Source organism: Macrobrachium rosenbergii, chromosome 5, assembly GCF_040412425.1.
Source record: "Macrobrachium rosenbergii isolate ZJJX-2024 chromosome 5, ASM4041242v1, whole genome shotgun sequence".
Classification (NCBI taxonomy): Eukaryota; Metazoa; Arthropoda; class Malacostraca; order Decapoda; family Palaemonidae; genus Macrobrachium; species Macrobrachium rosenbergii.
In genome coordinates this window covers 38,975,375-39,047,463 of record NC_089745.1, presented here as the reverse complement: position 1 = coordinate 39,047,463, position 72,089 = coordinate 38,975,375, and the positions used below count along the sequence as shown (strand labels likewise).

The 72,089-nt window shown below is 37.5% G+C and overlaps 3 protein-coding genes across 6 annotated transcripts in view; 2 read left to right on the top strand and 1 right to left on the bottom strand.

Moving 5' to 3' along the window:
• The window catches only part of Rpn6 (regulatory particle non-ATPase 6), a 36,556-nt gene extending 32,339 nt beyond the window's left edge, over positions 1-4,217 (top strand). The window contains exon 3 of the mRNA XM_067104088.1: positions 2,058-4,217. Coding sequence (XP_066960189.1) covers positions 2,058-3,217 — 1,160 coding nt within the window. The 3' untranslated portion in view covers positions 3,218-4,217. The remainder of the gene's footprint in view (positions 1-2,057) is intronic.
• Positions 4,218-33,278: 29,061 nt separating this feature from the next.
• On the bottom strand, positions 33,279-56,817 carry LOC136838914 (uncharacterized). The gene is made up of 3 exons (XM_067104604.1): positions 56,623-56,817; positions 35,486-35,629; positions 33,279-34,229 (listed from the first exon to the last, which is right to left on the bottom strand). Exons 1-3 carry the CDS (start codon positions 56,815-56,817, stop codon positions 33,279-33,281), a joined length of 1,290 nt encoding a protein of 429 aa, XP_066960705.1.
• Positions 56,818-64,929: 8,112 nt separating this feature from the next.
• The window catches only part of LOC136838682 (Na(+)/H(+) exchanger beta-like), a 270,073-nt gene continuing 262,913 nt past the window's right edge, over positions 64,930-72,089 (top strand). For 2 of the 4 annotated variants that reach the window (XM_067104085.1, XM_067104083.1), the window contains exon 1: positions 64,950-65,862. In XM_067104085.1, coding sequence (XP_066960186.1) covers positions 65,409-65,862 — 454 coding nt within the window. In that variant the 5' untranslated portion in view covers positions 64,950-65,408. Of the gene's footprint in view, positions 65,863-72,089 lie in introns of all 4 variants that reach the window. The other 2 variants (XM_067104086.1, XM_067104087.1) reach the window with 2 other exon arrangements.

Genomic DNA, 72,089 nt, shown 5'->3' with positions numbered 1-72,089 from the left:
GAGAGTTTGCTTGAATATATAATAGCCTGGAATAGTGTTGGACTGGTGGGGCATCTAGTCAGGATTACTGTATAATTTAGCATTGTTAAGGAATTTGTAGACAGTGACCCACTTTTCCTTTACCATGACATAATTTTTGCTAAAATGCTATAGCTTGCCATGCTGTTTTGCTTGGAAACTTACACTGGTTAAGCATGTTGCAAAGGTTGAACGTTTCAACCTTTTGATTTTAATGTTTATCTTTGAAGTATTTGAAACTTAATTCTCTCATTTTCTCAGACATTTGTTTTAATGCAATTTACCTTACAGACCACTAGTGTGGCTTCCACAAGGTTTGGTCCAATTGGTACCTTTCCTATATTACTGATGTTTGGTTATCTCCAAAGCTTTGAAGAATTTTGTTGTTGCTCTTGATAACTATAAAGCCTTTCTCATCTCTGTGGAGTCATTTGCAATTTCTTTTTAATTTTAATCCAACTGCTTTGTGGTTGTTTTAGACTGAGTATCTTTTGCGTGGCTTCCTTTTTTTAATATACTGTATGGCTTTAGAGGGTTTTGATCTTCCAGCACTTGTTTTTCATCGATTGCATCTTCTGTTCATGCTGTAGCTTATGGTACAGCCTGATATATCTTTTTTCTTCACTTAAACTGCTTCCATGATTTAGCAAAACCATCTATTATCCAAGCTTCCTACAATAGCCATTTGTATTTGTTGTTGAGGCACCATAAGTTTGTGGTTATAATTAAAGTGAAGAGCATGAGAATAAAACTCTTCAGTGTGACTGGCGATAAGTGGTGGTTGTGAAAGAATAGAAATCTTGTTGTGCAGAAGAAATTAGATTAATAAAGGACAATATAGAAATAAAGATTCAAACAAATGTAGCACATTCAGATACAAGAGAAATAAAGCTGTACACCAATAGGCTAGGGTTCATTTTGCTGAAAAATAGCAGATACTTGAAACACTGTCAAAGTAACTATTGCTCTCAAATGAGACATCCGAGGCATAATTTGACACTTGATAGGGTCTAGCTTGAAGGATTTACACTCTTCAAGTGAGAACTGGAAATGGGCTCAAGGTGAAGTGATGAGTTGAACAGCTAGGTGGATACAAATGAGAAGTAAAAGGCCAAAAACAATGCAGATGGGGCTGAAGGTTTGCTGCAAAGAACCCTTGGTACCGTATAAAGTGTGCCTCTGTAAGTGCAATTCCATGCACGAACTTCTCCCCGTAGAGGGGTAGTGCCATCAGTGCACCACCTCATGCAGTGCACTGTAGGCATTACTTAAGGTTCTTTGTAGTGTCCCTCCAACCCTTAGCTGCAACCCGTTTTGTTCTTTTCACTTTACTTCCATTCATATTCTCTTTCTTTCATTATACTTTCCACCCTCTTATCAGTTGATTCATGGTGCAGCTGCGAGGTTTTCCCCCGTTACACCTTGCAGACCTTTTCAGTGGCAATGAATGACCTGAATGACCATAGGTCCTACCACTTGCCCAATGGCGTAAACTCTGTATTTTGCTATCCACATGCGAACTTCTCGAAGAAGTACCTTTTTTTGGAGTTAGATAGGGTATCATCAGTAGATAACATCTCGTTAAATCCTTACTTAATCACAAAAAATTTTGATATGCTGGAGGATTTAAGAAGTTGCCTTGAAGCATTGCATCAAAGGGGTAGCTTCATAGGAAGTGAATGACCACTTAAAAGTAAGTTTACTGGTAAGAGATGTTTTCAGCTAGAATGGGGCCTAGATATTTATTGCTCATAGGGGGTGAAGGACTGCTAAAGACAAAAGGTAGGTTTTAAGGTCCAGAGTAAGACTATTAATAGTTATAGCTAATGGGTGTAGAGCCCTTTTGAATTTTCAATTGTACATGTACCAAAGCCTCTTATCAAGGAACATGTTGCACATGTGTAACTATTTGATTTAAGAGTTTATCTTAAATGTAGACCTTAAGCTTGCATTGTGCCTTAATTATAAGAAATTACTACAGTGCCTTTGTTTTCGTGTTCTTCAGCATGTATGGTGACATTTTTGTTCTTCTCTTGCAGAAGCTGAGGAGGAAGACATAGCAACACGAGAAGCGGGCATCCTTGCCCTCGCTGAACAATACAAGAAAGCAGGCCAGGCTCATCAGTTGGCTCAGCTTATTAAGGATACTAGGCCATTTTTATCCCAGATATCTAAAGCCAAGGCAGCTAAGCTTGTTCGTACAATGGTGGACATGTTTTTAGATATGGAAGCAACTACAGGTTTAGAAGTGGAAGTTTGCAGAGATAACATCGAGTGGTCAAAAACAGAACGTCGCACCTTTCTCCGTCAGTCGCTAGAAGCCCGTTTAGTTGCTCTTTTTTATGATACTGCCCAGTACACAGAAGCCCTTAGTTTAGGTTCACAGTTACTCAAGGAGCTGAAAAAGCTTGATGACAAAAACCTCTTAGTCGAAGTACAATTATTAGAAAGCAAGACTTACCATGCTCTCAGTAACCTTCCTAAAGCCCGTGCTGCTCTCACATCAGCACGTACTACTGCTAATGGTATTTATTGTCAGCCAAAATTACAGGCTGCTTTAGATCTTCAGTCTGGTATTCTTCATGCAGCAGAAGAGAAAGATTTTAAGACAGCCTTTTCTTACTTTTACGAAGCATTTGAAGGTTATGACAGTATTGATAGTCCAAAGGCCCTGACTGCCCTGAAGTACATGTTGTTATCAAAAATTATGTTACAGAGTCCTGAGGATGTTCATAATATTGTTAGTGGGAAGCTGGCTTTGAGACATAGCGGAAGTCACGTTGATGCTATGAAGGGTATTGCTGCTGCCAGCAGTAAGAGATCTCTAGCTGATTTCAAGGCAACAGTTACAAAGTACAAAGAAGAACTAGAGGGTGACATGATTGTCAAAGCTCATTTAAATACATTATATGACAATATGCTGGAGCAGAATTTGTGCAGAATCATTGAGCCTTACAGTAAGGTCCAAGTTGCATATGTTAGTGAAACTATTGGCCTTCCACAAGATGCAGTGGAACGCAAGCTTTCACAGATGATCTTGGATTCGAAATTGACTGGCATTTTAGACCAGGGTGCTGGAGTTCTAATTGTTTGGGATCCCACCACTAAGGACAAAACTTATGAACATGCTCTGGACACCATTAAAGCAATGGAAAAAGTTGTAGATGTCTTGTATCAGAAAGCAAAGAAACTAACGTAAAAATTAGCAGGATTAGCTTTACACAGTTACGCTATCTAGATTAAGGGGCTGGTTATAATTCAGAAGTGATGATCCCGCAGTGTGTTAGTGTGTACTGTACTCCTCTCAGGCTGTACCTTACAGGAATGTTTAACAAAAATAAAAACTACATGTTCATCAGGAGCCAGGCAGAGTTTATCCAGGATTGTGAAATATTCCTGGATGTTAAGTTATGCCCTGGTTGAGTTGTGCTACTGCAGAGCCCTCCTAATGTAAATATAAGCTATAAAAAAGGAGGGGAAGTAGCATGTTACAACTACCACCTCAGATATACTGAGGATACAAATATGTTTGCTTTTTCTCTTTCTATTCTTGATATTCAGAGTTCACTATTCATTGGGGTTATTCATAATAATGTTCTCTTAAGAGGGTAGATTATTTTTTATATGTTCATTATTCGAGAACTATTTCGGTAACAATGAATATATGTAAGCTGTATATTATTATAACTCAAAGTTGGATATATAGTGGGGTCATTGTTTTATATTGGTCATTCATCAGATGACTTGTTTTTTACAAGTTTCTTCGTAAAGGAAGATGTAATTCACAGACAATATATGGTTCGTATATTAGTTATTCTTACTGTGTTGAAGTAAAATTGTTTTAATTTCTCTGAATTAATGAAGGCCAATAATTTGATGTGAGGATATTCTGAACATTAAGCCAGCAGATAGATTTTGTACAAGGATTGAAGAGGTTGTCCCTTTGCTTGTAACCTAGTATGTAACACCAAGCATTTACTTGTAAGTACTGTAGCATCAAAAGCTGAAGTGCTGTGTTTAAAGTATGACACTTACTAACCCATAAGCGTAGGCCTCCATGCCGATGCCTTTTGTTGTGCAGTATGGTCGTTATGATCTTCAGTCTAAGGATTACTGTTGCAGGGGACTATTTTTCATGTCCATGATATAATCAGTTTAACCACTTTGAGATATTTTATAAAATAAAAATCTTATTCACAGGAAGGTCTTTTTTTAACTGTCTTTATGCTCACCCAAGTTGTCAAATTTTGTCAGTGTCTGTTAGAATGAAATTGGCATGAACACAGATTTTTCATTGCCATGTAACAGTGCAGAAAACAAAATAGAATGAATCCTATTTACAACTATGTTACTAATACTGTAGTGAATACTATGTGCAAGGAATGGAGAGGGACAAAACAGGTAGAAGTATCTTCAGGAGTTCATGACCTGGATATTCATTTTTTTTTATTTTGTATAGTAATACAGTAGTTATTGGTTATTGAAAAATATAAATCAGTTACTTCTGTATAGGAAAAATGATAGACTATTCATATATCCATCCTTTCATTTCTGTAAATGTTTTACAATTCTCTTATTTTTGCTGTCCTCTGCAGGGTTACTGTCTCTGTAGAAGGGTTACAGTGCCCATCTTGCTTGAGGGTATTGCTTACAGGGTGCCTTTTGCCTTTTACTTTTCATCCGTTCCCTTTATTTTCTGGGCACTTTGCTGTCCAACCTCTAGCTTTCCTTTCTTTAGTGTTCATCTCAAATAAACAATTCTGCCCTGTAAGTGTTCCAGGAATCTTGTTTAAACTCTTATAACTGATTTTCTAACTCAGCCCTATAAATTCTCTCTCTCTCTCTCTCTCTCTCTCTCTCTCTCTCTCTCTCTCTCTCTCTCTCTCTCTCTCTCTCTCTCTCTCTCTCTCAAGAACAACTGCCCTGTAAGTGTCCCAAGAGAGTCTTATTTAAACTATTTTATATTTAATTCTCTCTCTCTCTCTCTCTCTCTCTCTCTCTCTCAAGAACAACTGCCCTGTAAGTGTCCCAAGAGAGTCTTATTTAAACTATTTTATATTTAATTCTCTCTCTCTCTCTCTCTCTCTCTCTCTCTCTCTCTCTCTCTCTCTCTCTCTCTCTCTCTCTCTCTGCTAGTATGAAGAACTTTTGACGACTGGAAGTTATTGATCTTGACTCTTATAGGGAGAAGCAGGATAGCTGATTTAAACCTCATTCATTTAATGTGTTAATCAATAAGGAAACGACCAGATAATCATATTTTTAGTCACTTTTATAGCTGAATAAAATATTTATATTCCTCAATGTACACTGCACATTTTTATATTGATAACATTCTTTTCTTCTATGTAAAGTCAGTTTCCCCCATTCAGTTTTTCACATTGTGGAACTGTTTTAAGGGACTTTATTTCTTCAATAAATTGTTTCACTTGCTTAATGATTGAGTTTGCTTTATGAACACTATGGTATTGTACCTTATAAGTCTGTATCGTTTTCTGAAGTATTTGCTTATCGATATGTTTCGGGTAGGAGACAGATCCTAGCAGGAAATGAGAATATGGTAGATGTTCCTGTAAGTTAATTTGATTTCATACTGTTCCCTCATAGTCATTTTATTCATGGTCTTCAGTGATGGAAGCTGAATTGAGCATCCATTTATAGTATGATAATTCATTTACACAATTTCTTCAATCAGCATTGCATTGGAAATTATGTAATTTGGATTTTGTATGTAGTTTTCCATAGTTTTGTTATGCACTTGTTGAAATAATCCTTGGTTTTTGCAACAGGTAGTGTTACCTTAGGGCTTATTTATAGTGAAGTTTTGCTGGTGGTTATAAATAGTGATTTTAGTATGTAGTGTGTTTTTTCCTCTGTATGCTCAAAATTTTTGGTAATGGATATTGCGAGTGGAATTGGTCTTAGGGGGATGACTTGTCACAATAAAATGAGTTTTTGTTTTTCGTCAGTTGTTACGCAAACATTGGATATTCAAATACTTAATAGATGCAACCAGATTATCGTGTGTTAGTTCCTGTATGGGATGAAGGTAATGTTTTAATGAGGAATAAATTGGATTTGATGTCTTACAAAGTTAGTGTTCTCATAACAGACAACAAACTCCTGCTTTACAAATGCATATTTTTAATTCTACTTGTATGGCCAGTGCATAGAATATCAGCTGTGTTCAAGGTTGGTAAGTGAATGAAACTGCATTGCTTGGCTTCCCTCTCTTCTTCCACTGGACTTCACTTCTCAGTTTTGCTTCCATTGAGAGGCCACTTATTTGGCCTTTGTCATTTTGTTCGGCATTTTTGCATTTTGTTTGGAGAATGTTTCTGATCTTCATTACTGTACCAGTTTTGTTCATTCATCACTTGGCCTGAGTGTGTTGTGTACATGTATATCACTGATATTCTAGCTTTTGGTTGCATTTCGGTATCTTTATGATTACCAATCTTGCACGTGCTCTCTCTGCTTGCTCCTACAAGGGAGGTGTGACAAAATCACTGATTCTCTGTGTTGTTTAAACAGTACTTTGTGTGGTGCTGTTTCTAGAAATTTTAAAAATCTTCCTTCATCAACACAGGGTTTTCCTATTTTCAGATAACCAGCTCGTGTGATGAGTACTGTCAGGTACATCATGTGTTGATGGTTTCATCTGTTTAATGTCTAGAGTTTTGAAAGATAAGACCTGATATCCAGACCTGCAAAAGGGTAGGATGTAAGACCTAAGGTCCAGACCTTTACAAGGACAAGTCACATCAACACCCACTTGAATGACGTTGAGTTGGACATTCATGATTGGAGGTGACCCAAACCAGGTGCAGAAAGTTCTTTTTTGATTTTGCTCTTTGATGTTTTCAGGTAGTCTGCTCTTTTGTAGGAACCGATATAGAGAATGCTTCATTCTGACATGGAACTGTGAGGAAATTACCATGCTACTGTTTTTGATCAAGGAAAAGGGTTCCTTGGGAGTTATTCATGCGAGCTTTGATAGAAATTGCAAGTGTATTTGAACAATGATTCTCCTCAGTACTTATCTTTGCCAATAATTTTTGAAGGAGATTGATTTCGTTTGCCATTGTATATTTATTCTTTAGCTTTTAATTTCCATGCATCATGTCCACAACCTCTTTGATGTAGGGCTACTTTGAGGTGTTTGGGACCCCTGGGAGATTGGAATTTGTTCCTATATTCAAGCTTGGGAACCCTTTGTTTTTGGAGATAGGACAGTAATGAATTACTTAGAATGCGGTTTGAGCAGCCAGTAACAAACCCATCCAAATAGGAACCAAGGTCCTAACTTAATGCTCTCTCTCTCTCTCTCTCTCTCACTTTGAAGTATTACCCCGTCTTTGAATTGGTTGCACTTGTCTTACCCATGACCCTATGATAAGTAACCTACATGACTCTGTTCCTGAAGGCAGTGCAAGACTTAAGTATACCTTTAGTGATTGTCCAACTTGTAACCAACAATGTATATTGTGTATTGGAAACATAATGTAAAGAGTTTTTATTAGACTTCAACATTCTATTTAGCCAATATTTAAATTAAGTTGTAATCCATTAAATTTGATCTCATGTTCTTTAAGAACAAACCCTTTGAGCCAGCACCTTGAGAGTGATTTTCATATAAGTAACTTACCAGGTAATTACATAGCTATAGTTTCTAACTCGCGCAACACCCTTTAAAATAAAAATTGCAGTAGCACTTCAGTGGTTTAGTGTAGGTGATAAACCTGCCCACTACAGGAGTACTGGGAACGATTTAGCCGGTGGCATCATTCTGTTTCTGCTGTGCTCTCGAGTAACATCGGGGATCTCCTGCAGCTTTTGTTTACTGATTTTTGGTTGTATGACTGGATTTTGAAGTGCTATTGCTTATCTGAGTATCCTTCAAGCTTTAATAACTTTCATAATCATTTTTTCTAGTTCTTTTTTTATTATAGTCTTGTCAAGTTCACCTGTTTTCGTTGTTGTAGCGAAAGTTGCAAACCAGATTAATCAGTCTTAATGTAATTCTCATACAATTTGCAGTTAATTTAGGGGCCAGAATATAGTAGGGAGAAAACTTGTGCTAAATGTAATGGTTGGCTAGAGTAGAAGGTACTTAAATCTCAACTAGGCAAGTTAGAGTGGGATATAAAGGAAAGCAGCCTCTAGAGCTGAGAAACAAGGTTCCTTTAGCCTAGAATTCTACCCTAGCCTAAGTTAGAAGATAGCTCTGCTAATCCTTCTCCCCCCCTCTCCTGCCTTTTTCTCCTGCAACTTTTAATTCACCTACTCTCATGCCTGGCTCCCTCCCTAGAAGACAGGACTTCTGGCATGTCTTCTCCTAGGTTTAGGGGAGAAGGACAGAGGCCTTCATCTAGGAGAACTGGTGGGATGAGAAGCCGCCTCCTACACATGCATAACAGTTTCACTTGTCACTTTTGTGAGAAGTGGCGCAGTCTGAAAACATTTTCCCAAAAATGCCTTTAGTGACGCACCTAATTTCACCACTGAATACACTAGAAGTATGATTTTGTTGCAAAACTTATAGGCTAGGGTGGCAATGGCATCAGGTGAATTAAAAGTAGGAGGGCTAGTAGCAGGAGAAAAAGACAGGAGAGGGGGGGAAGAAGGATTAGCAGAGCTATCTTCTAACTTAGCCTAGGGTAGAATTCTAGGCTAAAGGAACCTTGTTTCTCAGCTCTAGAGGCTGCTTTCCTTTATATCCCACTCTAACTTGCCTAATTGAGATTTAAGTACCTTCTATTCTAGCCAACCATTACATTTAGCACAAGTTTTCTCCCTACTATATATTTGAGCCCGTTAATGAATATCTCAGGTTTCGACAGACAGCCACTGGAAGTACGAATATCCCAGGTTTCGACAGACCACCACTGGAAAGGCGTCTTATTTTTTATGAGAATGCTTTTTAATCATAGTCTTAAAAGCTCATCCCAGAATTATCATTTAAAACGTACAATAGTTGGAGAAGGTATCGTACATCGTACCAAAGGCAGTTGTATTACATTCAAGATAAACATCGTACGAATACCAGTGCAGTAACGTCACGTCCAACGATTCCAGTGCGAACAGGAGGCGTGGGAAATGATTCCTGGATTCTTCTATGCCGCTTAAGACTCGTCAGATGATGTGCGTTGGCATTCAGATCCAATTCCAGTTAAGCAATATAAGAAGGCTAGTACTCCTCAGCCTTCTTGTAGTTTCGCTGTGGCTACTGTATATGGGACACGGCGCCACCTCATGAGCGCCCAGTGCAGTGTTACCAGATCTCATTTGCCTTTTGATGCTAAATCTATCAAGGCGCCCACTTTGAGGCATGTTTCTCCACTTTGTCGTTACCTGTAGAGCAAGATGAACCATCGTTAGTTCCTTTTACAAGATGAACCATCATTGGTTCCTTTTAAGCGACAATTAGCAGGTATAATGCTCTTACTTTGTCCAGCGGAATTTTCTCTTGGAGATGGGAGATCAGCTTTCAGCTAGAAAGGAGCAAGGAAAAGCTTATTTCGCCTTTTCCTCCCTCTCGCTTAGTTCAAAGGAGATATTTATCTATCGTCACCAGGGAAGCTCCTCCTTTGAGAGTCGCTATCACCTTCCAAGGGGACTTCTCTGTTCTCATCGACTCTTCTCGATGCTCTGCAGTCTCGTCAGTTAAGAATATCTTCAAGGTTTTTCACTTTTGGGAGTATTTTAGGAAAGAGGGCTCTGGTGCTCCTTTACCAATAAGGGAGTCACACACACACACACAAATAGGCTCTGTTATTTTCTCCCTTGGACCAACATCCCCTCTTTCCGTAGGACACTGTTAAGGGAATTGCATCCTACCTTCATAAGAAGTGGATGCAAGGTCTGTTGGTTCATTCCTTAAGATTCACCTGCCTTTGCTTCTAATACATAGTTTTCATCATCTTCAGAAGTCCCAGTTGACCCTGTCGTTTGAGATCCTCTGTTGGGGAATCAGTCTCAACTCTCAGATTTTCGGGCTTTTCCATCTGCCAAGAGAATCGCCAACTGCCTCCAGACGGTTCACTAGTTTCTAGCCCTTTCATCTTGCTCAGCCCATCAGTGGATGAGCCTACTGGGGACTCTTTCATCCACTGAGACTGGTGTCAAGCTAGGCAAACTTCATAGGAAAGTATTGCAATTCTTCCTCAAGGTCAGCTGGGACAGGGCAACTGCAGGACTCGTGAGTGTGTCCCATAACTCAGTAAGTTAAAGTTGGACCTTCAGTGGTTACTATCCGAACGAGACTTTTGGAAGGGGAGTCCCTTCATCCACTCAGCCCAGATCTAGACTTCATCTCAGACACCTCGGATCTAGGTTAGGGAACCGTCTTGGGGAGCCAGGAAGTTTCTGGGATGTGGTCCCCTTGAAGAGCAGCACCTTATATTAACGTTAGAGAGCGGAAAGACATCCTCTTAGGACTTAAGTGTTACTCATCCCTAGTTCGTAACGACTATGGTAGTCCATTCATACATACCATAGCTCTAAAGTACATATGGAAGCAAGGAGACACTCTTTCTTCTTCTCTCCTGGGTGCCTGGCACTATCTCCTGTGCGTCCAGCTATAGCTCCCGAGCGCCTGGCGCCAGCTGTCAATCGCCTGACACCAGCTTCCGAGCGCCCACTGCCAATTTTTCAGTATCAGTCTCCGTCTTTCGAGCACCAAGCTCCCGCTTACAGATGTGGATCTCCTTGACACTGATGATCCATTCTTGGCACCCGTTAAACAGCAGTTACCTGAAATTATGATCTTTTGCCTAGGAACTCTCTCCAAGATGGTGTTCTCTTCATCATCCAAGAAAGCTCTGAAGGAAGTTGATGATTGACTTTCGGCTAAGAGGGACCAAGGCAAGTGTCCTTTGATGATTGACTTTCAGCTAAGAGGGACCAAGGCAAGCGTCCTTTGCCATTCCTCCTCCTTGCTTAGTAGCCATAGGAGATATCTGTCCTTCATCACTGGGGAAGCTCCTTCTTTGAGAGTCGTTCCTTCCTCCCAAGGGGACTGCTCCGGCCTCATCTAATCTTCCTGGCACTCTTGAGTTTTTGTCAGCGAAGGTTATTTGTCCGTTGGCTGTACTGGACTAACTTGTTAAGGACCTCTTCAAGGTGTTTGAGATCTTCAGTCGCTTGGACTGGACAGTTGGAGCTCTAGCCAAGGAAAACGAGAATTTCAAGGAGGTAAGAATGACATTGCCTTGGTCTGGCTAGGAGTACTACCTGGAGCAGACAAGGATATCAGAGGTGGATCTGAGATCATTTTGAGCTTGCTGCTCTTTTCTCCATGGGAGTATTGAAGAAGGGGGAATTATGGTGCTCCTTTATGTCTACAGTAAGGGGTTACACAGACCCGGAAATCAACCCTTTTGTTTTTGCTGTTGGACCCCCGTCTCCTTTTCCTGCAGGGTACTGTGAGGAAAATTGCTTTGGACCTCCTAGAGGCGTCCACTCAGGATGTAATGTCAACAGCAACAGACCTACTGTGAATAGATCAAAATCAAGTGATTTTAGTCACTCGATTTGTTCAGGCCAAACTAAAGGGTCTGGCGGATAAAGTCAGTCGTTGGAAGCAGTTCCTTCTCACCGAGTGGACCTTGCATCCCCTGGTCTCTTGGGATCTGTGGCATCAATGGGGCAGGCCAACTTTGGACCTGTTTGCCACCTCAAGGAACCACTGCCTTCCTTTCTTTTGTTCTTCGGCCATGGTCACTCTAGCATGGGTAACACAAAATTGTGTCTACCCAGACAACCTTATTTCAAGAGATTCCACCAAAGATGGTCCACTCTTCCCCTGACAGGCTTCAGAAAGTCAGGAAGCTTGTCAGAGCAAAAGGCTTCTCTAGACGTGCTGCAGAGTCCATTGCAAAATGCAGGCGTCAATCTTCTATTAGTGTCTACCAGGCTAAGTGGGCACTTTTCTGAAACTGGTGTCTCAGACACATGTCTATTCTTCTGAGACATCTGTGACCCAATTGTGGATTTCTTCCTTTATCTGAGGAGATCTAGACTCTCTCGTCCTCCTCCATTAAGAGGTATCAAACTATGTTCAACTCGGTGTTTAAGCTCAAGGACCTAGATCTTTCATCAACCCAATCTTAACGACCTCGTCAAGTCCTTGGATACGTCCAAGCAAAGGAAGGAAGATCCGGTCACTGGGAACCAGGACGTAGTGTTGAAGTGGCTGACAAGTCCCTCTTTTGAACCCCTACATTCCCTATCCCTGAGAAACCTTTCCCGGAAGACTCTCTTCCTTGTGGCCTTGACTACCGCAAAACGTATTAGCGAGATCCAAGCCATCAATAAGGGAAGGTTTTCACCAGAAGAGACATGGTTTATTCCTTTCCTTGGGATTTTTAGCCAAGAACGAGGACCCATCCAAACACTAGACCCATTCTTGCTCTATTAAGAACTTAATAGACTCCTCGGCTGTGAGGAATAAGAAAGAGTTATTTGTCCTGTTAAGGCTTTCAGGTAATTACCTGAACAGAACCGAGAAGATCCGAAGGTCACCCATTAACCTCTGGTGTTCTGTTAAGACCCCGTCTCACCCTCTGACTAGAAAGCATTGTCCATTTAAAAATAAGAAGAATGTCTTATTTTTAAATGAAAGCCCTTGATGTCAGGACAGTCTCTACCTCATTAGCTTTCAGGCACAATATTTTCCTTACTTCCATTCCGCAACCGACCTAGTGGAAGTGTAAAATGATCTTTGCATCTTGAAAATTGGAAAAAAAAAAAAAGTGTTGTAATTTTAGTACCTTGGGGCCATTATCAGTGACTGGCATGGTGCTGGGTGAGGAAGCATAGGAATTTCTCCTACTTCCCTTCACCTTCTTGAAGTGAGGTGTCAAATTTTGGGGAACCGGGGGATACTTTGTACCTGGAGTACTCACCATTCTTAGTGGATGGGTAGTGGTTTTTTGTCAGTGTACGTGACGGCGTTGTCTGGTTATTTGTTATGTTGGTACTGCACCCAGGGCAAGAGCACTTACGGTATGTATGTCTTGTCAGTGATCAGGCCTATCCTCCGCTGCAAGACTCCCACTTATGTAGAGGCAACCAACGACTCAACCACCACACCACTACAGGTTAAGATGAGCACCAACCATAAGCAGTTCTCACCTGCAGTAGCTCTCTTACCATGTAAGGAAATGAAAGGCATTGTTTCAGTGCTAGCCATCCTTTCTATTTCAAAGTCACTATCACACCTTAATGTTTTGGAGTAGAATATGTGCATTCATCCCACCCCGTATCAATGTAGAATTCAGCTATGTAATTAACTGGTAAGTTACTTATATGAAAATGACATTTTATAATAAAATTAAGTTTCATATATAATTACCAGGTAATTACAGAATCAGAGCTCTCCCTCCTCCCCTCTAATGGACATAAGGGTACAAACAGAATGGCGCTACCGACTAAGTCATTCCCAGTACTCCCTTAGTGGGCGGGACTTATCATCTACACTAAACTATTGAAGTGCTACCGCAATTTTTAAATTAAAGGCTGCCACGCGAGCTAGAAACTATACTGTCATTGGGTCTGCTATTAGGCAGGAAGTATTTTCTTAATACAAGCCTATTCAGGTTCTATTATAAGCTCATGATCTTAGACGGTGACCACTTACATTATTTTCATTACATGAATTTAGAGGACCTTACTAATGTTCAGGGTAGAATTCTCTAGTTTTCAACGTCTCTATTTAAGTCTTTAATAGCATAAGAATGATGTTTTTTTCTCTGTTATATTTCACATGCTGACACGGGACCCGATCCAGAAAAAAGGATTTTGACAAAGGAAAAATCTATTTCTGGAGAGGGGCCCGTATCACCCGTGTCCCACCCTGTTTTCATTCTCTCCCTCCCATGGTAAACTTCATTCTAGTGGGGTGGGTGCTAACATGGAATGCGGCTAGTGTTGCCTTGTATACAGTCACTAGTGCATGGGCTTGTATCGCACCTCTCTCGTTGGGACTTTTGACATAGGGAATCTCTATAGGATAAGGTTCCGTGTTTTTGTAGTTCACCCTTTTCCATACGACTCCATCTAGTGGAGCTCGCTCTGGGGGGTAGTAACCCAGCATTTCATTTAGCTTTCTCTGGTATCTAGCAATGGAATTACCTAGAAATAAGTGCTGAATGGACTTTTTTTCACCCGGGTGACACGGGCCCCTCTCCAGAAATAGATTTTTCCTTTGTCAAAATCCTTTAACTATGTAATTACCTGGTAAGTATATATGTGAAACTTATTTTTATTATAAAAATATCATTTTAATCATGGCCTTGTTGAACTATGTATTGATGATGATGATAATCTATCATGGAGTGGGAAGGGATGTTATAGTTGCAAGTTGGGATTACATTCAGTGTTGGTGGTGGGTGCTGTGATGGAGGGTTGGCTCTCCAATTGAGCGTGGACATTAGAATCATTAATATGAATTCATATTGGTAGCATGAAGCTTATTCATGAGTGGTGGAGAAAGGAAGTTGTCAGCTTGTCAATTCTGGGTGCAGATTATTTTGAGTTAGGGCTCCCATCATTCTTTGTAGTTTGTCTGCCAACATTACTGAAGGGGTAATGGTTGTATTCTTGTTCTATTGTTGGTGCCAACAAGCAAGTTAGACTTACACTAGTGCCACTAAGTATGTTGGTGCCCATTTCAGGAGTGTGTGTTGGGCTTTTGGGAGTTGTTTCCTGCAGGGGTCATTAGTAGTTTAAAAAAATTATGTAATACCTTTTCAGGACTTTCAGCTCTGGAAAAATTGAGTACCCCTGGGCCATACGACAACAGATTAACACTGGCGATGACCCAAGTTAAGCTAAAGGCAAAATGCATACAATATAACTGCAATCTAGTTGCAGTATCACAATAAATTTGGACAATATGATTTTAAGAAAAAAGAAGGGTTAAAATGGAATAGGTCCTGTGGCCTTTGTACCCAATTCCTTTCTTCTTTAAATCATCAGCTGAAAACCCTTACGGACTTAGGCAACAGGCAATAAACTTAAGAATGCTTCAAAGGGAAATCAGCTTGCATAGAGAGACAAGATATAGGAAAAGGTGATAGATAAATATGAGGGCATAGAAAATGTAACTGACACACCTGAAGTAAAGATGTTTGTAGAGAGCAGGAATGAATTTGCTCCTAGCTTAAACATTTGGAGATTCGAGTATTCCACAACTGCACTAGGCAAGCTATTCCACATTTTAGTTGTAACCAAAATAAAACTCATAGCAAATGAATTACTGGTGGAAGTGGTCTCACCAGAGGACATACAAAAATTGCTGGCTTTGCCCTCTCTTGATGGAGTTTCAGTTGAGTGCATATCTCATTTCAAATTGAACTCGACTAGTGGTCTGACCTATGCTTAACAAATTAGCTAATGTCTGAGAGGAGACTAAATAGAATTTGATTAGGTTAATAAAAGCTAAGATGAAGGTAAGGATTGAGTGATGTCATTCTGGATCAGCATACACATTGTGACACTTTTTACACTTTTTGCATGGATTTAAAATAATACACTGTATCCCAAGACACACTGCTTAAATTTTTAGGATACATTAATATCATATATCACTTTTTAATAACTCTTATATTCTTTCTGTATTTCCTATTACTTTCTGTTACTTCTTTCTAATGAATACCATATTCTTTGGAAGCTTGAATTTCAAGTCAGTGGCCAGGCTTGTTCCATAAATAGGGTTCATCTATGAATAGTAATAATAATATAGGTAAAAAATACAAGGTAGACTTGCAGTGTAAATTGTGGAGAGGAAGACCATGGTACTTGAAATGGGGAAACCATAGAGGGTTGCTGGCCCTCATGAAACCTGTATAAAATATTCCAGTTGAAGGAAAATCAAGCAATGGGAGGAACAGAAGGACTGCATTGTAAATTAGCAAGGGAGAAAGTCAGAATATAAGCCCACATTTTACAACTTCCTACCATAGTTGCAAAATGCATCTCCCTGTGAAATTACTGTTGACTAGACAAGTTAACTTTCTCAACTCTGATAGGGCTGGCTGAAAAGGTTTGTTCTTAATGAATATATTACATCTTAATTTACTTCAACCCCTTAAAAATGTAATAATAAACTAAATGTGGAAGATCCTGACAAAATTAATTTCAAGGATATTTTTCTGACATCTTGTATACATTATTGAAAGTTGGATAATCACTGTACAATTGATCAATTCCATGTGTTATTCTGTATTTTTAGTATTCTTAGTATTCAGGGTTTAATTTATATGGGTTATTCTTGAAATCCTTAAGGGTATGACAAATATCAAAAGTTCTAAGATGGAATAATACAGTATTTCAGTGTGGTGTTCTTAGAATGAAGTATGTCACAGACTGACAGATGGTTTAATGTTTAAGTATGTAAATGTCAGTCATTGTTCCACAATCAGGTAGTGCAGTGTAGGCAGTACTTAGGGTCCTTTGCAGCATCCCTTTGGCCCCAGCTGCAATCCCTTTCATTCCTTTTACAATACCTCCATTAGTGCAACTGCTAGGTTTTCCTCCCGTTACACCTTTCAAACTTTTTACTGTAAATTTCCTTTTCAGTGCTGAATGACCTCATAGGTCCCAGTACTTGGCCTTTGGCCTAAATTCTGTATTCAGTTCAGTTCAGTTCAGATCTTGCCCGAGGGTTTTTACCACAATTGATACATTTTGGTGTTTCACAATTCCACTTGGTTGTGTGATCACTAGATCCACAGTATGCTCATTTAAGGTCACGGTGGTATTTTTTCCAGGAATCCATACTTCCGCAATTTGTGCGCTGGAGGAGTTTACAAAAGTAAAGTCCAAGTTCTGGGTTTTTTGTAAATATTTTAAGTTTTATTGTTAGGTTTGTCTAGTAAACTCAATGTTTGCTATATCTTTTTTTAAAGGATCCAAGTCATACTATGTCCAGGTTGTTGGGTTTATTTTTTCTCTTATAACTAGACATTTATGTGAAAGAGACTTCTTTTGATGGCCACCTTGTTAATGGTAAATGTTCAAGTTATAGTGGTAATATTCATGGTTCTGTGTTGAGAATAAGGAAGCTAGCTTGACCAGATATGGTTCCCAAAAGTCAAAATGAATGAAGGTTGGACCAGGCATCATATTTTTACATTTTCATTTGTATGAGAGTAGTCTTTTAGAGAATTATTAATTTGGAAGGACGGAATCCTCAGAACTTTGCCATTTCTATGTTGACAAATGTTGTCAACATTTGTGTTAATTTTTTTTTGTCATGGGGTATGAGTAGATTTTGCTACCAAACTCAGGTTTAGCTGTCAGCTTTGGCAGCTAATCAGAGTGGCCCCAAGGTTATGTACAGTGACCTTTAGGTTGTCAGTCCATTGAGGCTGGATTCGGCCTTGGGAGCAAAGCTTGGCATCAGTGATAGATCGCGACAAGGAAGTGATGGAGCACATTCACAAAAGCAGTAATATCCCAAATAGTAAAAAAAAAAATTTGGTGTAAAATAGAATTGTAGTGGAAATGAAAATTCCTTATGCTACACTTAGTTAATAAATAGGCCTGTATTTAGTGCAGTGACTGACCATGGTAGTTATTACGGTATATCAATGCACTTATGTTGATTATAAAATATTTAGGGGTATAAATTTAGAAAACAAGGTGGTTTTAGAAAAAAAAATAGGAGTTGCACAGATCGAAGATGTGTTTTTTAAGACTTATTGTGCACCAGTGTATGGAATTAAAAAAATTGTATGGGTTTTGGTGATTATGTAAAACCATTTGACAGCATCCACAGAAAGGTGACAGATTATGCAGATGATGATGCTGCATTTCTCAGCTAAACACCACAATCTTTACAAAATTTGCTTGATAAAGTACATCCTACATCCTTAGGGATGAGACCTAAGATAAGCCTAAAAAAAAGGCTATATTGCTAAGGAACATAAATCATGACTGAAACTAGACTCTTGGCGCCAGAGGAGATGGAAGACCTAGTCCTACATGGATAAGGAATAGGAGATAGGAAGATGAAGGTTTGTGGAAGCAAAAAGACGTGGGAGGTGGAATTTCATAGAGACCTAGATTATCTCCCAGCGTCGAAGGCTATGATATGTAAAATGAATATGGATGTTGTGTTGGTTTTGAGAATGTAAGGCATTTATGTGTGGTAAAGCGGCATGTGCTACACGAAAGCAGTTTTCCTTTTTTTTTTTTTATCGTAGACTAGGAAAAAATAAAACTGGCTAATGAAGAAGTCAGTGTGTCATATGTAACCGCTAACGGAGGCTCTTACTACAATTTTTGTCCATGTATAGTTCATGGTGCATATACAAAATGTGACTCTGGAACGAAAACATTTTACTTTTTTAATACAAGAATAAATCATGAATATGGCCCATGAACCTTTTCTCGAGAAGTTTTTGGTTATATAACAAATTTGTTACTCACTGAAGCCGAATATGGGAGTAAAATTAATAGAAAAGTCCCCCAAATAAAATTTCACCGATCTCGATTTTCTCTCATTATACCTACTCCCGAAAGAAAATGGAACCAACTGTCACCTACAATAACCTCTACGGCCACGCCTTTGCCACCAGCCACTGGTATTTTGACAAAATTAACGTAAAACAAATTAAATTACAAGGTAGGAAAGAGTATTACTCCTTATGGTAAATGTAAATCGGTGTCCATTGTAATCAAGTGACAAGTGAGGTTCTACAGTACATATCACGCTGCAAAGCGAGATTATGTAAAGAAATCGATCGATTTTCTCTCTCTCGAACTGGAATTAGACTCATATCACCTTCCATTCTTTCAGATATTACAAATAGTTAAGAGCGTAAACTAACTAATTAGCTTAGAACTGTTTTTTATCTGAAGGATCTCGTAATTAAAGGAATTCTCCTTCATTGTCATTTCTTTAAAGGTTCAATAGGCGTAGATTTCTGCGTTTCGTGATAATTGATCAAAATTAGTGGAAGTTGTAGCCATAGGCTTTAAACAGGTGTTTCTGATAAATTTTTGATTTATTTTGTTTTCAAGTTATTAAAATGAAAATGGGTTAGTTTTGTTTATACACAGTAAGTAAATGACACAAGTAGTTGTATGACATTCATGCCTCACAGTGAATTTCTTACTTGAAATTTATTCAAGGGATCATTTTGTTAAAAAAAAAAATCTGGTAATAGGTGTTCGTTCTCTTACATGTTTTGATCAAGTGAAAAATATGCAAAAACATATGATTGTTTATGATGCAAGTATAATATTCCAACCTCTGCACCATGCAAGTGCATATATCAAAAATATCTGCACCACACGCAAATTCTATTTTCAAATTTAGTTTTGGTCACAGTATGTGTTATTTTGTATCATTTATGTAGATAAATTCTTGGTTCGATTCAGGGTGGTGGGGGAAGTGCGACATGAGTCAAGTGTGTGGTAAAAAGAAATACAGGGCTCCAATATGGTGTAATTGCCACTAGGCCTACGTAACGACTATCTTTATTTACCCATTAGTTTTTTTAATGATTCTGCAGCGGTATATAAAGTTATGTTTCATGAATACAAACGTGTTTCATAAGCTTTTCCTGTGATAATGTAGAAGATTTTGGGAAAGTATAATTATTTCCGAATAAAGATATTGAGAATATGTTCCATTAATGCACGGGGAAATTTAGTAAATTGGACAACTGTGGCCAAAAGTGGCATTTATATGCTTTTCTTACCAGAGCATGTTGCATATATTCATTAGTAACAGTAAATTATCTGGATATGGTGGTGATAATTAAGGGTAAGTGAGTTGCAGCTTACAACATTGTGTAGTCATATTAAATTCTCTTGCAGTCTTTTTCGGAATCTAAAAGATATTGTCAGTTCATAGTATGTGTGCGTTATAATGCCTACAGTGCACCACGTGAGGAAAATAGTGAATAAACGTCAGGAAAATGGAATTAGAACATTAGTCTTAGTGAGTAAAAAGCCGCAATAATGTAAAATGAGAGACTATATTTTTCCAAAATACAAAAAGGATAAAACAGGGGAGCTTTTGACCTTTTGCACAACGGTCCTCTTCAGCCAACTGAATAAAAATACTTGTTTATCTTAAAAAGACAAATTGAAAAGAATTTTTGTGATAGCCCAGGTTTGCGAGTGACAGAGGTAGAAATTGAGGGTCACATCCAATTCATGGTGAAAGTTTCATAGAGGTCTGCGTTAGTCCTATCTATTTCAACACCTAGGTCTAGGGCCTGCTAAAGCAAAACCGGTTTAATCTGAACCAACAAATCCTTTAGGTATGATATGAAAAAAATAATAACAAGGTAATAAGTAGCCTGGTACTGATTCTGAGTTGTAGGTAAGAAGAGACTGCATTTCTTCCCTTTGCACCAGTGCGAACCTGCCGTTAATAAACATTCACAGTGTGTGAGCAAGACATTGAGCAAGATCTCTCTTCTTTTTCTTTTCATGCAGAAAAACAGGGAGGTTGCCAATGGGATGACGTGTACTGTCAATAGGTTCGTTTTCTCCGTGACTGTCATGGTACAATACCATATTAGCAAAGAAAGACAATGATGATAATATCCGATAGAAATTGCGGTGCACTGTAGGCATTGCTACAGGTTGGTTGCAGCGTCCCCTCTGCCTAGGCCTGGCTGCGAAAACATTTTAGCCTTTTACTTGACCACTTCTATTCTTGCTTCCTTTCTTCATCAGTCTTGCTGGCCAACTCTAACTGTTACTTGTTAGTGTAGCTGAGGGGTTTTCTCCCAGTTCCACTTTTAGATCCTTGTACTTCATCATCTTACTCTCTGGATCTTCTTATCTTGCTCAACCACTCCAACTCCCTCTTTTAACTGTCTTAAGCTCTGAATGACCGGGAAGTGCACCAGTGCTTAGCTTGGCAGCCTAAATTTCATAAATCAAACCTCTATTCTATATATATATATATATATATATATATATATATATATATATATATATATATATATATATATATGTGTGTGTGTGTGTGTGTGTGTGTGTGTGTGTGTGTGTAACTGTGCGTCTGTTTTCCCACACTTAAACTCCTATTTTTGTAAAAACTTTTGTATCGATCATACAGAATGATAAAATTGGGTCGAATTTAATTGCTTAGAACTTCTTTCGAAATTTGACCGCATTTGCTGTATAGGAACACTTCTATGCTGTCGTAGAACAACGGGAAAGTGCGCAGATCGGGGAAAATAAAGATAATTCTTTTCTGTATATAAAAAAGAGACCATAATTCATTGCCGTGGCTGGAAGAAGAGCTGAATAATGTGATGAACGTCATTGATTACCAAGTTGGTCATATTATTGAGACATTTAGATGAGTGAGGAATACGTGACGTTTATACAGACTAGATCTGTGCATATAAAGGCACATTGTGGACCTTCTTAGCTATTGCAAGATTCAACTGGCTGCTGCGTATCAACACGGACTACTGTTCGTATTTCCCGTTGGAGGGTAGCTCCGTCACTGACGTTAGTTTACTTCACGCGGTGCACTGTGGGCATTACTTAAGGTTCTTTGCAGTCCCTTCGGCTCCTAGCTGCAACCCTGTCATTCCCTGTCATTCCACTTTTGGCATACTGAGCCGTCAGAGGCTTCCTTACAGAGTACTGACTGCTGTCCAGTGACAAGTTGTTATTTATTTGTTATTTATAAGTAGTTTTTTGTCTTTTAACTTCCATCTTAAGATTATTATTATTATTATTATTATTATAATTTTTTTTTTTGAACCCTCCCCTGGATCCGCCACTGCTTTTACTGTGCCTGACAAATGATTCACAGTGCAACTACGAGATTTACCTCCTGTTGTTACACCTTTCACAACTTTTCACTCTCAATTTCCCTTTCAGCGCTTCTATTCTACTGCTTGAACCTTGGTTATTTTACAGTGACAATTAATGTTTTAGGTTTATTCATGCAAATAGAAAATGTTTTTGTAGCAAACGCTTTAGTTTCTGTGTAATCAAAAGTTCAGGCGAAGATGCAATGCGTTGCTACCCTAAATCATTTCACCTTGTATTTTAATAATTTATTCTAATTTTGATGTCTTAATCATTTAATTTATTTATCTTTATTTTCTTTTCTAATAACTTATCACCGCTTTCTGTATTTCCTATTATCTTCTGTAACTTCTTTCAGATGAACACTGCAATATTCTTTGGAAGCCTGAATCTCAGATGTATGTGTAAGTGGATATTCATGATTAAATAAATGATTTTTGTCTCTTTCCAGATGGGGGTCAGTTCCTGTCAAAAATGAGGCTGTAAGCTGCTTGAAAGCGCATTCAATCATTACCTTGATATTTCAGGCAATTCTCAATTGCCGTCAGCTTATTCCACGGAACCCAGGTAAGCAAGTTTAAAGTATATGAATTCAGTTCCATGAGCGCACATTTTGGGATAATATAACAATTATAATTATTTAGAAAGCAATGGGACTTAAGTAATGTTTCAAGTATAAGAACGTGGATTACCAGGAAATTCTTTGCTTATGATGCTGGTTGCAAAGACATGCATTATTATTATTATTATTATTATTATTATTATTATTATTATTATTATTATTATTATTATTATTATTATTATTATTATTCAGAAGATGGACCCTATTCATATGGAACAAGCCCACCACAGGGGCCACTGACTTGAAATTCCAGCCTCCCAAGAATATGGCGTTCATTAGAAAGAAGTAACGGAAGGTAATGGGAAATACAGAAAGAAAGAAAGAAGAGATCAATTATTATTAATAAAAAATATAAGTATAATACACCAGCGTATGTCTGCCTGTTTGCCACATACACACACACACACACACACACACACACAATTGTGTATGTATGTATCATCATATTTCTTTCCACCTTAGAAGCGGGGTGGAATAGATGACGGTTACTTTTTGTTTCTCGATAAGTCTTTTTCCTTATAAGGCTTTTAGCTCCTGGACCCTCTCTGCCCCTAGTGCAACCCTCCACCTGTATGCGTGTGTGCGTACGCTTTAAATTGAATTTAAAACCTTAATTTATATTGCGGTGCATGAAATGCACTCACCTATAGTTAAACAAACGCTAAATTATATCAGTACTCAAGATTATATCAGTACACATCAGAGTGAGGTCTCACGTACGCACTTGCAATACTTTTCGAACAAGAAATTTCCACATTTCATTCATCAGAATTCATCATATTAGTCTGAGCAAAGACAGCTAGCAAGGAACCGGCGTTTTATCTGTCTTTCAAGACACAGACCTCGTTATAACCTGAAAGTGTCACGCATGTATAGGTTCTTCAGATGAAAATGTACATACTTGACTGCATTTGAATAAGGAATTTTAACGTAGGAAAGATCACTTAGTATCTTCTAGAGTTTAATCTCTGAAGTGTCTATGGCGTGGATTAACTCTTGGAAGGGAATTTGCAAGCGAGGGACATATGCTGTTTTATATGAGATTTTATACATGAAAACAGTAAATCAAACGGCTTTATAATTCAAAGTAACCCTATATCACTTTCAAAATCAAATTCGTGTACAATTTATTTCCATAAATTAAGGATTTTACCAGCTTAAACAATACTTTAAATTGTATTGTTAGCTTGAGGCCACATGCATTCAAGAATAACGTATTAATTTTAGCTTCCAATTTAACCATTTAAATATCTTATTTAACGTTCTTGAATATTCATACCATCATCGTGGTAAACACAACACAAAGCGAAAACATCAACACTGTTTAAATATCTATTATCACGTGAATAATTCATAGCTGTGGTATAAGTTACCCGCCCCCACCCCCCACGGCATTTCAACACAGTCGAGTGCTGTTCGAAATATTCTCGATTACTAAACGGACCAGCACCCAACCACCGGGTACCAGTGAGTGTACTGGTGAGTGCCAGTATCAAAAATGCTAATTCCCGTTTTAAATAGATCATCTGAGACGGCTTCTCGAGTGTATTAGTCTGTTACAAAAGCATTACTTAGCGATGTATGTATTCTCGGTGATGCTGAAACCTTGTGGGACATTTTATGCTCACGCGTGGGGCTGAAAAATCGATTCAAATGACCCACCTCGATTTTAGTATCGTAATAATCGCTTTTTTTTTATGATAGCTAGCAGGAATAGCGAGATTAATATTCAAACACCTTTATATTCTCCTTGTACTTGACCTGCCAGCCACATTAGTACACTTGTACAGGTGCACTAGAGTTCTGGATGAACAGAGATTTTGATCATTTTTAAAATGTTATCGTAATATGTTCATCACTTAGTGCAGTCGTAATGATAGCTTTTGTGATTGTCAGAGGGGTATTATTAATAACAGTAAAATAATTTTCTCTTTTCATTGTATTTTCCCTTAAGATATTAGCTACTTGTTTATCTCTGTATTTATTAATTAGTTAATTTATTTTTTCTATTCTAATAACCGATTTAATTTTGTATTTCCCATTACCTTCTGTTACTTCTTTCAAATGAACACCATCATACTCTTTGGAAGCTTCTTGGATTTCAAGTTATTGGCCCCTGTGGGCTTAATCCAGAATAAATAGGGTTCATCCTCTGAACAATAATAATAATAATAATAATAATAATAATAATAATAATAATAATAATAATAAAAGGCGAGTGGATCTTGTTTGTCCGCCCGGTGTGAAACGTAGTGTCGGGAATGTAGGTTCGTACACTTTCGTATCGACCATGTAAACTGCAGCGGCGGCGGGCCGACGTGGGCACAGCGTAGCGCGCGCCATCAAGCTAGTAATAATAACAGTAATAATATGTTTTGGAAGCTTGAATTTCACGTCGATGGCTCCTGTAGGCTTGTTCCATATGAACAGGACCATCTTCTGAATAATAATATAATATTAATAATAATGCTTTTATTTAGACCTTTAAGCATTTCAAAAGGAAGAAAACACCTCGACATTTGACTACACAAACACCTTCGCACTTATGACTCAGGGTTCACCAATTTGACGAGTAATATTCAACAGGTGTCTTCGATGAATAGATTCATCATTCTGAAATATTCTTGTAATATATTCATCACTCAGTACATTGTACTGTAAGTAATAGAAAACAAGTAAAAATGCGTCCGTCAAGGAAACTTCGGCGCAATCGAGTTTTATGTACAGCCGCTACAGCGCATAATCAAGGCCACCGAAAATAGATCTATCTTTCATGGTCTCGTTATAATGCTGTATGAGCCTCGGCCCACGAAACTTTAACCACGGCCGCCGTGGTTAAACTTTCGTGGGCCTGACCTATATCGTTGCCAGAAGCACGATTATGGTTAACTTTAAACTTAAATAAAAATGAAAACTACTGAGGCTAGAGGCTGCAATTTGGCATGTTTGATGATTGGAGGGTGGATGATCAACATACCAATTTGCAGCCTTCTAGCCTCGGTAGTTTTTAAGATCTGAAGGCAGAAAAAATGCAGACAGAAAAAGGCCGCACAATAGTTTTCTTTCAGAAAACTAGAATGGTCAAGCTTATTAATTTAGAACACTGCTACGTCATAAAATAATTCAAAAAGGGGTGTGTAGACTCTAAAACCTTCAATTGTAGTATAGGCTTAGATTTTTTTTATCCAGGATTGTAAACATATGCAAGTGTCGAGACATCATATCCTAAGAACTATCGTAATTATAGCTGTTTGGGCCAACAGAGACCTATTGGAGACCTATAAATATATGTATATATATATATATATATATATATATATATATATATATATATATATATATATATATATATATATATATATATTTATATATATATATATATATATATATATATATATATATATATATATATATATATATATATATATATATATATATATATATATATATATATATATATAGGGTCAGAACTCACCACAATATTGCTATAGTAGAGTAAGGGAAAAATTCTTTGTGATGAATGTAAATATTTTTATGCATCGAGTAAACAGGAAATGAAAGTTGTAAGTTTGGGAAAATGTGTGTCAGAAATTTTGAAGGGAATATTATTTTTCTCAGACTAAGAAAATTACTGATAAAAATGAGCAAGGCTCGGAAATTTGAAGAAAATTTTGACGGAAGGATTTCCGGACCAGTGTAAAAAGCCCAAGACACCATTCATTTTCCTCGAAAGATAAGATTATTTTGCACACATTTCATTTAAGTGGGTAAAGGTCGCGGGCAACCATATCATCCCTCCTTTTGACATTAGGTCGAATACGCAGTTTCAATTTTTTGAGTTATCTGCATCGATGGTGATTTTATCGTTGGGTTCTTGCTTCAAGTCTGTCACTCTCACCATCCAGGATGTATGGTGAGAGAGATGCACTGTCATTGACTTCTTTCAGCAAAATGTCAAGTCTGTCTCTCACTCAGCAAAGTATCAAGTCTGTCTCTCAATCAGCAGAGTATCACGTCTCTTTCACACTCAGCAAAGTATCAAGTCTGCCTCTCAATCAGCAAAGTATCAAGTCTGTCTCTCACTCAAGAAAGTATCAAGTATGTCTCACACTCAGCAATGTATCAAGTATGTCTCTCACTCAGCAAAGTACCAAGTATGTCTCACACTCAGCAAAATATCAAGTCTGTCACACACTCAGCAAAGTATCAAGTCTGTCTCTCAATCAGCAAAGTATCACGTCTGTCTCACACTCAGCAAAGTATCAAGTCTGCCTCCCAATCAGCAAAGTATCAAGTCTGTCTCTCACTCAGGAAAGTATCAAGTATGTCTCACACTCAGCAAAGTATCAAGTATGTCTCTCACTCAGCAAAGTACCAAGTCTGTCTCACACAGCAAAGTATCAAGTCTGTCTCCCACTCCGCAAAGTATGAAGTCTGTCTCTCACTCAGTAAAGTACCAAGCCTGTCTCACACTCAGCAAAGTATGAAGCCCGTCTCTTGCTCAGCAAAGTATCAAGTCCGTCTCTCTCACCATCCAGGATATACGGCAAGAGACACATTTGCTACTGAGCTGAAACAGGAAGTCAATTACAAAATCACCGTCGATGCAGATAACTGAAAAAAAAAAATGAAACCATGCATATTCGACACTTTACTAAAACAAAGGACGATATTTAGGGGAAATTCTCAAGTAAACACGATTGCTCTTTGTGCTCCGTAAGACAAGAAAACGACCCGAGAGAGTTGAAGAGCATTGTCAACCCAACGTCCAAAGTTCTTGCGTCAACCCATATCTCAAGAGCTTTTGAGTTCGACGCACTGCCTGCTCCACTGGCGGGAACAAGGTTGAAAGAGATAGGGAGCAGTGTGCTATATCATAACCAGTTCTTCAAGGAAGTATCCGCTACCACTGCTATACCATAGCTAGCTCTTCAAGGAAGTATCAGCCACCAGAAGAAAACAGCGCAAAACTTAGAGCTGATAATACGGTGCTGGATATCAAGGTTGCTTTTTCGAGCTTTACAAGATATGACCTTGTTTAATAACAAGATATGACTGACACTAAAAGTCTGAACTCTTTTCGTTTTTTTTCATAAGCCCATATTAGTTCTTCCTTCTGCCCGTGTGATTCAATAACAGATCTTCTATAATTAAATTAGTAAATTTTTCTCAAAGAGATTAAGAATGAAGAGCTTAGGTATGGACACTCTCCAGTTTTCACTGACATGAGTAAGAATAGGTAAATGATTACTGAACTTGACAAAAAGATCCATAGAATAGCGGACTGGCCATAGTCTTGTATTCGCTGTCTCCTTCATTTAGCCTGCTGTATTAGAAGAGAGAGAGAGAGAGAGAGAGAGAGAGAGAGAGAGAGAGAGAGAGAGAGAGAGACTCACGCCAGTAGGAATACCAGAAAGTTAATAAAGCAATGAAATTCTTCAATTGAAGACCTGGACTTGATACAAGTTTGAACATAATTTGCAATTACAAGACAACAATAGATTTTACACACAAGCAAATAACTTTGAAACTAAAAATATAAAAGTAAATCAGTGTAGATAACTAGATATCTTCCAATGCAGGAAACGTAATTTTTGTTTCCTAAGAGAAAAGCCATTGTTTTTCATCTTATCGAAGTGTCACGATGTTTCTGTAGCTTGTTTCAAACTTTGATCTGTATTATATATTCATAATTCAATACATCGTCGACAGGTTATCTTTTTCAGTGAAATTCTTACAAATGTATTTAAGGAAATAAAAAGTCGACATCCAGATGTAGGTGCAGCGTGGTGCAGGGTATAGCCTGAAAATGCCACCAGAGAGAGATTATTCTCGTTATATGTCATTGATTATTTCCTCGCTGTTCGCAGAAGTGATGAAGATAAACATGGAGTAAAAGCACCCATTAAGACGACAAATTAATGTCAATGAGATGAAACATCCCATTTGGCACTCTCTGACGCTGAGCGCACCTCGCTTGTTTTCTGACACACGATCTTGTTTACTTACGACAGATAAACAGTGTTTTTCATATTTATATCTGCTCCGGCAAACACTTTGCCTAAAGGCCACAGACAGCGGTTATGGGTCTACATGGCTTTGTAAACATCTATTTCATATTAGTTTTATTCCCGTTAGCGGGGTAGTGTCGTCATTGCACATCACGCGGTGCACTGTAGGCAGCACTTAATGTTCTTTGCAGCGTCCCTTCGGCCACAAAATAACCACACAACTTCAACTTCACTGTGTGTATATATTAATATTACTCATATGAGGTTTCAATGAGACAGGATGGTTTAGATTCCAGATTCTTTAATTTACCAATTAGAGAATATGGAATCTAAACCATCCTGTCTTCTTGAAACTCCTATATATATATATATATATATATATATATATATATATATATATATATATATATATATATATATATATATATATGTGTGTGTGTGTGTGTGTGTGTGTGTGTGTTTATATATATTTATATATATCATCAATCTCTAACCCTAAGTTGACAACATGAAAGGTGATCTAATTCTCTCATTTATTCTTTGACATAATAAACATTGCATATAAAATATACAATACTCATCACATGTATTTTTCTTTCTGTCACGCTGTAGTTGGAGAGAGAGAGAGAGAGAGAGAGAGAGAGAGAGAGAGAGAGAGAGAGAGAGAGAGAGAGAGAGAGAAAGGTTAAAATTGAGAGTAATAGGTTATAAAGGTGTAACAGGAGGGAAAACCTCGCAGTTGTACTATGAATCAATTGTTAGGAAAGGGCGGAAAGTAAGATGAGAGAAAGAATATGAATGGAGGTACAGTAAAAGGAGTGAAAGGGGTTGCAGTAGGGGCCGAAGGGACACTGCAAAGAACCTCAAAAGAGAGGTGCACTGGCGGCACTGCCCCTCTACGGAGCTGGCTGCTCCTGCTGGATGCCTGCAATAATATCATCAGAGCAGATCGTGTGTCATGTATAAACCATGATACGACTGTAGGAATGAGGTTTGCAGGCACATGCCCCCGTATTAATGTTTCATAATTACAGAGAACAAAGGCAATTAATCTTAGGGCACTGCGTGTGATCGGTGCAATAATGACAGGAACTGCGCGGAGAGAAAATCTTTTAGGGAGACAAGGTTGTTGGAAAAGAGCTGTCATGGCTCATGGGTTGGAGTGCCCGGAGTAAATGAGATCAGAGAGAACGTTTTCAGGACAAGGGTTCTGAAAGGTGCGAAGTAGCTGGAAATAATTGTTCAGAACAAAAGTATTTATAATTTACACCAGAGAAAGATTGACTGATTGAAGACAGGTACTGAAAGGTGTGAAGTAAATGGAACAAGTTGCTCAGAAACAAAAGCATTTACAAGTACACCAGAGAAAGATTGATTGGTTGATTTATGAAATTAAGGCTGTCAACCCAAACACTGGGAACTTTCGACCATTCAGTGCTTAGGGTACTGTCTGGTCTTGATTATATTGTCTCAACTGCATTATGGAATTACTTGTCACTAGAGACAGTTCGTCAAAGTCTTCCTACAATATCGTTGGGATTATCTTTCACTTCCCGTATATTATCTTTTTGATGCTCAGTATTTTGGAATGGAATGGAATATACAATTTAGGCCAAAGGTGAAGCACTGGGGCTTATGATGAGGTCATTCAGCGCTGAAAGGGAAACTGAAAGTAGAAAGGTTTGAAAGGGATAACAGGAGGAAAACCTCGCAGTTGCACTATGAAACAATTGTTACGAGGGGATGGAAAGCAAGATGGAAGAAAGAGAATATGAATGGAGGTATAGCAAAGGGAATGAAAGGGGTTGCAGCTAGAAGCCGAAGGGACGCTGCAAAGAACCTTAAGTAATGCATACAGTGCACCGCGTGAGGTGCACTGACGGTACTACGTCCTTATTGGGTTTGTCAGCATTGGTCAGTATTTTACAGTGTCTCTTAAAAGAGCGTGAAAATAAATTGCAAAGCTGCAACATCTGTAATTGAAAAGTTGATTTATCAAGATCCCGTCGATGTGGTAAACAAAATAACTTTCTTTTTCTTCCTTACAGTTCGTTGACAAAGCGTGCTCATCAGAAAGTGAGGATGGCAGCCACCAAGTTAAGAAGGGTCCCCCAAGAATTTCGGGAAAATAACACCCGTGGTCCACCCTTACGGCTAAGAAATGTAAGTTACACAGTAGTTCACACAGTTACTTATGATTTACGTAGCATGGAATTTCATTTTTTTCCGGGTTTCCTCTACAGATTTTAGGATAGATTATTGTTATTTCATAAATATCTGAAATACATTTTTGTATGATTTGCTTATGATTTATGTAGCATGTAATATCATTTTCAGAGTTGCCTCTCCAGATTTTAGGATAAAATATTATGATTCCTTTAATATCAGAAATACGTTTTTGTTCATGCTTTCCATTCGGTCCGTAATATTCCCCAAGTAACTGAGGTATATACTTGTATACGTCATTTTGGTCCTGTAGAATTTTTGTTTTGTGCATATCTCAGACATCTGAAAATCCTATACGAAATGTAATTTTCCTCTAGTGTACGGGAATGTTTTTGGAAGAAATGCTTGCTAAAGTTCCCGTAGGGGGATAGTGCCGTCAGTGCATTATTTAAGGTTCTTTGCAGTGTTCCTTCTTTCACTTCCTGCAACCCCTTTCACTCCTTTTACTGTGCCTCTGTTCATATTCTTTCTTCCATCTTACTTTCCACCCTCTCCTAACAATTGTTTCGTAGTGCAACTGCGAGGCTCTTCTCCTGCTACACCTTTGTAACCTCTCACTCTCAGTTTTCCTTTCAGCTCCGAATGACCTTGTAGGTCCCAGCGCTTCGCCTTCGGCCTAAATTGTATAATATTTGCTAATTAATTATATGTATATATATACATATATATATGTATATATATACTGTATATATATGTATGTATGTATATATATATATATATATATATATACATATACATATATATATATATATATATATATAGTATCTTATATATGGGAAGATTCTCTATATATAAGCACTCTCGGTCTACTAAATGTGTGTTATTAAGACTTACTAAGCGTTTAAAGTTTATTTGCGATTATCTATCTATCTATCTTTATCTGTATATATATGTAGGCTATACCTTTATATATAAATATCACATACACACACGCGCGCGCGCACACACATATATGTGTATATACACACACACACACACATATATATATATACTGTATATATATGTGGAAAAATACGACCCTTTACTGATATAAAATACGTAGTGTAATCGTACCTAAACTGCATATATTTTATTCATGGTACTTGTGTATGGCGCCATTCGGAAGTATTAAGTAGATCTTGTCACCAGACATAAAATATGCGATCAATAAAATACGTAGATCTCTCTCTCTCTCTCTCCAGAAATGCGCTCAGCCCATTGGTCATTGTCGTATTAAGACCATGGCACAGGTCTACTTACATCTCTCTCTCTCTCTCTCTCTCTCTCTCTCTCTACAGGAATGCGCTCAGCCCATTGGTCATTGCCGTATCAAGACCATGGCAAGACCATGGCATCTCTCTCTCTCTCTCTCTCTCTCTCTCTCTCTCTCTCTCTCTCTCTCTCTGGGGCCCTTTTCATGCCGGATGGTGAAGGGAAGAGGCGCCTGTCATATGTTTTGGCGATTTAGCCACTCCGAGTTTCGTAAGGGTTTCGTGCTTAGCATAACAGTTGCAGTCGTGATGTATTCAAATGACAGCTCCTCCGGTATACGTTATACCTTCAGCTTATACTGAACTACGTCATAAGGACTTGAGATCAGAGAGATGAAGAATAACAAAAAAGACAGGTTGCAGGCTGCACGTCGGTTTGGATAAAGAGGCCTGCCAGAATATGAAAAGAAGAGGCATGTGTCTACCTATTATTATGGATTGGACTATAAAATTTAGATAAAGTGCCTTCGTCTTTCTACAATATCGTGAGGATTATCTTTCAGTTCTTGTATATGAGAGTTCATTTGTCACTGGATTAACTGGTGAATTCAAATATTATCTTTTTGAAAATTAGTATTTTGGAATGGACTGGAATATAGAATTTAGGCCAAAGGCCAAGCGCTGGGATCTAAGATGAGGTCATTGAGCTTCGAAAGGGAGATTGAGGGTAAAAAGGTTTGAAAAGTGTAACAGGAGGGAAACTTCGCAGTTGCACTAAAAAAACAATTGTTAGGAGAGGTTGGAGAGTAAGGTGGAAGAAAGAGAATATGAACGGAGGTATAGTAAAAGGAATAACAGGGGTTGCAGGTAGGGGCTGAAGGGATGTTGCAAAAAACCTTAAGTAGTGCCTACAGTGCACCGCTTTGAGGTGAGCTGACGGCACTACCCCTCCTGCGAGGAATATGTGATATGGAGACTTATAATGTCGTACGTCGTAAGGATTCGACATCATAAAAAAAAAAAAAACAGAATGAAGATTAAACGTCGGTTTGGATAAAAAGGTCTGCCAAAATATGAAGAGATCGAGGCAAATATCAACATAGTGATATGGAGAACTATAAGATCACTATGCTGTTATATAATTTCTTCTGCGCCACCTGTCCTTAGCAAAGTCTTTGAGGCAGTACATTTGTATGTACAACCAACAACCCCTCTTCGCTTATGGGCACCGAGCCATCATTTGGCGAGCCACCCCTGTCATAAATTGTTTTCACTCTTTCCACATAAAGACTCGTTGTGAATAAAAATATATGATAATGCCTCCGACGCTGCTTAGATTCGCCGTGGAATTTGGGGATGCCACGTCGAATGCACTGAAGCTGGGAGCATGTTAACGAGAGGTCATTTGAATTATAGGTTGAGATCCATCTCGAAACAATGACCAATTTTAAGATCAATCTCGAAACTGCGACCAATTTTAAGTTCTATCTCGAAACTGCGACCAATTTTAAGATCTATCTCGAAACTGCGACCAATTTGAAGATCTATCTCGAAACTGCGACCAATTTTAAGATCTATCTCGAAACTGCTACCAATTTTAAGGTCTATCTCGAAACTATGACCAATTTTAAGATCTATCTCGAAACTGCGACCAATTTTAAGATCTATCTCGAAACTGTGACCAATTTTAAGATCTATCTCGAAACTGCGACCAATTTTAAGATCTATCTCGAAACTGCGACCAATTTTAAGGTCTTTCTCGAAATTGTGACCAATTTTAAGATCTATCTCGAAACTGCAACCAATTTTAAGATCTATCTCGAAACTGCGACCAATTTTAAGGTCTGTCTCGAAACTATGACCAATTTTAAGATCTATCTCGAAACTGCAACCTATTTTAAGATCTATCTCGAAACTGCGACCAATTTTAAGATCTATCTCGAAACTACGACCAATTTTAAGATCTACCTCGAAACTTCCACCAATTTTAAGATCTGTCTCGAAACTGCGACCCATTTTAAGATCTATCTCCAAACTGCGACCAATTTTAAGATCTATCTCGAAACTGCGACCAATTTTAAGATCTATCTCGAAACTGCTACCAATTTTAAGATCTGTCTCGAAACTGCGACCAATTTTAAGGTCTATCTCGAAACTATGACCAATTTTAAGATCTATCTCGAAACTGCGACCAATTTTAAGATTTATCTCGAAACTGCGACCAATTTTAAGATCTATCTCGAGACTGCGACCAATTTTAAGGTCTACCTCGAAATTGCGACCAATTGTAAGATCTATCTCGAAAATGCGACCAATTTTAAGATCTATCTCGAAACTGCCACCAATTTTAAGATCTCGAAACTGCGACCAATTTTAAGATCTGTCTCGAAACTGCGACCAATTTTAAGATTTATCTCGAAACTGTGACCAATTTTAATTTTAAGATCTATCTCAAAACTGCAACTAATTTTAAGATTTATCTCGAAACTATGACCAATTTTAAGATCTATCTCGAAACTGTGACTAATTTTAAGATCTATCTCGAAACTACGACCAATTTAAGATCTATCTCGAAACTGCGACCAATTTTAAGATCTATCACCAATTTTAGGATCAGTCTAGATACTGCGACCAATTTTAAGATCTATCTCGAAACTGCGATCAGTTTTAAGATCTATCTCGAAACTGCGACCAATTTTAAGATATATCTCGAAACTATGACCAATTTTAAGATCTATCTCAAAACTATGACCAATTTTAAGATCTATCTCAAAACTGACTAATTTTAAGATCTATCAATTTTAAGATCTATCTCGAAACTATGACCAATTTTAAGATCCATCACCAATTTTAGGATCAGAGATACTGCGACCAATTTTAAGATCTATCTCGAAACTGAAACTATCTCGAAACCAATTTTAAGATCCATCTCGAAACTGCAACCAATTTTAAGATCTATCTCGAAACTGCGACCAATTTTAAGACCTATCTCGAAACTGCAACCAATTTTAAGATCTATCTCGAAACTATGACCAATTTTAAGATCTGTTTCGAAACTTCGACCAATTTTAAGATCTATCTCGAAACTTTGACCAATTTTAAGATTTGTCTCGAAACTATGACCAACTTTAAGATCCATTTGGAAACTGGAAACTGCGACCAATTTTAATATCTATCTCGAAACTATGACCAATTTTGATATCTAGAAACAATGACCAATTTTAAGATCTATCTCGAAACTGCGACCAATTTTAAGATCTATCTCGAAACTATGACTAATTTTGTGATCTAGAAACAATGACTAATTTTAAGATCTATCTCGAAATTGCGACCAATTTTCTGAGGATGGGTTGATCAAGCAAAATATCTCAACGTAAAATGGCAAACCTATATGTATGGTTTATGGTTTCGGTGTTTAGGCTTTACCTCAAAGGACTTGGGGGAAGGCTGACTCTCTCTCTCTCTCTCTCTCTCTCTCTCTCTCTCTCTCTCTCTCTCTCTCTCTCGTCAGGTCTCCTTCATGACATTCGGGTTGCAGCTAGCAACTTTTCCTATCCGCTCCCGGCGTCGTCCTTGCCAGTGTCCTTCGCGTAGCCATCATGTGATGATTACATTACCTTCCTCCTCGTAGTAGGACCCCCAGAAACAATGCGATTATCATCGTTGTCGTCGAAGCCACTGACGGCTGACCAACTTTCTGCCCACCTAGCCTTTCTTTCAAGAGGAACTTTCGGGAAGGCTGTTTCTGGAGGCCCCTGATGCTGGTGGCGTTAGGGAATGGCGTTGCTGATTAGATATTTGCGTCTCTCCGTCCCCTTCGTCACGTCAGTTGGTCGAGGCGTCCTTGTAGAAAGCGTTGAAGTCGAAGGCAGTCTCCGTATCCTTAATCATTTTGGTGTCAATGACTCCTGACTCCGTTTCTGTCAAGTCAAATCTAACTGGGGTTTTCTGAAGTCTCGCTGATAGACCTATGAACTTGCTCCACAGTTAAAATTATTTTCTTTTTATAAATATATTTCATCAATTTTCAAGATAAAATGACATCAGGTAAATCAAATTCATTTCTGTGGCATATTATCCTTCATGTAAAGAGAATATGATTAATTCATTTGATGACGTTTCTGATGATATTGATTATTAGAGGATTAATTGCAGCTAAACAATGAGGAGATTCATTTTATGGACTTTTTCGGCTGCTTCTAAAATTTGCTATTTCACGAAGCTTTTCCCACTGTATATTAAATTGCCCTTAGTTGCGCAAAAATAATTATAGGAATTCGCCATAACAACCACACACACACCTATATATAGGTGTATATATATATATATATATATATATATATATATATATATATATATATATATATATATATATATATATATATATATGTATGACATTTTTTTTTATCACACCGTGATTTATATATGATCATGAAGCTACAAATATCGCTTAATATCAAATCCACGCTACCTCGGGAATATCTCCGATGGGGAATTATCACCGAAGGGGAATTTATAAGTGATAAATGGACGGGCACTGCCGAGTCTCGATCCCACGACACACAGATGCGCATCCAGCGAATCCAGTCGACGCTAACCACTGAGCTATCAGTAACAGAGCGATAGAGAGGCATCATCGAATTTCACCAGAAATGGAGGAATGAGTTTAATGGGAATGCACAAGTTACTATAGGTGGGCTGAAGATTGGCCATGTGGGTCTGCTCAGTAAGGAGCATGCTACTGAATAGGGTTCTGAGAGCAAAGCCTGCTGTGCTTGGCTCTTCATGCCCTCAGAGGATTATTTTCTGGCTCTTCTCAGAGGGCGCTGGAATCGTCATTGTCTGGCCTTAAAGCTCAAGATGGCAGCCAACTCACATGGGTCACGATCATCGTTTTCTGTGACCTATGGCATCCCTATGTTCACCAGTTTCTATGGGGGACTCAACTTTCCTGGCAAGTTTTGGCAGGCTTTCGTCTCCATTCTCCTTTTATCAGAAAGGAGGTATTTCAAGCAGTCACCAGAACTTAGGAAAGATTAAAAGATGTATCAAAAAGGGGAGCATGGAGAGGAAATGATGTAGGGGCTGAGTTTCTCACGCCCTTCCTCATTTAGTTATCAGTATGAAATATACTACAGTCACGTTATAAATCAGTTTGGAAGTTGTGCTTGCATAATTATAAAGTGGTTTCCATAACAATATATATAATATATATATATATATAATATATATATATATATATATATATATATATATATATATATATATATATATATATATATATATATATATATATATATATATATATATATATGTGTATATATATATATATATATATATATATATATATATATATATATATATATATATATATAATCATAATAATCAGAAAAAACAAACGTCCTTTAATATCCAATTCGCTCTACCTCGGAAATAATATATTTTCATATATGTTACCAAAGGGGAATTTTTTAGTTGATAATAAGTCCACCGTCCCGTGGGGTCGAACCAGCGACGGACGAGGAATCAGGACTACAGGGACGCACTAACGCAGTCGGCCACAAGAGAGGTATAAGTGAATATCATCTCCCATCAACTCACCCGTCGAACTCAGGTGTTTTGCGTTTGGAGACGATATCCACCCACCTCTGCCATGTTGACCGTGTAGTGCGTTTGTCGCACGTAGCCATATTATGACTATTTATCACATCACCGTGATTCATATACAGTCAGAAAGCTACAAACGTCCTTTAATATCCAATTCGCTCTACCTCGGAAATAATATATTTTCATATATGTTACCGAAGGGTTAGCGTCGACTGGATTCGCTGGATGCGCGTCTGTGTGTCGTGGGATCGAGACTCGGCAGTGCCCGTCCATTTATCACTTATAAATTCCCCTTCGGTGATAATTCCCCATCGGGGATATTCCCGAGGTAGCGTGGATTTGATATTAAGCGATATTTGTAGCTTCATGATCATATATATGTATGTATGTATGTATGTATGACACAACTGTTAGGAAAATGTGGAAAGTCATATGGAGGAAAGAGAATATGAACGGAGGCACAGTACAAGGAATGAAAGGGGTTGCGGCTAGGGGCCAAAGGGTCGTTGCAAAGAACCTCAAGTAATGCCTACAATGCACAGCGTGAGGTGCACTGACGACACTGCCCCCCAACGTGGCTGGAGATACCATATTCAGGCAAGTCCCATTTCTTTCGGTACCTTTGACATGCCTTCCAGTTCCCAATCATCAGGCTTAGGTTCTTCCCTCTACACTCTGTAAAACAGTCTAGTTAGCATTCGAAGTGTCATTTCAGTCTCAGCTGAAACCATCTCAGCACTGACTCCATCATAACCTGATGCTTTCCATCATCTTAAGTTTATTACTGATTCCGTGTCTGAAATTAATTCATCCGTCAGCAAATTCAGGTCTTAGTCAGCTTTTGTTATGTCAGTCAAATTATCTTCCTTGTATCCCTTATTCGTGGTATGATACAAATGTTCCGCCCAGCGTTGTCTTTCTTCTTTTTTCTGATTTTGTTATTGACCCATCCATCCTTTTGATAAAAATAATCCTTGTTACTTTTTTCGAATGAACACCATATTCTCTGGAAGCTTGAATGTCAAGTCAATGGCCCTTGTGGGCTTGTTCCATATGAATAGGGTTCATTTTCTGAATAATAATAATAATAATAATAATAATAATAATAATAATAATAATAATAATAATAATAATAATAATAAAATACTTTGTTAGTCAGACAAAAAGTAATTAACGGGAAACTAGTTATCGGTTACTGAATTATATGAAACGTTTGAGAAAGATATATTCAATTTTGGAAAAGAAACGGAGAGGTAGGGGAACTGCCATTTGATACGTACTAAAGCTGAATTTAAATTTTAAATTTACATACCGGTCGAGTAGTGTCATGAGCAATTTTTATTATTTTGTGTTGAAGACGAGTGTATACATATTTTTTTCCATTCTTATTATCTAAGACGTGGGGTATATGGCCAGTGTAATGGACGTTTGCTGGAACAAACGTATAATGAAAACAATGGCGTCATAAGTTTACATTTGACATAAGGATGTGTCACTAAATAAATATGATTATTTACCCATACAAAAATAATGATTCAGTTTAATGCCTATTTGTATAACACATGCAAGTCAGTTTAATTACTATTTGTATCACATAAGCAAATACAGTATAAAAAGTCAATTTAATGACTATTTATATAACATACAAATCAACATAACAATTCAGTAAAGACTATTTGTATAACTTATACAGGTACAGTATAACTGCTCAGTTTAACTATTTGTATTACATATACAAGTACAGCATAACAGCTCAGTTTAATGCCTATTTGTATAAAACATACAAATACAGAATAACAAATCAGTTTAATGCAAATTTGTATATATACATACAAATACAGTATAACAACTCAGTGACTATTTATGCAATTAGGTTTGCGTTAAAGTAATAAATAAATAATTTTATATCTCTATAAAGAGACAGAACGAAGAGCAAATGTGAGGATTTCAAGAGGTGAATTACTGTCCTTCGTGAAAGAAGGCAACAGAATTATCTTTTCAACTCCCTGCGGCAACTCCGTCTTGAGAAACCTGCGATTGCTCTCCGGAAAGAACCCTGATTTTTTTAAGGAATTCCCCCACGAGCCTGGGATTGCCTTTTTCCTTTTGTTTAAACTTTCAATCACGCGAGAAAAAAAATAGAAAGAGAGAGAGAGAGAGAGAGAGAGAGAGAGAGAGAGAGAGAGAGAGAGAGAGAGAGAGAGAGAGTAGAAGGCTTATGAAGCAATCTTTCAAATCAACACCATATTCTTTGGAAGCTTGAATTTCAAGTCAATGGTCCCTGTGGAGGGCTTGTTCCATATGAATAGGGTTCACCTTTGAGTGATAATAATATAATAATAATTAATAATAATAATAATAATAATAATAATAATAATTATTATTATTATTATTATTATTATTATTATTATTGTGAGTAATAAAAATCCACAATTATATAGTATAGTAAATATATTACTATGTAAAATCAAAGACTTTCGAACACCTGAACGGTGTTCCTCATCAGTAATAAATCTATTATTATTATTATTATTATTATTATTATTATTATTATTATTATTATTATTATTATTATTATTATTATTATTATTATTATTATTATTATTATTATTATTATTATTATCATCTTCCTGTAAAAAGCATAAATATTTTTATGGAAATTTTGTATTGAGTTAGTTTTGATATCGCCACTATTTTGAGTGCATTTGAAGCCCTTGTTCATTGTGATGATAATGATAATTATCAGTTTTTACCACCAGTGATCGTGATACTCATAGGTAGCAAGATCTCAAACTATCTTTTTGTTTTTTCGTTTCAAGTAGGCTGAGGTAGGTCGTCTATAAACACAAGTATGCGGTTACTGCAACATGAACAAAACAGGTATTCTGTATAATAGCCGGCCTCATAAATTTAGGCCTATTAAAAGACTCGTAATTCCTATTAGATTAAGAGGATTCCTTCTACAGGAGAGAGAGAGAGAGAGAGAGAGAGAGAGAGAGAGAGAGAGAGAGAAAAAAAAAAAAAAAACGGTAACCCAAAACGTATGTGCTCATCCCGCAGAGTTTTTTCCCCTCGACAAGAGTGACTTCTGATTCGAGAACTCATTGCTATTCAGCTATAAAATCTTTAATAGTTTTGTTACAAGCCCAAAATATAGATTATTTGGTCATTACAAGCTCAAAAATATAGATTATTTTCTCATTACAAGCTTCAAAACATAGGTCATATGTTAAAATATTGTCTCATACTCAACCCAAACGCGCATATATGTTTAGTTCTTGAAATTTCTAAAGAAATCAATGTGGTTTTATCTTTCAATAAGAGCACATGTCCTTTAAAAAGTGCCAGCTGAGGAGCAATGCCCATTGGGCAGGTACCTCACATATCTGAGCTTTCTTTTAACGTTCAGAGTGGCTATTGGCAATAAATTTAGTTCCCCTTCGTTGGAACTTTCACGCATTCGACTTTCTTCTGGTAAAATTGAGGCGTGGTTCTTCGACTTCCTAGCGTGAAGCATTCCCAAGTGTAAATTCATCTCCGTTACGATAAATCTTAAAAGCGTGATGTTACAAGGGGTTTAAGATTTTATAATCAAAGTGCGGGAAGAATACAAAGCAACGTTCCTTTTTATAGAATGACTGTAATATCATTATTTCAGATATTTTGAGGAAAAGTTGGGTCTTGGCCGTAGTGTAAACAAAGAGAATCCGGAAATAAGGTTACTCAGGAAAACTTTCATCGTTTTTGCAGGATATCCTCACATTACTAAGCTTCTAAGTGGTTATTTTTTTTCTTGAGGGGGGGAGGGAAATTTTTGCATTTCGTTTTTAATTCTCGTAGCAAACTTGCTAACTGTATATCTTTTTCTAGAATCAGGTTTATTACTACCCAGTTTGCTAGGAGTTTTATCTTGGCAACAACTAAAATGTGGAATAGTTTACATAGTGCAGTTACGGAATCTTTCGATCTCCAAATGTTTAAGCGAGGAGCAAATTCATTCCTGCTCTCTGCTGCTGCTGACGCCTCATGAATTTCAGGTGTATCGGTTTTATTTTCTGTTCCTTCATATTTATTCATTTATTACCTTCTTATAAAACTTGTGTTTCTCTGTGCAGGCTGATTTTCCCTTTGGAACCCTTTTGGGTTTATGGTCTGTTGACATTGTCAATAAGTTATTATCTAGTAAAACCAACGGTACAGAACAGAGAAGGAAATGTTTACCGACAGAAGTTGCTGAGAAAGCCATTGTCAAAGGTCCAGAAATTTTCTCTTTGCAGAAGAGACTTGGAAATCAGATTTTCTTACAGCAAGAGAAAGGTTCCTTCCTTCCTTCCATCCTTCTAAGCTGTGGCAATTCCTTGTTTATATAAAAGGATCATGAGTGGTAGCAGAAGGAGAGGAATTCTGAGAATGACACCGCTTTCAGATGCCAAATCGAAGTATTTTTTTTATTCGTATTAACTACAGCATTTATTTAAAAACAGATCAGCAGCAAAATCTGTAGATTCTGATGCATTGATGTCTAGAAACCTAACACTGAAATCAATAATTAACGAAAATAATATCTAGCCAAGAACTTGAAGGTTCCCACAGTAAAAAATACAACTCGTATTTTTTTACCACTTCCATTTTCATAGCATTAGTACCACTGTATTATGAATTTTTTTAGGTAATGAATCTCTTGCACATAATACATTTTGAGATTAACATACTCCTCACATACAAGATCATTTGAGCGGGTAATATAAAATCTACATGAGAATGCGTAATGTAGATTATTCTTAAGCATAGGTTGAAAATCAAATAGAACATTAAGCATGGTGACAAATGGCCAATTGCAGTTAAACCTCGCAGGTGTCAGAGAATCAATATAATTTCTAACTGGAAATTATTCAAAAGTTTTGTCTGACCTGTATTTCAGCTGTAACTGCTAGAAATTCTAATATTGTCCTATTCTGACCTGTATGTCAGTTACTGTTTAAGTAACTGCAAAAGGTCCAATATTATCCTGGTAACTGTGGAAGGTTTGATATTGCCCTGGGATGACCTATATTTCAGTTATTGTTTCAGTATCTGCATGAGGTCCAACATTGTCCTGGTCTGACCTATGTCTCAGTTACTGTGTCAGTAACTGCAGAAGGTTTAGTATTGTCCTGGCCTGAACTTATATTTCAGTTACTCTTTCAGTAATTGCGCAAGGTCTAACATGGTCATTATCTGACCTATATTTCAGTTGCTTTTTCAATAACTACAGGGTCTAATATTGTCCTTGTCTGACCTATATTTCAGTTGTATCTGCTGGAAGGTCTAATACTCTCCTGGTCTGACCTATATTTCAGTTGTATCTGCTGGTAGGTCTAATATTCTCCTGGTCTGACCTATATTTCAGTTGCATTTGTTGATAGGTCTAATATTCTCCTGGTCTGGCCTATATTTCAGTTGTATCTGCTGGAAGGTTTAATATTCTCCTGGTCTGACCTATATTTCAGTTGTATCTGCTGGAAGGTCTAATATTTTCCTTGTCTGATATATTTCAGTTGTATCTGCTGGAAGGTCTGATATTCTCCTTGTCTGATATATTTCAGTTGTATCTGCTGGAAGGTCTAATATTCTTCTGGTCTGACCTATATTTCAGTTGCATTTGTTGATAGGTCTAATATTCTCCTGGTCTGGCCTATATTTCAGTCGTATCTGCTGGAAGGTTTAATATTCTCCTGGTCTGACCTATATTTCAGTTGTATCTGCTGGAAGGTCTGATATTCTCCTTGTCTGATATATTTCAGTTGTATCTGCTGGAAGGTCCAATACTCTCCTGGTCTGATCTATATTTCAGTTGCATCTGCTGGAAGGTCTAACGTTCTCCTGGTCTGACCTATATTCCAGGTACTGTTTCCTGATTATGTGCTACACTAAGTAGGAGCCATTCGCTCGCGTGATCGGGTAGAGAAAGCAACAGCCCGACTTGGATGAAACTTTCACACGAGAAAATAATCTTCAGGTGACCTGATTTACCCCCTAGTCTGTATAATTGTTTGTTTAACCAGCCCGTTGGGTAGAGCTTTAAGGAGCTAAAGTAAGCTTAGGGTAATTTGGCGTCTTACGCATGCGCTAAACCGACTGTTGCTTCCCGAATCCATACCTGTGTCATTATCAAGCGCTTGCGTCATTATCATGCGAGCAAACGATGCCAGAATTAGGTTGATAATCCTTGTTTTCTATTGAAATATATGCTCGGCACTTTAGCCATAGATGTTTTTGTAACCGTGGATTTTAGGTTTGTTTTCTCTCTCTCTCTCTCTCTCTCTCTCTCTCTCTCTCTCTCTCTCTCTCTCTTGTTTTTCAGAAATGAGCTCAGCTCGTAGGTTAATTCCGTATTAAGACCACGACATAGGTCTGTTTTCACCTCTCTCTTCTCTCTCTCTCTCTCTCTCTCTCTCTCTCTCTCTCGTTTAATTTTCAGAAATGCGTTGAGCTCATTGGTTAGTCTCGTATTAAGACCATGGTATACTGTCAGTCTGTTTTCACCTCTCTCTCTCTCTCTCTCTCTCTCTCTCTCTCTCTCTCTCAAGTAGATGATATGCTTATTAAAAAAAAAATTCTCCAGAAATTATGTTTTACGCTAAGAAGATATATAATTTGTGATTGATAATTACCATCGGAATATATTTAGATTTAGCTCCCCGAAAAAAATGCAACTGTAGTACAAGAAAGGGATTCCATTGATTCAGTTTCCTAAATTACATAAAAGATTTTTATTTCCTGCAATATTTGATTCTCATAGATCTCACATGTCACGGAAAGAAACCATTCCTTCTTCTTTTATGAGATACTATGTTCTTCTCTTGTCCATCTAAAGTTCTTGACATTTCTTTGACACTGAGTGGGACCTTTCCATATTTTTAAAAAAAGAACACCAGGACGAGCTGATTTAGGAAATTATTATTATTATTATTATTATTATTATTATTATTATTATTATTATTATTATTATTATTATTATTATTATTATTATTCAGGAGATGAACCTTATTCATATGGAACAAGCCCACCACAGGGACCATTGACTTGAAATTCGAGCTTCCAGAAAATATTATGGTGTTCATTCGAAAGAAGTAACAGCAAGTAATGGGAAATACAGAAAGAGATCAGTTATTAATAAACAGACAGATATAAATGTGAGTCTAAAGCGTAAACCAACTGAAATTAGGCCACAAAGTCAAGCACGGGTATTTTCGGCTATTCAGCGCCTAAGACTGTGAAAAGAGTGATCTGGGTAGCAAGATTGAAGAAAGGAGGCGCGAATGGAGGCATAGTAAACAGACAAAAAGTGGATGCAGCTAGTGGCCAAAGGGATGCTGCGAACAACCTTTAAGTAATGCCTACCATACACCAGGTGAGGGATACTACCCACGTGATGCATAATGGGCATTACTAAAGGTTGGTTGCAACGTCCCTTCTGCTCCTAGTTGCACCCACTTTTTAGCCATTTACGTTACTATTCTACTTACATTTTAATACATTTTTATCTCTTTATCAATATATTAATTTATTTTTTATTTTTTTTAATAACTGAGATCCCTTCTTTCTGTATTTCCCTTTATCATCTCGCTCCTTCCTAACAAACACCATATTCTTTGGAAGCTTGAATTCCCTGTCAATGGCCCCTTTGTTGGGGTTGTTCCATATGGGTAGGGTTCTTCTTCAGTCTTGCTGTCCAAAAAAAAACAATTGTCACTTCTTAGTGCAAATATGGAGTTTTCTCCCATTTCCACATTTAAATATTTTTACTGCATTTGGCTTTATTCTCTTGATCTCTGTCTTGCTGTCCAACCACCCCAACTCCCTCTACTCAGCGTCTTAAGAACTGAATGGCCGAAATTGCCAACCCAGCGCTTGACTTGACAGTATCATTTTCGTAAATCAATTAAAATTCCATCAGTTTCCTGTAGGCTAGGCGTAAATGCCTTGGCAAATTATAGTGTCGGAAATCTTAAGAGTTCCTAGAGATAGATTTAATATCCTTTTGTGAATCAGGATAACACCCGGAATATCCTTTCGTATCGTATCTTTATAACCCCGTGACGGCTCGCATATATATACCTTTCTTTCCTTGCGCCAAGTTCTAGTGTGGGAAATGTTAAGAGTTCTTAGAGATAGATTTAATATCCTTTCGTAAATAAGGACACTCTCCTTAATATGCTTACGTATCGAGTCTTTATAATCCAGTGGCGCCTTGTACCTTCCCTCCTTTGTCGGCGTCAATAACCTAGATGTTGTGACGCCAGTTTTAGTAACCAGGAATCAATGAATCAATCCCTCCTTTGAACTTTGTTGTCAAGCCACGGCGATTTTGACCATCATATAAATCCCGGATACTCCAGCGTAATGGTGCCAAGGATAAACATTCGTCGATGTAGAATAGGTAATGACTTTCTAAGCCCTACAAAAAGTATGTCTTGCCCACCTGAAAGAGAGAGAGAGGAATCACCGGGCCCTCATGTGACCTGGGAGTGATGCAGACGAAATGTCTCCCCCATCATTATGCATCACGTCCCTTTTGCACACGACTCTCCTCCCACCCCTCCTCCCTTTCCTCCTCCTCTTTCCTCCTTCTTCGTCTTGGTAAGCTTTGGGACGATCTCCTCTCTCTCTCTCTCTCTCTCTCTCTCTCTCTCTCTCTCTCTCTCTCTCTACTTCAAGGGTTCTTCCTTCATGTTTTATTCCTCGCGTTGACTGCTTACGTCTGTCCCTCTGGGCTGCATCGTTTCCTGAATTTTCCTTGTTTCCCCATTTTCCTCATTTTCCCCATTTTTGTATCATTTTCAGCATTTCTTATTCCCCATTTTCTTCATTCCCCCCAGTTTCCTCATTTTTCACATTTTCCTCATTTTAATTTCCTCATTTTCCTTATTTTCCTCATTTTCAAAATTTCCTCGTATTCTTAATTTTCCAAATTTTCCTCATTTGCCCCATTTTCATCCATTCCCCATTTTCCTCTAATTTTTGCCATTTTCCCCACTTTCCTCATTTTTCCCCATTTTCCTCATTCTTCCATTTTTCCTCATTCTTCCATTTTTCCTCATTTTCCCAATTTTCCTCACGTCTCCTATTTCCTCATGTTCTCCACTTCCCTCATTTTCATTTTGCTCATTCCTTTCATTCTCCTCATTTTCCCCATTTTTCTAATGTCCTCATTTTCATTATTTTCCTCATTTTCCCCGTTTTCCTCATTTTCCTCCTTCTCCTCTCTTCACTCAGCGACTTCCTTAATTCCCATCTGTATCTCTTTTTGCCCCATGACCTCCCATTATTTTTCTAATATTGAAAAGACAAATTGTCAGGATTTGCAAGAAGTAAACGTCTTCTAAATTGCCATCGCAGCTCGCTTTGATAGAAGGCAGTTTAAGAGAAGAAATATTTCTTTTGATTGTTAGCGAAAATATTTCGTAAACAAATAAGAAAGTTCGATTTCCGCAGGCCAGTGAAACGACTATTCATGCTTAAATTCACATATATGTATATATATATATATATATATATAATAGATAGATAAATAGATAGATAGATAGATAGACAGATAGATAGATAGATAGATAGATAGATAGATAGATAGATATAGATATCTTGTGGTGCCTACGAGTCCCCAGTTGACACTATCACATTCACATACTGTTCTCCCAGAGATTGTGCGAAGGACATGTCCAAGCCGTCTGCACTTTCCTTTCACCACTATTTCGTAATTATTATTATTATTATTATTATTATTATTATTATTATTATTATTATTATTATTATTATTATTATTATTATTATGCAGAAGAAGAGAAACCTATTCTTATGGAACAATTCCACAGGGGCCATTGACTTGAAATTCAAGCTTCCAAAGAATATGGTGTTCATTAGGAAGAAGTAAGAGGAGGTAAAGAGAAATACAGAAAGAAGAGATCCTGCTTATTAAAAAAGAAAAAAATAAATTAATAAATCAACAAATAGATAAAAAGGTATTAAAATGTAAGGAGAATAATATTAGGGTAGCAATGCATTGCACCTTCTGTTGAACTTCTCAAGTTCCAATTGCATGACATCCTCTGGAAGGCGGTTCCACAGACTTATGTATAATATTACATCCGCAGACAACTTCAGTCTGTCAGATTTCCAAGAAATTTTCAGCCTGTTTATTGATTAATTGGCCATTTTTTAATCTCTCGCTAAATTCTAGCTCAAGAGAAGTGGATATCATTGTTCCTATATATCTGATTCAGTTTCATTATATCTTTCACCATCTAATGTTACTTCATCCCTGTGTGCGTAATCTCTCCTCATTACTTTGCGTTCCTTATATTTATCTTGAGTCACAATTCTCCAGGCCTAGGATGAATTCTATTGAGCAAGCTTTGTAAATCTTGTGGTGTTTTGTTGACGGCAACAACAGCGTCATCTACATATTCTAAGTCTTGACTTTTTATAGATACTCCAGTCTAAGCTTTTTTTTGTTTTTCTGTTCTAAAACCAGGGGAAGCTTAGTGAAAGTGGGGTTTGAATTTGCCAGATCTTCCGTGGAAGTTGTCATTTTCAGTCAACAGGCTTTTAATCACTCCACCCCTCCATCTATACAGGGTGTTTCAGAAGCAAGGGTCTGTGTTACTAGGAGCCCCGTTGTATGTAGCAACATACAACAGGTCCTTCTCATACTTCTTAATAGATTCTTTGAAACATCGCTCTCAGTTCCCCGAATGATGAATCATTTATAGAGCAGGTGTGCCGTTATCGAAGGAAAGAAGCTTATTATCAGTTTCTTTGTAGAATAGACCTAAAGCTTAGGTTGATGATGTAGAAACAGGTGGTTGAGGAAGAGTTGGAATTGAAATATGAAATTTAGGCCAACGGCCAGGTGCTGGGAGCTATGAGATCATTCAGAACTGAAAGGGAAATTGAGAAGAAAGGAGGTTTTAAGGGTGTAACAGGAGGAAAACCAAGCAGTTGCATTATGAAAAAATGTTAGGAACGGTTGAAAAGTAAGATGGAGGAAAGAAAATAGGAACGGAGGTTAAGGGCCGAAGGGACGCTGCAAAGAACCTCGAGTAATGCCCACAGTGCATCGCGTGAGGTGCACTGATGCACTACCACCCTACCGGGTGGCTGAGGAGGAGAGGACGCATTGTCTGGTTTTTATAAAATCTTTTGTTTTATCGTTTTCTCTTTTAAATATTTTAATCTGAAACTGGTCGAAACAGGTTTATTTTGTTTGTCTGTCTTCTTAGCATAAGTGAGTCACAAAACATCAAGCTTATTTTATAATTAGAATATTATTAGAGTTTAATTTGAAGAAAAAATAGGGGTGATATTCAAATGTCAGTAACTATCAACCCAAGACTTGGAATCACATTAATTCAACTTCATAATTCTCTGTTTCTTCGTTAAACTTTTCATCGAATGGAAAGCACAGAATATGATCCTAACTCAAAGCCTGCGTTAGAATACATCGATGCTTATTTTGTTTTCGAGAGCAAAGACAGGAAAAGGTTTTCCACACTTCATATTGCGAGTACTTGAATATGATTGCAATTCCCCTTTGACATACTGTAGATATACATTCATAGATAAAGTTTATCTTCTTATTACTTGCTGGGAAAAACACTAAAACTGTCTGGTAGAAGAACCGCTAATTCACACAGAAGGTGGCAGGACCTTTAGAAGTAGCCTTTTGGAAGAGAGAGAGAGAGAGAGAGAGAGAGAGAGAGAGAGAGAGAGAGAGAGAGAAGGCTACAGGTAAAGTTGGTAAAACGTGAGAGAGATAGAAGTAAAAAATAAATGAGACAGAGGGAGGGAGAGAGAAGAAAGGCAAGAAATGATAAGAGTTGAAAGAGAGGGAGAGAGTAAAGACAAGAGCTAATCTGGGTAAGAACTGCGAGAGCCCATTCAAACGTACCTTCCATATTTAGACCCACTTAATGCAGTCCAGGGCTCAGTGACAGATTAACATAATAATAGCAGCGCTGCCCAACGAAAGTAAGGGACGGGAAGGCTAAAAGAGAGAGAGAGAGAGAGAGAGAGAGAGAGAGAGAGAGAGAGAGAGAGATAGCCTAATGACATTTTAAGAGAATGTTCAGGGGGTGGGGGTTTATCCAAAAGGGAAAGTGGTGGGGGGTGGGTGAAGGGAGGGGATAGGTAAAGAGAATGCAAGGAAGGATAATGATGCTTGAATTATTAAGGAATATAAAAACAAGTCTTACCCCCGTAATGATTGGGTAGGCTCAAACTTGCGAGTGGACGATAGCATGTAGACTTGTTTTAGGCGTGCTGTTGGAGAGAGAGAGAGAGAGAGAGAGAGAGAGAGAGAGAGAGAGAGAGAGAGAGAAGCTTCACTTGGTAAGAAATGAGAGAGAGAGAGAGAGAGAGAGAGAGAGAGAAAGGCAAAAACAAAACTTTAGGAGAAATGAGAGAGAGAGAAGCTAGACTTGGTAAGAAAGGGAGAGAGAGAGAGAGAGAGAGAGAGAGACAGACAGAACGAATAACATAATAACGGCGTCCTACGTCTGGTATTAGAAATAATAGACGACTCCTCTCTCTCTCTCTCTCTCTCTCTCTCTCTCTCTCTCTCTCTCTCTCTATCTCGATAACTTTCATCTTATCAACTACGGGGTAACAGTGTATTACCATCAGAAACAAAAGCGCTGGCATATGACTTTTAGAAATTACTTGACCTAAGGACACGGTTAAAAGTAAGGAAAAAAGAAATAAAACTTCTAAATGCGTTGTGTTTAAATATATTCTTTTTTAAATGGTTTGAACCCTGAGTATCAGACAATCTGGATATTATATATGAAAGTCGTATTGCTGAAATGAACTTAGCTATCTAACAGGGAAGATCTTGTGACTGGTTGAAAAACTGAGCGGAAATCAACCAAGAATATCATTGATTTATTCCTGTGGTGTCAAAAGGTGCAAATTTAGATCTTGTTGTACTTTTATTTCCCAAGTTAGGATAGGCTATGTGGGATGGTTCAGAGGAAAAAGAATATCATTGTTTTATTCCTCAGTGTGAAAAGATTCAAGTTTAGATCTTGTTTTACTTTTATTCCCCATGGAAGGACACTAGTTTAGGATGGGCTATGTAGGATGTTTCAAAGGAAAAATCCAGAATTTTCGCTTGATTCGGTCTGGAAACTCAGGGCACAGGATTGCGAGAGCACAGGGAGAAAGGAACTTTACCGCAGAGAAAAATAAAAGATATGGCATATATGTGCACTTGAACTGTAGGCCGAATATTATATAGTCCAAAATATGAACGATAAAAACCAGAAGTTAACCCCAAGAGAGTTGGGAGACCGCAAACTTAGATCTCCGCCAGTCCCGTAGGGGAGTAGTGCCGTCAGTACACCTCATACGGTGCACTGTATGCATTACTCAAGATTCTTTGCAGCGTCCCTTCGGCCCCTAGCTGCAACCCCTTTCATTCCTTTTACTGTACCTCTATTCACATTCTTGTGCTTCCATCTTACTGTCCTCAACCCTCTCCTAACAGTTGATTCATAGTGAGACTGTGATGTTTTCCTCCTGTTACACCTTTCAGACCCTCCTTTACTGTCAATTTCCGTTTCAGCTCTGAATGACGTCATAGGTACCCGTGCTTAACCTTTGGCCTGAATTGTATATTCTGTTCTATTCTAAACCTCCGCCAAGGCTGAGAGATCCCCCCCCCCAAACACCGCTCTTTCCGCCATTACCCCAAAAAGGTGGTTCCTCCACCCAAAGTCACATAGCTTTATCGCCTTAATTTTAACCGATTGTTCCCAATCACAAAATCCGCCTTTGGTCAACTTTTCTTAGTAATGCACACGTAATGTTTTGCTTAAATCTACTGACAAAGACGGACATGCAAATCGAACTAAAAATATAATCTCTTTGGTTAGGTGGGAATTTCAGGCGAGATAAAAAATGAATGAAAGGTATCATGAAATCTTGTTATAAGAACTCATATATATATATATATATATATATATATATATATATATATATATATATATATATATATATATATATATATGTATGTATACATATATAAGTATGTATATATAATATATATATATATATGTATAATATTATATTATATATATACATATACAGTATATGTGTGTGTGCGTATGTGTATCTGTGTATGAATGTATGAATGATAAGGACGTCAAAGTATCTTCAGCTGTTGTTTAATGCTTTGCAGTGTCAACCGTATGGCTAATACAAAGATATATGTACATGCATACATAAACATAAACACAACAGACACACACACACACACACACACATATATATATATATATATATATATATATATATATATATATATATATATATATATATATATATATATATATATATATCATGCACACTGGCATAAGGAGCCTGCCCTTGCCAATGCTGCTGTTATTAACAGGGAGATCATCAGTGTGGTAATAACGCAACTTAATAATCCGGGTGATCGACCTTGGCCGGAAACCGGAAGGGGTGCCATGACCGACCTTGTATCTTGTCACTATGAGAAAAATCATTCGTTTTGTAGTTGCTTATTTCATAAACAGGCTGTTGGGGAATGCTCATTAACAAGGTGAATTTGTGCTTGTGCGTGTTTGTGTGTGTGTGTGTGTGTGTGTGTGCAGATACGAGGACGTATCACTTAGGCACACAGATATATTGATCTCCATCCGTCAGGTAAACTTTATGAAATTTTGGCTGTCAAGCCCAGCTACCTGGGCACTTTCGGCTATTCAGCGCTCAAGACAGCGAAAAGAGGGAGTTGGAGTGGTTGGACAGCAAGATACAGAGCTCCAGAAAATGAAGGAGATGAAGTACAAGAATCAAAAGGTAGAACTGAGGGGAATATCCATAATTGCCATAAGAAGTAATATTTAGAGAGGTTGAACTGCAAAATTAAAAAGATGCGGGAATGGAGGTTAAATTAAAGGATAAAAAGTGGGTGCAGCTAGGGGTCGAATGGACGCTGCAAACACCCTTTTAATAATGTCCAAGGCTGATGTAAGAAGAGGTTAGCCGGACGGTGGGACAGCCTCTGCGCATCTACGTCACTCAAACCGCCCGACTCCGCATACACCGTTTTAATGAATTACAGATAGACATGAATCACCATTTTATCTCCCCCCTCATTTCTCTCTCTCTCTCTCTCTCTCTCTCTCTCTCTCTCTCTCATGCTTACAGTGCAACACGCTAGGTGCACTGACGGCGGCACGGACCCGCTACGGGGCTTCAAGTAAACTGACGCATCAAAGTCAGAGGAAATATGAAATGTTAAAAATGTCAGCTCTGTATGAAAATTTACGCCGGAAATGGTGACCGCATAATTTCAGATTAGGTAGAAGTTTCACTCTCGTCGCATCTTGCTAATGCTTTAAATTCGGGCTTTATATTTACGATTGGGAGCAGCTTAGGTTGCGTTAACTTTATGAAAGTTCGTTTTTCTCATCGTGAAATCTGAACTAAAAAGGTGTAGTAGGACCTTGATAATTTAATAATTAAAAATTTTTTATAATTTACTTACATTTTTTTCTATTTGTTTATTAATTTGTTAATTTATTTTTTCCTTTTTAATAAGTGATCTCTTTTTTCTGTATTTCCCATTACCTTCTGTTGTATTACTTCTTTCTGTTGAACATCATAATCTTTGGAAGCTTGAAGATTAAATTATGAAATCGGTCTTTGCTAAAAAGTTGCATCAAGTTACATTGTTAAACGGTTCATAAATACCAACAAAAAAATTCGCCGTAGACGATACTTTTGTCATTAGGGATGTGATAATACAATCGTAGTCAAGGTTTGGTCACGTGGTCGCCATAAAAAAGGCCATTCTCTCTCTCTCTCTCTCTCTCTCTCTCTCTCTCTCTCTCTCTCTCTCTCTCTCTCTCTCTCTCAAGTGAGCCATCTCCCAGCGTATCAGAATGCAGCAGGGGTACAGCAACCGCCCCCCAACGTGCAAGTACGTAAGGACCATAGAAAGAGAATGTCCCCACGTGCAGAGGGCCGGGTGTTAGGAATCCCTACGTCAGTAGTGCCTCTAGTCTCCTTCGCTGGGATGTCAAGGCGAATTCCAATAGGGGATTTGGCCTTCTTGATAAGATGGATAATGGTTAATAAAGAAAATCTACTTGGTTGTCATTTCATTACGTATTCTGCTCGTGCATCATGTACTTATGCTGTTCTGTCATAATGTTTTAGTTTGTGTATGTAATGACTAATGGTACTTCTTTGCAGTTTTGAATTTAGTGTTTGTATTACACTGCAATTTTAGTATAAAATTGTTCAGATTTAAAAGTAATTTACGGCAAATAGTTACATTAATTGGTCTAGATTTGAAAATGAATGAAATGGAAAATATTATTAGAACACATATTTGTTCATAAACACAAAAATGTTCCGATAAAAAAGTGATTTATTGCAATTATTTGGTTAGCCTACATCTAAATTTATTAAATAAAGATATCTCAAGGTTTACGAAGACATATTTATTCATAAATGCTTTTGGAACCAGGAGAAATTTTCAGGAGACAGGAAATGCCGACGCCGAAGATTTCCAAAGGATGGCAGGGCCGGATACGACTACCCCGTAGGGGGGTCGTGCCGTGAGGTGCACTGTAGGCATTACTTAAGGTTCTTTGCAGCGTCCCATCTTACTTCCATCTTGCTTTCCTCAACCCTCTCCAAACAATTGTTTCATAGTGCAACTGCGAGGCTTTCCTCCAGTCACACCTTTCAAACCTTTTTACTCTCAATTTCCCCTTTCAACGTTGAATGACCTCATAGGGCCCACCGCTTGGCCTTTGGCCTAAATCTTATATTCCATTAGCTGACCTACCAAGTGAGGGAGGATCGATTGCCCAGACAAGAAATAAAAAAAATTAAGTCAGTCAGCTTCCTAAAGATATACTAGTATTTCTGTCTGTTTTTTATTTCAAATGTTCTTCCCACTTGCTTAGACATTGGATAATCAGGCCGGTCTTTGAGACGTTGAGTTATCAGTCCTATCTTTTAGACACTGAATTACCAGTCCTATCTTTTAGATGCTGAGTTATCAGTCCTATCTTATAAACACTGAATTATCAGTCCTATCTTTTAGACACTCAATTACAAGTCTTGTCTTGTAGACGCTGAATTACCAATCCTATCTTTGAGACACTGAATTATCAGTCCTATCTTTTAGGCACTGAGTTATGAGTCCTATCTTATAGATACTGAAATACCAATCCTATCTTTTAAACACTGAAATATTAGTTCTATCTTTTAGACACTCAAGTACAAGTCCTGTCTTGTAGACATTGAGTTACCAGTCCTGTCTTTGAGACACTGAATTATCAGTCCAATATTTTAGACACTGAACTATCAGTCCTGTCTTTTAGACATGGAATTGTCAGTCCTATCTTTGTGACACTGAATTACCAGTCCTATCTTTTAGACAATGAACTATCAGTCCTGTCTTTTAGACATGGAATTGCCAGTCTTATATTTTAGACACTGAATTATCAGTCCTATCTTTTAGGCACTGAATTATCAGTCCTATTTTAGACATGGAATTGCCAGTCTTATATTTTAGACACTGAATTATCAGTCCTATCTTTTAGACACTGAATTATCAGTCCTGTATTTTAGACATTGAACTGTCAGTCCTGTCTTTTAGACATGGAATTGCCAGTCTTATCTTTGAGACGATGAATTACAAGTCTTATTTTTAGACACTGAACTATCAGTCCTGTCTTTTAGACATGTAATTACCAGTCCTAACTTTTAGACACTGAATTACTAGCCGTATCTTTTAGACACCGAATTACCAGTCCTGTCTTTGAGACACTGAATTATCAGTCTTATATTTTAGACACTGAACTATCAGTCCTGTCTTTTAGACATGAAATTGCCAGTCCTGTCTTTGAGACACTGAATCACTAGTTCTATCTTTTAGACGCTGAACTATCAATCCTGTCTTTTAGACATGGAATTGCCAGTCCTAACTTTTAGACACTACCAGTCCTACCTTTTAGACACTGAATTACCATTCCTATCTTTTAGACACTGAACTATCAGTCCTGTCTTTTAGACATGGAATTGCTGAAGATAGATAGTTTGTTAAGCCCATAACATATGTTGGAATATTATGTGGCAAGGGACCTTTTTAACACCAACATTATCTGCGCAAAGGTCCGTATAAGTATGTAGTTATTAACCTTTTTATGTATTTTTGATAAGACTTTTTTCTTCTACATTATATAAGTACTTTTCTGCCAATATTAGACTTCCTTTTACTCATTTTCAGAAACAATTTTGCGTCTAATGTACCTTTAAAAGTTCTTCATACGAAACACCAAAAGTTAAGTAGTTCACGTTCCATAACCTCTCTCTCTCTCTCTCTCCCCTAAGAGTTAACTAAAGTAGCTCACGTTCCATAACCTCTCTCTCTCTCTCTCTCTCTCTCTCTCTCTCTCTCTCTCTCTCTCTCCAACTGGTTTGAACTAAAAACTGTATTACATAAAGCTCTGTCTTATTCTAGACGACATCCTCATTAGGAAATCTCTGTCAAAACCAGATCATTGCAGATCTTATGGAGGTAAAAACTTCCAGGTGATATAATATATATCTCTATATATATATATATATATATATATATATATATATCTCTCTCTCTCAATCTGTTGACTTCTAGCAAGTCGGATACGTCATCAACTGGAGGTTGAACCATTTCCAGCCAACCAAACCATGCATGCTACTGTACAAAAGTAATAACAATTAAAATCTATATATAAGACTCAGTAAAATTATTCTATAGATATTAAAACGACATCCTTAAAATTAACGCCTCAAATTGACCAAGAAGGCAAAACCAGATCATTGCAGATCTAAGATTAAAATCGGAAATAAAAGCTAAAAATGTTCCCATGTTGAAAACTATAATATATATGTAACGCAGTATATATATATATATATATATATATATATATATATATATATATATATATATATATATATATATATATATATATATATATATATATATATATATATATATGCCTGCTCGATTGATTGATCGATTGCCTGTTGGTTACGTGCGGCGCAGGACAACATCGCAGAAATCACTGATTTCACGAAGACTTACAACATCTAACGACACATTTGATTTCACTCTTACGACACCTGACACATGTGATGTCACTCCTACGACACCTGACACATTTGATTTCACTCCTAAGGCACCTGACACACTTGATTTCACTCCTACGACGTCTGACACATTTGATTTCACTCTTACGACACCTGACACATTTGATGTCACTCCTACGACACCTGACATTTGATTTCACTCCTAAGGCACCTGACACATGTGATGTCACTCCTACGACACCTGACGTGCTCGTAACACAATCTTCTGTTTGGGTAAGGTAACCGGAAATTTATTTTGGGTTGTATGGGCAGTCACTTCTTTCTGCATTTCCCATTACCTTCTGTTACTTCTTTCTAATGAACACCATATTTTTTGAAAGCTTCTTGAACACCATATTCTTTGGAAGTTTGAATTTCAAGTCAGTGGCCCCTGTCTGCTTGCTCCATATGAACAAGGTTCATCTTCTGAAAAAAATAAATAAAAAATAATAATAATAATAATAATATTCTTATTTTACACTTCATCTTCTGAATAATAATAATAATAATAATAATAATAATAATAATAATAATAATAATAATAATAATAATAATATAATAATAATCTTATTTTACAGAAATCGCCGATTCTTTATCTCACTTGTGTTTGCATGGGGGTGGAGCTGGGGGTAGGGGAGGAGAGAGAGGGTCGGGAGAGGCGGATGTGGGGTTGGGAGAAGCATCTAAAAACGTACTTATGAGGAAAATCTGTCTGCTTTTAACGAAAAAAATAAACATTATAATCGAGTATGTTAAGACACGCAGAGACCCTGAAATACTGATTGCCTTTTTGCAATATATTACTGAACAGCAGAAGCACCAACATGCATTAAATGTGCCTCGCTGTCGAACTGCTCAGTTTCAGAGGTTCTGTATTCCTCACACCGTTGGGCTGTGGAACAGTGGGACAGTCTGGTTGTCGTGCAATTGGACTTCAGAAGTTCAAGCGAAGATGTAATGCATTACTACCCCAATACTATTCTTGCATTTTAATACATTTTTATCTGTTTATTAATTTATTAATCTATTTTTTTTTTTATTAATAAGTGGGATCCTTTCTTTCTGTATTTCCCTTTACCTCCTCTTACTTCTTCTTAAGGAACACCATATACCTTAGAAGCTTGAATTTCAAGTCAGAGGCCACTTTGTAGGCTTGTTCCGTAGGGTTCAGCTTCTGAATAATAATAATAATAATAATAATAATAATAATAATAATAATAATAATAATAATAATAATAATGATATAATAATAATAATAATAATAATAATAATAATTCATCTCTACTGACGCGTTCGTCTGGATGGGCGCCTAAGCCACGCATAAGACACAAAAGGATATCAAAGGATATTAAAGGATTCAATATCGAATCCTACATTACGGAAGAGTTCCTAAGCATCTCTGTCCTGCACCAAGTGTCTCAGCTGCGTATTATTATTATTATTATTATTATTATTATTATTATTATTATTATTATTTATTATTCAGAAGACAAACTCCTGTTCATGTGGAACACGCCAACAGGGGCCACTGACTTGAAATTCAAGCTTCTAAGGAATATGGTGTTCATTTGAAAGAAGTTACAGAATAGGAAATACAGAAAGATCAGTTATTAGAAAATGAAAAAAGATAAATCAATAAATAAGTAGATAAAAATATGAATAAACTGGGTATTGAAAATATGTTACCGACTCCTGTATCAGAATGTTCCTGTTGAGTATAGCAGTCATATATTATAGCTGAGTCCTACATCAGAATGTTTCTGTTGAGGATAGCAAGTATGTGTAATAATTTTACGGCGTACATTCTTCAGGTGAATGTTAGCAACAAAATTGAGTCAAGTGTCATTGGTGAAATGACTTGTGATGAATTAATAAGGTTTAATGAAGGCAAGTTTGAATTAACCCATCACGCAGAATTAACTGAGGTGTTTTTCAGAAAAGTAATTATCATTCAGATACATTCTCCAACTTTTTGAAGGCAGAATTAACTAGGCTCTTTTTTGCAGTAACTTCCTTGATAATAATGGTATTAAAATTCAGGAAGATCTTATGCAACAGGAGGCAGAGTGTATCTGTCACCAGCTATCGAAAAATTAACTACTGTGTATCTCAATGAAAAAAAGTAAGCATGGTAGATCTTACGTAAATGTACGTGTTCGTTAACTCACAGACTGTCAGCAGGAGGAGCATTAGGCAACGAAATAAAGATAAAAATAATTTCAGAGTCATCAAACATGACGAAGACCCAGCTGCCCTAGTCTTAGGAAGAGTGGGAATAACTAAATAAGGTTCTGACTGGATCGAATACAGTGCATTAGCCTCAGAGAAGGAATGTGAATTATTCAGTCCGGCTATCGGCATACGAGTAAAAAGAACAAGAGGGATTTTGGTGAGTACTTAAAAAAACAACTGGGGAAGTCACAGTCCTGAATGAGGGAACTTCATGTTTTCACTACAGGAATAACGTCAGAACAATTTTGTTGCGACGCTGGTTAAGGGGGAACGTCATGTTTTCACTATAGGAATGATGTCAGAACAATTTTGTTGCGACAATGTTTGGTTAATGGGGAACTTCGTGTTTTCACTATAGGAATGACGTCACAACAATGTTTGGTTAATTGGGGAACGTCATGTTTTCACTACAAGAATGACGTCAGAACAATGTTGTTGTGACACTGTTTGGTTAATGGGGGAATGTCGTTTTCACAATAGGAATGACGTCAGAACAGTGTTGTTGCGACACTGTTTGGTTAATGGGAGAACGTCATGTTTTCGCAATAGGAATGACGTCAGAACAATGTTGTTGCGACACTGTTTGTTTATTGGAGGAACGTCATGTTTTCACTACAGAAATAATGTCAGAACAATGTTATTGCGACACTGTTTGGTTAATGGGGAACGTCATGTTTTCACTACAGAAATAACGTCAGAACAATGTTGTTGCGACACTGTTTGGTTAATGGGGAACGTCATGTTTTCACTATAGGAATGACGTCAGAACAGTGTTGTTGCGACACTGTTTGGTTAATGAGGAACGTCATGTTTTCACAAGGAATGACGTCAGAACAGTCACGACACTGTTTCGTTAATGGGGAACGTTCATGTTTTCACTACATGAATGACGTCAGAACAGTTTTGTTGCGACACTGTTTGGTTAATGGAGGAACGTCATGTTTTCACTATAGGAATGATGTCAGAACAATGTTGTTGCGACACTGTTTGGTTAATGGGGAACGTCGTTTTTTCACTACAGGAATGACGCCAGAACAATGTTGTTGCGACACTGTTTGGTTAATGGGGAACATCATGTTTTCCCATATGAATGATGTCAGAACAATGTTGTTGTGACATTGTTTGATTAATGGGGAACGTCATGTTTTCACTACAGGAGTGATGTCAGAGCAATGTTGTTGCGACACTGTTGATCAATAGGGGAACATCATGTTTTCACTACAGGAATGATGGCAGAACAATGTTGCTGCGACACTGTTTGGTTAATGGGGAACATCATGTTTTTACTATAGGAATGAAGTCAGAACAATGTTGTTGCGACATTGATTGGTTAATGGGGAACATCATGTTTTCACTATAGGAATGATGTCAGAACAATGTTGTTGCGACATTGTTTGGTTAATGGGGAAGTCATGTTTTCCCCATAGGAATGATGTCAGAACAATGTTGTTGCGACATTGTTTGGTTAATGGGGGAAGTCATGTTTTCACTATAGGAATGATGTCAGAACAATGTTGCTGCGACACTGTTTGGTTAATGGGGAACATCATGTTTTCACTATAGGAATGAAGTCAGAACAATGTTGTTGCCACATTGTTTGGTTAATTGGGGCAGTCATGTTTCCACTACATGAATGGCGTCAGAACAATGTTGCTGCGACACTGGTTAATGGGGAACACCGTGTTTTCTCTATAGGAATGACGTCAGAACAATGGTGTTGCGACATTATTTAGTTAATGAGGTTCGGTAATAAGTGGCAAATTTGAGGATGAATGACATAAGTGAAAAAACATAGATAACAATGATAAGGTTCGGGTGCCTGTAGGCGTTACTAAATGGTGTTTGCAGCGTCCCTTTGGCCCCTAACTGCACCCACCTTTTAGCCTCTTACTTTACCTCCGTTCCAGCTTCCTTTCTTCAGTCTTGCTGTCCACCCTCTTGGCTATTCTTAGTGTAATTGTGTGGGTTTTTCTCCCAGTTCCACCTTTTGATCTTTGTATTTCATCTCCTTTATTTTCTGTATCTCTATCTTGCTGTCCAACCACTCCAACTCCCTCTTTTCACTGTCTTAAGAGCTGAATGCCTAAAGTGCCTTAGTGCTTCGCTTGACGGCCTAAATCTCATAAAAGCTAACCTAACCTAACCTGACACAACTGGAGGTGAAATATAGAGTACCAGTTGATATGCAGATTTTCTCTGACCCTTGATTATAACAATAACAAATAAGTACCCTCGTTATTTTAGTGATTTGTTTGAAGATCATACAACAGATTTGCTGAACAGCTGCACCAATATGCAGGCAATGTACCTCGCTGTCGAACTTCCCAGTTCCAGAGATCCTTTATTCCTCACACCGTTTGACTGTGGAACAGCCTCCCAGAGGATGGCATGCAATTGGAACTTTAGAAGTTCAAGCGAAAATGCAATGCATTAGTACCCTAATACAATTCAACTTGTATTTTGATATTTAACTTACATTTTTATTTATTCATTAATTTGTTAATTTATCTGTTTTTTCTAATAAGTAATCTCCGCTTTCTGTATTTCTTGCTACCTTCTGTTACTTCTTTCGAATGAACACCATATTCTTTGGAAGCCTGAATTTAAGTCAAAAGCCCCTGTGGGCTTGTTCCATATGAATAGAGTTCATCTTGTGAATAAGAATAAGAATAACAGTTGGAAAGCATAGAGTTTCGTTTTCAGCAACAGTTCTGGACGAGCTCGGACACTTTCCAGGGTATGCACTGAAATTCACCATTTCACCTGTTCTGCCCTTGTATGGGTAGATTAAAAGGACTCACCGTAGAAGTTAGATATACAGTAGAGAAGGCATTTGCTTGAGGCTCTCTTAATCCTTTTCAGAAACAGATACTATAATGACAGACGAATCAGTTTTAAGTTGCATCAGTATTTGAAGATTCAGTCTTGTCATGCCCGGGAATAAAATTAGTACTGTACCGGAGATGTTGGTAAACTACCCACTTTCAAAAAGTATGTGAGAATGACATTATAGCATGAAGCACTTTGAACGTCAGGAGAAGATTTGCTTGAAAGCTGAGTTTCAACAAGAGGGCTTTGTTAATCTTTTTTTTTTTTAAACATCACAACAAGGATACGTATGTTTATATTATATACATAAGGGGCATATTTGAAACCGTCTCAAATTAAGTACATACAAATTATGCATTGTCTAAGATGAACATATGTATTCATACGATAACTGGAAGCTTGTTGCGCCTCAAGAACTCTGTCCTTCGCCTTTATTATTCAGTTCCTAGGCGCAGTCTCGCCTTCAGTATTGTCTTGTATTTCTTGGCAGACCATATTCGGGTTATTTATCCCGGTTTTGTGACCTCTGTGTAAGGAAATCGATGCGCATATTCACTGGGGAATACGTAGGCCATTTTACCATTCGCTTTATCTTTATATCATCAGATTCTGTAAACCTTTATTTTCCCGGCGTTCGCCAAGGTCGTAAACCTCCGTTGTGTTATTTGCTCTTCCTTGATCACCTCTTTTTTTTTATACGTGTTTGGCATACAGTAGGGGCCTATCGGGATCTTTTTAACGCCCTTGGAAAGAAACATTCTCAGGAGCATATGTGAACTCTCTAAAACCGTGTAGGCTACATGCACAGTTCTTGTAAACCTAAACCTTTCCTGTCTGGTGTTCCACAGGGTAGCGTTTTGTGGTCTTGGTGCTATAAGTCTACTAAGGGAATAACTTTTGACGTGGGAAATATACTTGTACAGTGCACAATTCATGCAATACATTCCCTCTATTCTGTGAAAATTTGCATTGCAAGTTAATGGGCCTATGAGACATGTTTCATATGAATACTTTCTCCTTACGGGGTAGTGCCATCAGCGCAACTCACGCGGTGTACTGTAGGCATTACTTAAGGTTCTTTGTAGGGTCACGTCGGCCCCTAGCTGCAACCTCTTTCATTCCTTTTACTGTACCTCCGTTCATATTATCTTTCTTCTATCTTACTTTCCACCCTCTCCTAACAATATTTCATAGTGCAACTGTGAGGTTTTCCTCCTGTTACACCTTTCAAACCCTTTTACTGTCAATTTCCATTTCAGCACTGAATGACCTCATAGGTCCCAGCGCTTGGCCTTTGGATTAAATTCTATATTCCAATTCCATACGAATATTTTCGTATTATACATGTATGTGAATATATTTTTTATTTGCGTGCCTTTTCCCTTAGGATGGGAAGCTCTAGATGTTATATACTTTTGCAGTTTTCATATTTATTTCAGGATGAAGTTTTTATCCCTATGCCGTTTTCTACCCAGGCTTGCAACCCACTACATTTGAATAAATTCCAGGTACTTATCCAGTCCACTTACTGGCCCCTATGATCATATGGCTGCAGCCTAGCCTTATCAGCTAGAGTTCCAAGGTCGGTGGATCTTTTTTGACCTAAGCAATGAACTGGGCACCTGTTACTCAGTGGACTGGCGGTTGCAGCCTGGGAAAAAAAAGGAGAGATGGTTTGGTCATATGGGAAGAGTGGAGGGCAATAAGTTGGTTAAAAAAATAAAATTCTGGAGTGTTATGAAGGATGAGAGAAAAACCTAAAAAGTGAAAGAAGTATTGGAAAGGAATGGTCTTAAAACCCAGGGGTGTGAGCGTACACGCAAGATAAAAATGAATGGATCAGTGGGTGTGTAGAGGGCTCGATGAGCTGCTAGTGAGCCTTCTTCGCAGGCGCACGGTGCAGCCAATATTATGGAAGTTTTCTGCTGTTGAAGTACAATTGTGGCAGTGACCACTGACTCATCATGTTTTCTATGGAATCAGGGTAATTAAATGTTGAAACAAGCATATTGAGATTCGTGTTTGTGATTCACGGAAAATAGAACTAGTTATTAAAAAATCATTAACAAGAACACCTAATATTCGTTGTAACATGAATCATTGCATCTTTACATAAAAAGACAGGAACAAACCTATTTCGCGTCTAGTCCCATAAAGGCAAAAGATGGCGTCAAAGCCTTCATATTGAGGTACATTCTGTCGTTTCTTACAAGTGGTGAAGCTTTCGTCATTTAAGAAAGAATATTCATATTTCAAGCTTGCATAGTTTATTATCTTTTTAGGCATCAACTAACCGCACAGCCTCATTTCGAAACAGTAAATCTCTGCCGACAGCATGAAGACCAAACTTTTTAAGTGAACGTTTAGTGCTTGGGTTGAATGCCTTTCCTTACTATTGTAGATACAAAAAAGGAGCTTACGCAGCTGAGGCGGGTACTTCTTCGTATGAGAAGTTACGCTGAAAGTATAACTGACTGTAGTGAGCTCTAGAGATATTCAAATTCTATAAACACATGACGTTTAGATCTCGTAATTCTTAAATTGCCGACCGAATGTCATTTATATTTGTTGATTTATTTCGCACTCCCTTTATTGGTTCAATTAATTATGAACCAACAAATTACTTCTAGACTCCATATTGAATCTTAAATTGCCAACTGATTGTCGTTTATAACCGTTTTAAGTCTAATTTGGAACCAATCGGAAGTAGTGCATCAGTACACAGTGAGTCTAGATGGTATCAAAGATACCAGATTAGTAATAGATTATTGGTGTTATGTACCCAAGCGCGACTAATATCATCCACGGTAAAAAAAAAAAAAAAAAATAAAACAGTAACTTTGCCAGTTGAATGTTTATGTTGGCTTATTTCCACCCTATCCTCTTTTAAGGTCATTCTCTGCAGCAGTAATTACGTGATTATGCAACCTTGGCTTAAAATACAAGAACTAATAGAATGTCCGTTGCAATATTTCGTTGCTGACTTCTTGCGAAGGTAATTGCACCTTTGTTATACAGTGATGTTAATATTAATCACATTAACAGTGGTCCCCAAGAGAATGTCTCCATTCTGGATTGGAATGAGAAAGAAAACAGGAAAGACCGTATGTGTGTGTGTGTGTGTGCGTGCGTTCTGGTAATGGGAGGGGGTTTGTTGGGGAAAGGTGGGGGGAGGGAAAGAGGCCGGTGGTTGAATCTCCCCGAGTGAGGAAGAACAAACACGAGAGTCAAGAGAACGGCAGAGTCAGTCAGCTGTTGGCCACTATCGAGGTTGCATGTGCCATTCCCTCTCTCTCACTCTTTTCCGTGCGCGCGCTTTCGATTCGAAGCCTCGATCTCCAAAGACTTTCGTTATTTATTTTTATTCGTTATAAGACTGTGATTGGACTTGCTCGTCTGCAGTAAGTCTCTGAAAGTCACACGTCTACTGCTGCTGCTGCTGCGGTAGTTTGAAAGCCGCCGAACGAGGCACTTCGGTGTTTTGAGTAAAACAGTGTTAAAATCATTTGCGGCCGAGAGCTGGAGGGGGAAAAGGGTCAACTTTCGTTGGAAAAGAGAAATTTAGCGTGAATTGCCTTTATTTTTATTCTTATTTTACATAACGGTGTGTTGGTGTCTGTGATTTAATCCCACGAGGTGCGTAACGGTATATATATACTTAATATTACTCCCTTGTCAGCAATGGGTGTCAAGTATGTTTTCCTGTACGTAACGTGTGTGTTAGGGTTCTTGGCGTACGTAAGTGCCAACACGCCGACGGAAGCCCACCCTCACGTGGGCACGACTCCCAGGAGCAGTGGTGGTAACAGTTTACACGGTTCTGAAGGAGGGGGCGGAGGAGGAGGAGGAAGTGGGCATCAAAGCACTGGAGGCCCGAGCGTCAGCCCTGCGGGACACCACGGAACGGGCGGCGATGCCCATGGTGGAGATCAAGGCAGTGGTGGTGGTGGGCATGGCGCAGAGGGCCACGGAGGCGGTGGTGGGCATGGCGAAGAGGGCCACGCTGGTGGTGGGCATGGCGCAGGCCATGGTGACCCCAACAAGAGGTATCCCGTGGCCGTCATAGACTTCGAAAGAGTTCAGACGCCCTTCATCATCAGCCTGTGGATCTTCTGCGCTTGTCTCGGGAAAATAGGTAAGTAGTCTTATTTAGGTTTCACTAAGCTCTAGGCCTGGACAGGAAACTAAGAGATAAGGCCTATTATAAATTACTAGTTGTAAAGGGCATGTCATATGACAACTGTTTCACCCTAAAAATAGTTTACTTGTCAAATATACCTATTACAGTATTGAAATTATTGGGAAACTCCTGTTTTTGGGGTAAAATCTTTGCCTTACAGACGCACTAATTTAGGCCTAACAAATTGGTATTGAAATATAACTTATTGACGTCTAAAGTACAAAACAGCGTAACGGACACAAATTTAGGCCTAGCAGATTGATATTGAAATATAAAGTAATGACTTTCAGATTATAATGTTGATTATCGATTACTGTAGGAAAAAATACAATGATTTTTTAAAAAGACTTGTATTGTAGCTTGAAAATGCTTGATTTTTTTATGTAAGTTAAGGGGATAAACGTTTTGTAATTATTCGCGTGGAAAGCTGCAGTGATATTGTTGATAAGGTCGACTGCATTGTGAATGAACACGACAGATAAACTTACTTCAGACTTCGAGGGGTTTATTTTGTTTTTTTACTTTGTTTTATTTGAGATGTTTTACTATTATCTGTTATCTGAGATTTTTACTATTATCTGTTATCTGTGGTAATGGACATCAACAACGTTTTCTATTTGTTTTTGGCGCGAATGACAAAACTTGATTAGGCATACCGTTACATTTTGCCATATTTTTATTTAGCCAGTTCTCACAGCTCACGAAACCTTTATATGCTCATTCCATATGAAGTATAACAATAACTAATTTGCCCTCTTTGCTAGGTAGGGTTAAGTGTGAGCAATTTGCATTCATTGGAAACTTAGTAGCTGAATGTTTGCCGGTTTGCCATTTAGTATAACGCTCATTTTCTTGGTTTTGGGAGTATCTGAACAGCTCTAACGTACTGCAGTACACAGAAATGAAGCCTTTGAACTGCCCATTTAGACCAGCGGTAAGTCATTAGTTATGCCTCGATTCGTGAGGTGCAAAACCCTTTCCTCCATAATAGTAAGGAATGTCTCGTTTATTAGGCCTATGTCAGTTGATGCACGTTATTTGTAAATTATGGAATAGCACATGGATTACTAGTAAAACACTCTATGGATTATCAATAAGATAGTTCACGGATTACCAATAAATGGTCTGGCACTAGCATTGTGGCTTTTATTCGTGGAAGAAATTGAATTTCTTGTGGTCTAATTGGGTGTTCTAGCGTGTTTAACCTAGTTCTAGTCGAAGCCGTACAAAGTGAAAACATTACCTCATTTTAGGTTTCTCCAAATAAAAGTATATTGCAAGAAGGTACATGTTTTTTGAGTAATATTAATTGTTTTATTAGTAATGTTAATGTTTTATGAATAATGTTAATTTAGTGTTTTATGAGATGTTAATTTAAATGTATTTCGATTACATTGACAGGTAGAATGAGATAGGATTTAATTACTGTATATTCGTGCTTTTTTAACTTTTCACTTACATTTTCACATTTTTCACTTGCATTTTCACTTTTGTAAGTCCATCCAATATCTTTGATGATCAGAATGGAAATGCTGATGATTTAATTTAGGCCTGTAGTGAAAAATGTTTGTATATAGGATTTTTCTATACGAAATCTAGCATAAGGTTCAGTACTGTATATGCGTCGAATTAAATGTACGGTAAGAAGATGAACCAGTGTGAGTCCACCATACCTTCAGATAATGACATTTTGGCAATACACATAGGTTACGGGTGCCAAAAGACATGACTGACAAGTGTGCTTATTCGTATAGGCTAATGGTGCTGGATATGCGTTCAGTATAGAGACGCGACGAAAAGATTGTAACATTTAAATATTCTCGCTCGTTGTGTTAGCAAATAAAACTTACGATGTTGTTTGCCAACGTAATAGTGGCTTAGAACTGCAGTCATTGAATTTTGACTAAAGTTTGTTACCATTATAAATATAAATATATTATATATATATATATATATATATATATATATATATATATATATATATATATATATATATATATATATATATATTATGTAGAACTAGGCCAAAGAACATAGCCCAAGATTCAATATATTATTATTATATGAGCATCGTTTGTTGGACCCTGGGTATTTGGTCCTTAGATTATTTTTCCAGGATGTTCAACTTTAAAAAATTGTTTCATTTTACCAATATTTTATGGAAATGATACATTAACACAGTAGTCAGGTCCCATAAATGCACTGGATTACTAGTACTGTACATTCTCTTGATAGTCAGAAGTCAAATATTATGTTATTCTCTTGATAGTCACAAATCAAATATTGTCATATCTGAAGTAATTTGCACTTGATTTATGGTTACTAAAACTGGCGTTGCAAAATTATTTGCAAACTTACTATCACAAACAAATAAATTTTTTTTGTTCATAAGATAAAAAAGGTATTTGACGTTCTGTGCTTCGCTTAGGCTAAGTGATTGTGCTCTTATTATTAAGGTCAGCTGTAGCCTATATTGATTTTAATATATATACATGTATGTATGTGTATATATATATATATATATATATATATATATATATATGTGTGTAAAACATTTATATATACTGTACATATTTATGTATATAATATGTATATATGTGTGTGTATGTATGTATATATAATACACGCGCACACACTGGTTCGTCGCAGATTGGACGAAATGTTGTAAGTAGAATCACATTGAGTGTCCACGCACTATATGTCCTTTCCCTAGTTAATACATATTCTGACAAAGGCCTAATAAAGGAGTATGTGGACTGCTGTTCAGTTTAAAATGATGTTACTGGAACTAATTCATAAGTCTGGCCTATTTTTTTTTTTTTTTAATCGATGTCGCGTAAATATTGATTTAAAGTTGGGTAATGTATTGTGTACTTTTTTTCGAGACGAAATCTATTTTAAGTTTGAATCAGAATTGATAATTGGGATGATACCCACTGATCGGTAGATAAGAACGACAGAGATTGTGGTGGTTTGAGTTTGTATGTAGAATGAGGAAAACAAAATACGTGAATTATTAGGTGTAATCAACAACAATCAACAGACTGTAGGTAAAAAATAATATTCCCGAGTTAATTGTAAAACACTGTTTTGAATTAATATTGAAAAGACTTACTGAGTTGGAGGGACGGGATTTAAACTGTTTGTTTGGGAGACAGGAGCTATTGCCAGATCGTATGCAAGTCGCTTTGGTGTATAGGTAGCCATTTTTGCACTAGGTATGCTTACTGTAATTTTAAGGAAGGCGCCCTACGATTATAGTTTATGGTTGTCGGTCTAGCCGACCCCCGCCTTCAGGGTAGAGATGCACGAAAACTTCGATCGAAGGAGGACTGGTTCTATCTGTTGTTTTCGGACGCGGTGGAAACCTTGGTTGGAACTTTGTTGGAGACTGATCTTCGAACAAGTTTCATTGGTTATTTTTTTCCCCTTGTCTAAACCAGCGCCATAACGCTGGGTGTGCTTTATTAAACACAGTTGTATTGATGTCATTACGTAATGTTATCAGTAGTCTCCCTGAGGAGGATGTGTAATTAGAACCGCAAAAGTTCAAGCGAAGATGCATTGTATTACCATTGTATTACTACCCTAAAACAATTCACCGTGTATTTTTATAATTTATTTATATTTTTTTCATTAATTTATTGGTTTATCCTTTTTCCTAATCACTGATCGCCTCTTTCTGTATTTCCTACATTCTTTAACTTCTTTATAATGAACAACAATAATAATAATAATAATATTATTGTTGTTATTATTCGTAAGACATTATTTATTTAATATACTTTTGTGACACTAGGTCATCGCTGTGTTCGTTTGGGTAAAAAAGGCAGAACATGACCTGTTCGCTTAAACGACTTACTGTATATATTAGAATGAAAAATAAACTCCAACTTGGGTATGTATTGTCCCTCTTAAGATAAATAGGAAAGGAATTAGGCCTATGAGGCCAAATTCATTTCCTATTTGTCATTTGTTAGTCAAGGCAGAACAGAAACTAATTGGTTTCCCCGCCGTCTGGTTTCGCGGCCTTGTAACTAGGTGTAGGCTTGTATCTGTAATTTATTTCTGTAGTGAATTGCTATTTAAAATTCAGTTTAGTTTTTCCACTGTCTAATATTATCGACAGCTTACAGGAAAACAACTAATGTATATGTAAAAGAAATATATTTTGCTTTTACACGCTTACCAAAATTTTAGTTGGGAGAAAACTCGGGTAAATTTAATTTTTGTTATAAACAATTCCCGACAGAACCCAAAGGCCCAGACACTGGGGCGACGCCATTTGTTAAGAATGAGCTCTTTTTATGTTAGGCCGAAGTGGTGTAGCTCCTAAAGGAGACCCCCCCAAATTCCCTCTTCCACCCACTCTTGCAAAGAAAGTCTTCCTAGAGCATAAGCCGAATTAGCTTTTGAAATGAGAAAGATAAAAGAATGAGACGTAGGTTTATGTATCATTTTGATTTGGTACAAGAGACAAATTCTGCTCATCCAGAGAGAGAGAGAGAAACACTAGCCATTGCAGGTGGCCAGCGAATTGATGCTACCATTTTTAGTTAGGTTTTGAGTCTTTGTGTGTGTTTGTGTTCTGTAAATAGAATCATATATATATGTATATAATAAACACGACATAAGGCTACCGACCAGGTTCTCCCAGTATGAGTGTGAGTTGACGTTATGCAGCCTTCCCCTCCCTGAGCCTATTTCGATTACCAATCGAACTTAAATTTTCTCTCTCTCTCTCTCTCTTCTTAGCCTTGGTCAGGTTCTTTTGGTTAAGTAACCTTTAAGTATGTAGGACAGCTCAGTCCTAGCTATTTCCATTAATGTATTTCTTGCAGTTTGTCCTCCCGGACTTCGTTGTATAAAGGGAAAGTACACCATTCCCCTGTTTTTGTTCTTTACATTGTTGCTTCATATCCCCATGGTCTTGTTTGCGCTGTAGCTTTGCGTCAGCTGCTGTTATAGACGTTTCATTATGCCCCTGAACCAATAATTTCGAGACAGAATTCTAGTTTTTGTTTATACTTTTTTTTTTTGGGGGATTGTACCTACCTACGTTTGTAACAAAAACTAGACAGAGTCCTATTTATTACATAGATTCATTCTTACTGCATTTGGTGCATTCGTTCATTTACAGAATAAAACTATGATAGATTAGTCATTCGACTCTATACAAAATTGGAAAAAACTGGTTTGAAACATTTTGTTAATCTACCAAGAAAGGGTCCTTTGTAATACATAGATAAGATTCATTTTCATTGTATCAGATGTATTCGTGCATTTACGGAATCAAACTCTGATAAATGAATCCTGAGACTTTTTTATAAAAAATAAAACTGGATGTAAACGTTTTGGTACTGAATTTAAAGATCCGGAAATTGAAGATAATTGAGAAAGTAGAGAGGCAGATTAGTAATCCTTTCGAAACACTGTCCACTACTTCAGAGATTGAATTTTGCTAAGCAGCCCGTAGATGGTTCCTGAGGGATATTATATATATACAGTATGTAGGGAATTCTCCGTGTTAATTCTCCATGTCACAATCATTTCTTGTGCTATCGTCAAGGGAACCATTCTGTGGGGCTACTAGGTAGAAATTATATAATGATGAGAACAGTGATGACAGCTCAAGGTATCGTGAGGTTCCGTAATGTTTTGCACGCGTGAGGGCCGACGACTGCTCGCTTCATCGCGTTGTGCTATTAAACGTTTTCTTTTTTATTGTAAACGTTGCTTTTCTTTGTAGTTTATTAATGTTGTTTTATCCAAAACGTTTGGTAATTAGGTCTTTTTGTAGTTCTTTGCAGTGCTTTGTTGTTGATCACGGACGTCGTGGTTTTAAAATCGTGGTTTTAAAATTGAACATTAAACATGACCCGTTTTCACATTGGCCTAAAAACACTTTTGGTATTTTTGTTACAAACTTTGATCATTTATTTTCTTTGAGCTTAAGATCCTCGCTCCCTCTGAAGCCTACCTGTAATTTTAATACAGACCAGCTTTAAATATTTACGTATATTGTTGTATTTATCACTTCTAGTATGGCAAAACTACGGGAGAAACTTATAAAAATATAGAATTGTCGCCAAAAATTTTGCGAAACTTCAAGTAGGCTTATAATGACCTCAAAAGGGAATATGTTTGGTTTATATGCTGTTTTTGCTAGCTATGCTGACGTC

Bases quoted from the DNA above. Each gene is read 5' to 3' on its own strand.
- LOC136838914 (XM_067104604.1), bottom strand. From the start codon at position 56,817: ATGTCAGGTGTCGTAGGAGTGACATCAAATGTGTCAGGTGTCGTAAGA. The intron at 35,630-56,622 runs GTAAGTCTTCGT...TAACGCCACCAG, and splicing joins CAAATGTGTCGTTAGATGTT to CATCAGGGGCCTCCAGAAAC. The intron at 34,230-35,485 runs GTAATGTAATCA...AATTGGTCGCAG, and splicing joins GTCCTACTACGAGGAGGAAG to TTTCGAGATCTTAAAATTGG.